At 34.0% G+C, this 72,089-nt stretch overlaps 5 protein-coding genes and 1 pseudogene across 5 annotated transcripts; 5 read left to right on the forward strand and 1 right to left on the reverse strand.

Moving 5' to 3' along the window:
- Window positions 1-5,809: 5,809 nt before the first annotated feature.
- LOC148550039 (uncharacterized) lies at window positions 5,810-7,740 on the forward strand. Its single transcript, XM_088495910.1, has 2 exons — window positions 5,810-6,703; window positions 6,760-7,740. Exons 1-2 carry the CDS (start codon window positions 5,810-5,812, stop codon window positions 7,738-7,740), a joined length of 1,875 nt encoding a protein of 624 aa, XP_088352036.1.
- A 309-nt stretch (window positions 7,741-8,049) lies between these two features.
- Window positions 8,050-9,879, forward strand: LOC148550040 (uncharacterized). Its single transcript, XM_088495911.1, has one exon. It carries the CDS (start codon window positions 8,050-8,052, stop codon window positions 9,877-9,879), a length of 1,830 nt encoding a protein of 609 aa, XP_088352037.1.
- A 9,009-nt stretch (window positions 9,880-18,888) lies between these two features.
- LOC107611732 (uncharacterized) lies at window positions 18,889-20,306 on the forward strand. The gene is made up of 2 exons (XM_088495912.1): window positions 18,889-19,602; window positions 19,917-20,306. The coding sequence occupies exons 1-2, from the start codon at window positions 18,889-18,891 to the stop codon at window positions 20,304-20,306; spliced, it is 1,104 nt and encodes a 367-aa protein (XP_088352038.1).
- A 2,080-nt stretch (window positions 20,307-22,386) lies between these two features.
- On the forward strand, window positions 22,387-36,281 carry LOC107611733 (amino acid permease 4-like). Its single transcript, XM_088496825.1, has 6 exons — window positions 22,387-22,483; window positions 22,567-22,800; window positions 25,437-25,530; window positions 26,552-26,766; window positions 33,368-33,501; window positions 35,551-36,281. Exons 1-6 carry the CDS (start codon window positions 22,387-22,389, stop codon window positions 36,184-36,186), a joined length of 1,410 nt encoding a protein of 469 aa, XP_088352951.1. The 3' UTR covers window positions 36,187-36,281.
- On the reverse strand, window positions 30,602-31,807 carry LOC148550041 (uncharacterized; annotated as a pseudogene).
- A 15,397-nt stretch (window positions 36,282-51,678) lies between the features above and the next one.
- On the forward strand, window positions 51,679-58,675 carry LOC148550042 (amino acid permease 4-like). Its single transcript, XM_088497389.1, has 6 exons — window positions 51,679-51,949; window positions 52,424-52,657; window positions 53,377-53,470; window positions 54,402-54,616; window positions 55,675-55,808; window positions 57,862-58,675. The coding sequence occupies exons 1-6, from the start codon at window positions 51,853-51,855 to the stop codon at window positions 58,495-58,497; spliced, it is 1,410 nt and encodes a 469-aa protein (XP_088353515.1). The 5' UTR covers window positions 51,679-51,852; the 3' UTR covers window positions 58,498-58,675.
- The last annotated feature ends 13,414 nt before the right edge of the window (window positions 58,676-72,089 follow it).

Below are 72,089 nucleotides of genomic sequence, written 5' to 3' on the forward strand. Positions count from 1 at the left end.
GCATTAGAACCAACAGTAGTAGCAGTAGCAACATCAACACCGAAGAGTAACAGTTTATTCTGACAAATTAAAATTAACATAAAATGGATATTAGGTGAAACTAAAACCAACTGACATGGTGAAGGAGGCAAAACAAGTCCAGTCTCACCATGAAAAGCAGCAAACCCTAACGAAACAGGGGCGGGGCAGAAGGAGTAGTGGTGGTTTTCCGGCGACTAGAGGCAGCAACGGCTTCAACCGAAACAGAACAAAATCAGAATCAACGGCAAAAACCTCGAAACAGTTCTGGCTAGCCCCATTAATGGAGACCTGAACCCTATCTAGACGGTGGTTCCTGCGATGGCTTCGTTCACCACCTCTCCATGCGTTTCTTCTTAGCTCAGACCAGCGGCTTGATTCGACTCCACCAGCGGCAGCAAGGGCACCCGCCGAGGATGACGATGGCGAGCCTTGAGGTGACGGCGGCGACCTCGCGAGCGTGCTTTCCCTTTCTCCACCGCGGACTCTTTCTCTCTCTCTCCCTCTATCGCCTCTCTCCTCATCCGTGACGGCACAGCCGCGGTGACGCGACGACGCTTGGCTCGGCGGCTCTGGCTTCGTGACACGGACAACGGCACGGATAGCTGCAGTAGGGGCGACGGGATTCACGGCGTGAGGCAGCGACAGTAGACGAGGATGGCGCGAGCTCCTCCCTCTACCGGCGCGCTCCTTCTCTCTCGGATTCCCTCTTCTCTTCTCTGATCTATTTCTCTCTAGTTCTTGTTCCCCCAGTGTGCATGTGTTTGTTACATTGAGAGAGGGTGAGGCTGTGTTGGTCTTTCAGAAAGAGGAAGGAGTAATGGCGGCTGGGAAAGGGAAATTGGATTTTCTGATTAGGGATTTAGAATTAGGGTTCCAAATTTGGGAATTAGGGTTAGAGATAATTCAGTCATTTCACTAAAATTAGGAGTAATTGAAAATCAAAAACCAATTTTTAATCCATTAATAATATTTGTAAAAATACGGTTTAATTATTTATCAATTTATAAATTCTTTTTAAATAAAGACTCTAATTCAATAATTAGAGATAATATAATTAATTTTCTTTATTCATAAAAATTAAAATATATTAAATTTCAAAATCTCAATTCTTTAAATCAATTTATATAAAATTCTTATTATTTTACAATTACTAAATTTTATAGTTCAAATATAGAAAATTATCCAACAATTATAAAATTAGAGAAAAATTCTAACTTAATTATCAAAACTTGATTTAATTAGCTTTAATTAAATAATTTCTAAAATTAAAGTCTTTAATGAATAAATAAATTGAAATTAATTTAGAATAAGGCTTTTCAAAAGTTTTGGGTCTTACACAGACCACTAGATATCGAACCACCATCGATTTGCTAAAAATCGACAAAACAAATTGGCACGTCCGGTGGGACAGTTTTAAATCAAAGTGTGTAAATATTTTTCCAGCAATTTCTAGTGTATGCGATTACGAAGTGGGAAGATTATTCACATGGCTGATGAATTATCGAATGTGAATGGTGGTTCATCCACCAATGATAGGATACCAGTGTCCATACAACAAGCTGACGTGTCTTCACGTTCGAAAGGTGCGATTGGGACTGAAAGTATAGTCGTTACGACTATTCAAACTGGGAATATTGGACGCAATATTCGTCCACGTGGCCCAGTGCCACCATATCAACCTCCATTAACCGTTGGTTGGCCTCTTTATGGTCTTCCTCCTGGTTATACCCCGCCGGTGGGTGGTTTCGTGCCACCTGTCCGCTTTGGGAATGGGAATGGAGTGAATAATATTCAAAACCCACAACAGTATTCTGAGTATTCTCGTGATTATACTGTGGGCTCCACTTCGAATGCTGCGAATTCGATGGTAGTATATCGACAATAAGTGGAGGAAAGTCATCATGATTTGGTCAATTTATTGACTCAGCAAATGACTACAATTCTGAATCCCATGATAGCTGATCATGAATCAAAATTCGAGCGTCTTGCTAGACAAGTCGAGAGGATTGCTCGAATTGTTGATTATGATGAAGGTGAGAGGCATAATACCAGGGGAAATAACGAAGGAATGGAAAATATTTTTCAAAATGAAAACCATATTTCGAATCGAGAAAATCCTCACGTGGTTCCCCGAGGTCAAAATGCTGATGACTTTTTAGCCAGATTGTACGGTGGTGAACGCTATCAAGTCACTAGAATTGTAGAAGAAGTACCGAATCGGGTTGGATTAAATGTTGGTTTTATGAATCAACCACATTTTGTGTCTGCTTTTTCCCAAGCGATACAAATGGCAGAAGTGCCGAGGGGGTTGAAAAATCCAAAAATAACTACAAAATTTGCTGGTAAAGTTGGAGAATCAACTACTGAACATGTTGCTCATTATTTGGTTGAGATCGGGAATTTAGCTAATGATAAAAATTTAAAAATGAAAATTTTTCCTTCGTCATTGACGAAGAATGCATTTACCTGGTTCTCAAATCTTAGACCAAATTTGATTACAATATGAAATCAGTTAGAAACTGCCTTTCACGCTCAGTTCTATCGAGGTAAAATGAACGTAGCAGTTACCGATTTAGTGGCTTTGAAACGTGAAGATGGTGAGACCATTGATGGTCATTTAATACATTTCAAAAATGCTAGAAGTAGATGTTATGTGTCATTACCTGAGAATGAGATAGTGAAAATAGCAACTATGGGGTTAGGATTCTATATGCGTAGAAAATTGCTTAATGTGTATATTCCCAATTTGGCCCATCTGGCTGAAAAGGTTCGACAGACCGAACTTATGAAAAAAGAAAAAGTGAAATATAGGAGTGAACAAAGATCGAAGAGTGAACCTTTTACTCGAAAAGAAAAGTTTGCCTATGTAACAATGGAGTCTTCCGAAGAGGAATTTGATTTCGAAACAGAAATCGATTTGGCCGAACTAAAGAAAGGCCCTCCTTATGTTTGTTCTTTGTTGAAGAAATTGCCAAGTAGTGAAAAGTCGAATGACTCAAAATTAAAAAGTGGAAAGAAATATAGTTTTGATATTTCAAAATCTGATTAGATTTTTGATGTGTTGCTTAAAGATAAACAGTTAATTTTACCTGAGGGTAGAACTTTGCTTTCTGTGAAAGATTTAAAAGGAAAGCCTTATTGTAAGTTTCATCAAGCAACAAGTCATTCGACTAATAGCTGTGTCCGTTTCAGGGACTTAATTCAAGAAGCGATAATGGAAGGACGGTTGAAATTCGATGATGGCAAGAAAGAAATGAAGGTTGATGTAGATCCCTTCGAAGTTGATGCCAGCTATGTTGAACCTTGCTTTGGAGTAAACATGGTGGAATGTCCTACAATTTTGATGTGGCTCTTGATGATTTTGAGTCACAAGTCAGATCAGTATACCCTAGAACAGGGGACGGTTTGTTAGATTTCTTGGTTCAGCAAAAAGATCAAGGACCGGGATGTATCTCTGTGTCCGCGGTGCAATGCTATTTTTGATGCTGAGGCAGCAGCAATCTTTGAAAAAGAAAGGATGAAGAAGGAGTTGGCTCATAGGGAAGAGCAGGCGCGTCAGAGACAGCCACTCAGGCACATAGAGGGCTCTAGTTCGAAGACACCTCAAGAGAATGTAAGCACACCTTTAAGCCGTTCTCAGGCTATAGGTGTTCAGTGGATCAGGAATTGTCAGGAATTCCAGAGATGTGATCATTTGTATCGGCGTAATCCATAGTGGGGGCATCGAGCACCTTCTCGAAATCAGTATTCTTATTATCGAGGTCGTGCTAGGGGTTATCCCCGAGGAAGAGGAGGAAGGAGAAGTTTCATTCAGAATAAGAAACTTTCGATTGAGACAGGCAAGGAACTAAGCAAGGGGGCAACGCCTTCTGTGCATTCAAGAATAGTTTTTCCTTCCGATGGAGAAACTTATCCTAAAGAAATTCCATCACCTGCTAAGATGGAAAAGGGCAAGGCAGTAGCCCAATCTTCTGGAGTTGATAAACACAAAGATGTTGATGTGGATGAAGAATATTTCGATGAGGGTGATGATGACATGGTTGGGACAATATCGATCATTCCCACTGAATATTTGGGGGAATATGAAGGAGATCCTGATGCAGATTATGGTTCGGAGGAGATCTTTATAGTATTTTACATCATTTTGAAATTAATACCACTAGATTGATACAAAATTTTAGAATTTTAAATAAATATATTTTTATTATTTAAAATAAATATATTCTTTTAATTTAAAAATAATATGAATGTATTAAAATGTAGGCATGTTCTTTTAATTGTGTGTTAGGATAGTGTGGGATAGGTTGTTGAACGTAAATCGTGCTATCCCATAGTGGTTTAGGTGAAAAAAAAAATAAACTATCTTAGGATGAATTATCTATAACAATATATAATGGGAAAACTTGTTTTGGTATCCAAATTTTTTTTCCACTTTTATCCTTCCTAATAACCTACCCCAGTATACGTCAGTTATTTCATGTTACAAAACTCCCATTATCTCATCTTCATTCACATTCTCTCTTATCTCATAAATCTACATAACTTCTATAATTATCTCTTTTTTCCCTTACTCTCTCTCCCTTCACATTACTATTATCTTTTTTTTTCCTTATTCACGTAACTTCCTTCGTTTTTCATCCATCTTCTCATGGATCATTCTCACTTTATCTAAATATAACGTAAAACGTAATATAATTTATTTTTCATCATCTATAACAATATATAATGGCAATACATGGGTTTGGTGTCTGTTACGGATCCAGCCCACGGATCCCATAACCCAGGATAGTCCCCGAACCCGGCTATCCGGGCCCGACCCACCGAAACCTTCTAGAAGGCCAGGAATCGGCCTACTAGAGTTCCTAACCAACTTTCGAATTCAAACGTCTCCCTTATCTTAGTCAAATAAAATAAAATAAGATAGCTACCATCACCTATAAATAGAGGACCCAGGTCCCTCCAGGTATTCATTCACTCCTCACATCTTATACCTCTCAGATCCATTCTGACTTGAGCGTCGGAGTATCTTTGCAGGTACCTCCCCCCATCGCTCCAGTCGAATAATCCGGCATCCGCCTTGACCCGCAGGTTCCCGATCCATCTCTCAACCCATACCAGAAACATCTTGTACATTGGCGCCGTCTGTGGGGACCGGCACCGATTGAGTTGGAATGGCGGACGGACTTGAAGAGCATTCCATCAGCCACCAAGACGACTCTAGAACACGAAACCCTACTCCTGAACACCAAGAAGCCATACTCCATGGAAGGATAGCAAGCGCCGTCCATAACAAAGAAAACGGCCCAGTCAATGCAAAAACTCGACATCCTGAGAATCCGGAAAACATGTCTGCCCAAATAATCCAAGAACTCTGCCACTGAGTACAGGAACTCGAAGGTCGGGTTGCCACCAAGGAAAAGCACAACACCGAAAACGGAAGTCACGCGATTTCCAGATCCAGGTCTCGCCACGACAGATCGCCAGAACGGCAACATGCCAAGAGACACGAAAGAAGCACCTCGCGTGACCTAAAACACAACAGATCACCAGAACGGCGACACAGCAAAAGATACGACCGCAGCGTCTCTCGCGACCCTGTTCACACGGACGACGACCGACGATACCGAGAAACCAAACGCACGAGAAATGACCACGTGATAATGGGAGCCACCCCCTTCACGGAGAGAATTTTGAAAGCAAAGCTCCCTAAAGGATTTGATAAACCCACGGACATGAAATACAATGGAACCAAAGACCCCAGGAGCACTTAACGGCCTTCGAAGCCAGAATGAACCTAGAAGGCGCCACCGACGCCGTCCGATGCAGAGCCTTCCTAGTGACCCTAGCCGGGCCAGCAATCAAATGGTTCAATGCCCTCCCCAACGGATCCATAACCGGTTTTCGTAACATATCACGGAAGTTCATGGCCCAATTCACCACCAGAATCACCAAGGTCAAACACCCCATCAGCCTATTGGGAGTCACACAGAAACATGACGAATCTACGAGAAAATATCTCGACCGATTCAACGACGAGTGCCTGACAGTCGACGGGCTCATAGACTTGGTCGCAAGTCTCTGCCTTACAAATGGACTCATGAACGAAGACTTCCGCAAGCACCTTACCACCAAACCACTGTGGACCATGCACGAGATCCAGAACGTCGCCAGAGATTATATAAATGACGAGGAGGTCAGCCAGGTCGTCGCTGCCAACAAACGGCAACACAGCAACACCCAACACGGCAACCCGTCACCCCGACATAACCCACCACCCAGAGAAAATCAAAGGGACCATCCCAAACCAACAAATGCAAACCGACCACCCAGAATCGGCAAATTCTCCAATTACACACCCTTGACAGCCCCAATTACCGAGATATATCACAAAATAGCAGACCGAGGTATCATCCCAAAAGCTCGACAACTCAAAGAAAGAACGAGCGGCAACAAAACCCTTTATTGCGACTACCACCAAGGTTACGGGCACAGGACACAAGACTGTTTCGACCTTAAAGACGCACTCAAACAAGCCATAAGAGACGGCAAGCTCCCAGAGTTCGCCAAAATCATCAGAGAACCAAAACGCGCGGAAAGAGACAGCTCGACAGAAAGAGAATGGCGCAACCCAAGAATGCCAAAACAACCCAAGGATAGCCCAGAGGACGACCCAACCATAATAGTAAACGTTATCACAGGCAAAGACGTATCGGGCAAGTCAAAATCAACACTAAAAAGGACCTCAAAGTCCTCGCCGTCAGAAACCAAACTCCAACCACCGCTGCCGACAACACGGTAACTTTCCTACCCGAGGACTACCAACACGGCACCTCGGCCGAAGACGCACCTTTCGTCATCTCGGCAAAAATCGGAACAGGACTAGTACGAAGAATACTGGTGGACACCGGTGCAGACTCCAACATCCTCTTCCGAGGAGCCTTCGACAAGCTCGGACTCCGCAACGACAATCTCCAAACACACCGCAACGGCGTCACAAGACTCGTAGACAACTTCCTTAAACTGGACGGTTCCATCACCCTTCCCCTCATCATAGGGACGGGTAACCAAAGGAAGACAATTCTATCCGAATTCGTGGTCTTAGAAGACTCCACGGCCTACAATGTCATTCTCGGAAGAAAAACAATCAATGACTTCTCCGCCGTCATCTTTACCAAATACCTCCTTATGAAGTTCACAACAGAAGACGGCTACATCGGTACTATCCATGGAGACCGGGAAGTCGCAGCAGAATGCGACAACACCAACCTAGCTTTACGGAAGAAGTCTCGTGACGCGGCTGGGATATTCCTAGCCGACCTGGACGCCCGACAAGACGGCCAACCTAGGCCAGAACCAGAAGGCGACATGGAAAAACTACAAGTAGGGCAAACCAAAGACGAATACACCTTCATCAACGAGAACCTCCCGTATGACCTTAAAGAGGATCTTTCCCAACTCCTGAAACAAAATAGAGACTTGTTCGCATTTACACTAGCCGACATGCCCAGAATTGACCGCAACCTAATGTCCCACCAGCTAGCCGTAGATCCCAAAGCCAAACCCGTGGCACAAAGGAGACGAAAAATGTCTCCAGACCGAGCAGCCGAGGTCAGAAGACAAGTAAAAGCCCTACTCGAGGCAAATTTCATTAGGGATCTACCCTACACAACGTGGTTGGCAAATGTCGTGCTAGTAAAGAAATCCAACGGAAAGTGGTAAATGTGCGTCGACTACACGGACCTCAATAAATCCTGTCCAAAGGACGCCTTTCCCTACCAAACATCGACGGATTGGTAGATGCCGCATCCGGCCATCGATACCTCAGCTTCATGGACGCCTACTCCGGCTATAATCAAATACCTATGCACCGACCTGATGAAGAAAAAATGGCATTCATCACCCCCGACGGGACGTACTGCTACACAGTCATGCCCTCCAGCCTGAAGAACGCCGGAGCCACCTACCAATGGCTCATCAACAAGATTCCAGAACCTGTCCAAGACCAAATTAGAAATCTACATAGACGACATGCTCGCCAAGACCGAATCCGGCGAGCAACTCATCAGCGATCTCAAGCTCATAATGAGCACCTTACGAAAACACCAAATGCGACTCAACCCGGCAAAATGCGCCTTCGGAATGGAGACAGGAAAGTTTCTCAGCTTTATGATCACACAATGCGGAGTTGAAGCCAACCCAGAGAAATGTCGTGCCGTCCTTGAGATGACAAGCCCAAAAAACCTTAATGACATCCAAAAGCTCACCGGCCGGCTCACTGCGCTATCCCATTTCCTCGGGGCATTAGCACAAAAAGCAATCCCCTTCTTCAAACTGATGAAGAAAGGAGCCCCCTTCAAATGGGACGCAAAATGCGAAGAAGAATTCCAACATTTCAAAAGAGTCCTAGAGGAACCACCAGTTCTCGCCAAACCCCAAACAGGGGAGACCCTCTACCTATACCTCTCCATAACGGAAGAAGCACTCGCAGCGGCACTCATCCGCGAAAACGAGAAAAAAGAACAAAAACCCATCTACTTCATAAGCAAAGTACTTCAAGACACGGAAACCCACTACTCACGCCTAGAAAAGCTAGCCTTCGCACTCCTCACGGCCTCCCGACGTTTGCGACAGTATTTTCAGACCCATCCCGTGATAGTCCGAACTGACCAAGCGGTCAAACAAGTACTACAAAAACCCGACCTAGCAGGAACAATGCTAGCATGGTCCATCGAGCTGTCCCAGTTTCAAATCAAGTTCGAACCCCGAAATGCAATCAAAGCACAAGCCATGGCCAACTTCATCGCCGAGATGACGCCGGGAAACTCCACCCTCGAGTCATGGAAACTACACGTCAACGGCTCATCGAACATCACCTCCGGAGGCGCCGGAGTCATACTCGAAAGTCAAAATGGGGTCATAATCGAACAGTCAGTGCGGTACGAGTTCCCAGTGTCAAATAATCAAGTAGAGTATGAGGCCCTCCTGGCAAGCTTAGCCCTAGCTAAGGAAGTCGGAGCAAAGGTCCTGAAAGTAAATACCGATTCACAGGTAGTCAGTTCCCAAATTAACGGAGACTACCAAATGCGAGATCCCCTACTCCAACAATACCTCGCCAAGGTAAACAAACTAAAAGAAGGATTCAATCGCGTAACCATACAGCACGTTCCTAGGGAACGGAATGCCAGGGCAGACCTCCTCTCTAAACTAGCCAGCACCAAACCAGGACACAGCAACAAGTTGCTAATTCAGGAAGTCGTTAGATCACCTTCTATATCGACCACGACTAATGCCTATCTGAAACTCTCTAGTCGGGAATCATGGACCTACCCTATCCTACAATATCTCCTCAACGGAACACTGCCAGAAGACCCCAAGGAAGAAAAACGGACAAAAAGGGAAGCCGCCAATTACACAGTCATCGCAGGACAACTATACAAACGTGGATTCTCGCAACCCCTGCTCAAATGCGTTGAACCCGGAGACACGGAGTACATACTCTGCGAAGTCCATGAAGGCTGTTGCGGCCACCACATCGGGGGTAAAACCCTGGCCAAAAAAGTCATCCGGGCCGGATACTTCTGGCCCACGGTTATCCGGGACTCCATGCAGCTGGTAAAAAATTGCAATAAATGCCAAAGGCACGCCAATATCCACCAGGCCACCCCACACCAGCTCAGCATCATATCGGCAGAATGGCCATTCGGTACTTGGGGGATCGACTTTGTCGGGCCCTTTCCTACGGCACCCGGACAACTCCGGTATCTCATCGTTGCCATAGATTATTATACCAAATGGATCGAGGCCGAACCCCTGGCCTCCATCACAGCAACCCAATGCCGCAAATTCCTCTGGCGATAGATCATAACCCGATTCGAGATCCCTGAGATTGTCATCTCGGACAACGGAACCCAATTCACCGATAGAAAATTCAGAGAATTCCTAGAAGGGCTACATGTATCCCACCCTTTTAGTTCGGTAGAGCACCCCCAAACAAACGGGCAGGTGGAATCCACAAACAAAATAATCGTCAAAGGACTCAAGAAACGACTCGACGAAGCCAAGGAACTGTGGGCCGACGAACTCGGATCAGTCTTATGGTCGTACCGAACAACCCCCCAAATGGCCACCGGGGAAACCCCTTTCTGATTAACATACGACGTGGAGGCTGTTATCCCAGTGGAGATAGGAGACCCAAGCCCAAGGAGAATGATTGGGGGTAACGATGAGGAAGTAGAACGAGACTTCACCGAGGAAGTAAGAAGCATCGCCCATATCAAAGAGCTAGCCCTAAAACAAAGAATCAGCCTAAGGTACAACCACGACGTCATCTGACGAGAATTCGTACCCGACGACCTCGTCCTACGATGAAACGACATCGGAACCCCGACCCCAGGGGAAGGGAAACTCACCCCTAATTAGGAAGGCCCGTACAGAATCAAGGCTGCAATCGAAAAGGGAGCATATAAGCTCGAATGACTTAACGGCGACGAAATTCTGAGGACATGGAACGCCGCCAACTTATGACGATACTACACTTAGACCGACCCCCTAGGTCGTCCCCTACCCTGTTTACCCTTTTCTTTTTTTTACTTGTTTCCCTTCTTTACTACATTTGTTTTCCCTCTTTACCACAATTTTTTTCGCACAAGTGTCAATCCCGGGTACTCTTTTTCGCCATAAACGGAGGGTTTTAACGAGGCCCAAACATTAATAAAATTTAATCAAGTTATTTTTTTTCCTTTGTTTCCTAAACACGGAATAAAAACACGGCCACAACTGGGGACCGATCACCCCCAGGCCCGAGATACGGAAATCCACGAAAAATCGACCTCACGACGGTTCGCTCATCCCAAACAAAGGGAACAAATAAAAACCAAAAAAGAAAGCGGCTTAAAAAACCGAATACACAAAAAGGCCCGAACGGCCTAAACGGCATAAAAACGAAGTCAGTCAAAGCCATAAGTCCACAGTCACACGGCCACACGGCCAAAAAACACAAGCAAAATACTACAAAAAGTCATAATCACAACTAATCAAGGTCGACGATCTGCCCATCACGGACAGTCTTGAAAGCTCCCATCACAGACTCGTCCGCTCCAGGCGCCAACACCAAAGCCTGAGCCTTCATCGTCTCCTCGGTAGCAGTAATAGCTTCCTTAGCATCAGCAAGCAACACAATTCTCTCCTCTTTTAAAACTACGACCTCCGCCTTCAAACCAGCCACCTCATACTTCAGCGTACCAACATCGGCCAAAAGCACGGCTGCCCGAGACTCGGCATCCGAAGCCTTCCTCCGCTCTTCCCCAAGTTGAGACAAAAGAGAAGTCTCAACCTCGGAAAGGCGAAGGATCTCAGCACCAGACTCCTCGGATGACTTCACTGCCCGTTCCCTCGCCGACTCGGCATCCGCAAGCAACCCCTTCAATCTTGCCACCTCAGTCTGAGACTGAGGAAATTTCTTATCCAAAAGGCCCACCTGAGCCATCACGGGCTCGGCCTTCCGGACAATCACAGCGGAACGAAGAAGGGAACAATAAAGGGACTTAGCCTGAAAGGTCACATCACATTCACGGAAGAAATCCTCCATGTCAGGCATAAGGTACTCATCGATAAAGGCAGGAGCGTCAAAACGACGATCCATCACTGACGGGACCGCACCCTCCCCCTCCACCAAATTCTCACTATCAACATCCTCTGACCGCTTTCGCTTTCGGGAAGCACCCTCCAGCGACATAACTACCACATCATCATCAACCCCTACACCCCGACCTGACCCTTCGATGCCACCTTCAGTCAACACGAGATCCTCAGAGACAGTTCTCGTCAATGTTCTGAAAACCGGTTCGAACGGCCGATCGAACCGGTCGAACGAGAAATCGTTAACAAATACGGTTCAGACAGAAGGCAAAACCGCCAAATTTAAGAATCAAAATTGAACCGCCAAACCGGCCGGGAACCGGTCGGTCGAACCAAACCTTGACCCGGCCGGTTTTTAAAATTTTGTCAAAAACGCTGCGTTTTGATCCAGAAACTAACCCTAGCCTTCAGTCTTCGGTCCTCACTCTTCAGTTCACTCAGACACCACTCTCGAGCATCCACCCTAAAGCCCTCCACTCTCACCTCTCGCACTCAGTGGCCACGCATGCAGTCTCTACCTCGAGCCACCGCCGCCGTCGTAACACCTCCATCGAAGTCACTCACCGTCGCAAGTTCGTGGAGTCAGCTTGGAGATTCGCGCATCCCTTTCCGTCGAAGTCAGCCATGGAAATCGCAGCCACCGCCACCATTCCTTGCCGTCGCGCAGTGTCGTCCTGAGTGACCTGAAGCCCTTGCCCCTGTCTCGGGCCCCATTCCCGATTCCTCAGTCTCATACATACTCTCATTATTTCTCCCCAAAACACAACCCTAGCCTCCATCGCGCCCCCGTTGGTCGCACTGTCGCCACCTGGTTCGTCGTGATCGTTCTTCAATCTTCCTATTTTGTGGTGCTCGAAGGCCCTTCCATTCCCCCAATGCCAATCCTCCTACTGATTGATGATAAACTGATACTGGTTTGTACATGCTTTTATTTTTTTCTGCTGTTAAATTTTGTTAAAGTTTCTTGATTGTACTCATTGCCTAAAGGAATACTTGTATCACATAGCTCACTGCTAGTGCTTGCTGTTCGTGTTTGTTTTTTAGTTCATAAATTATCAAATTATATTGATTATTGAATGGCTCTGCTCACTACTGCTATGATGTGTTTTACCCTGGTTTGTGTCTTCTTCGCTGCTGTGCTATGCTTTTTTGGCTCTTTGTTGTTCATTGCTGAGTATTTTTGTGTTTAATTAAGTCAATTAAAACTATGCTTTGGGCTTAATTGTGCTTAGATTGTTAAGTTAGTTAATTCAGCATATGTTCTGCTCTGCTGTTGTTGTGCTGATATTTTGTATTTTGTGATTTCTTTGCATAGTGATGTGCTGCACGAAACTGAATTACTGCTGTTTTGTGTGTGTTTGTGTTTGTTTTACTGTTTTGTGATTTAATTATGCTTAAATGGTGACTGTCTTCATGATTTTTTATTTCAGTTATGTAGGATTTTATGATTTCTTTGCCTAGTGATGTGCTGCTGGATATTGAATTGCTGCTGTTAAATTTTTGAAACTTGACAAGTTTGAGGTCTTTGTGGATTCACTAGATTGTAATTTCCCTTTTGTGGATGATAAATTACAAAACTGGTGAACAGATATATATTATGGAATCAATAAGCAAACTGAAAGCCGGATGATATATATTATTCCATTCCTTAATTTATGACTCCATCCAGAATTAATGGCATGCAGCATTAGTATCAATAACATTGTGATTTATGGTGGATTTTGATGATTGATGATAAGTTTGGATGTTGGCATTTTATGTTTGGTTGCCTTATTTTGTTATTTGACTTTTGAGTTTATACTTGAATAAGATCATAACATTCTGGTTTATGTAGTACTTTAATTTGGATAAATTTTAAGGTTTATATTAGACTATAATTATGTTTTAATGTGTTTATTTATATTTTATTTATTATTCTATTATAAAATAGTTTTTTCGGTTCAACCACGGTTTAATCGGTTGAACCTATGAACCAATGAACCAATAGCTAGAGCGGTTCGATGACCGGTTCGATTTTTAGAACCTTGGTTCTCGTATCATCAGTGGGTCGTGAGGTCGGAGTGGAGGGAGTACCGCCAGAAGGAGTCCCCTGAGACAACTGAGCCTTCAACCTTGCAAGAGTCGTCAAACCCCCAGCCATCTCAACTGCAAAAAAGATCAAAAGAAGAAAAAAGCGTAAGTACCCAACTCGGAACCCAAAAAATAAAAAAAGTGGAAACAAGACATAGATCACACACCAACATAGGTCCGACAAGTGACCGGGTCACCCATCACGTCCCTGAGATTAAGAGGATGCACCCCAAACAACTGCCACAAGACGAGGGCGACATCCTGGTCCTCCGCAGTCAAGAACTCCTGCGTTACCCTGGTAAGAATAGACGGCCCCGCCCCAAAATTCCAATATGTGGGGAACCGCCACTCACCCTCCAATGTCAGCCAAAACGGATGATGCCCTCTTGCAGGACGGACCTTGAAATACCCATTCTTAAACCCATGGAAAGAATCTTCATACAAGCCGAAAACCCGACGATGAGGCTGAGCCCTAAAAGACATATATCCCTTCTTGTGCTTCCCCTCCTTGGAGGGAAGGGTACACAAGAAGAGAAAAAGGAATACATTCACAGATACCGGAAGCTCCAAAAACTCACAGACGAGCTCAAAAGTCCGGATCGCTACCCAACTGTTCGGATGCAGCTGGGACAGCGCCACGGAACATCGGCTCAACAACTATTGAACGAAAGGGGAAAAGGGCAACCGCACGCCAAGACGGGTGAACATTGCTTCGTACACCCATAACCAATCCGGAACGGTCGGCGAATCCAAATTAGTATAACAAACCCTCTCGTCAACCCTCGGAACAGAAAACTCATAATGACACTCCGCGTCACCACCCCCGCAAACAGCCCCCTCGTCACGAAGCCGTTGGAGGTTCGCCTCCGTCATCCGCGACGGGGTCCCCCCACACATCACTGGTTACCCAGGAATAAAGGGCAGGGACGCCCCCGCTGGTATCACTGGAGCCCTCACACCCTCGGCCCTTCGACGCGCCATACCTAAAACAGGGAGGAGCACCACCATCAGCCTACTAACCCTATGCAGAAGCAGAGAAGACAACCAAAACCTACTACCCACTACCAATCCAACACAGTGGTGCTCAGCCCCTTTAAAACACAAATACCACCACCACCCAAAAAACGCAGTACAAGAAAGCAGATGGCAAAACAATGCATGGCAAATACAGAACAACAAAACACCACATGATGAAAGCAAGAAGAAATAGAAGGATACCAACCTGATAATGCAGAGAGCAAGCCCGAAAAATGCTGAAGCAGGGAAGCAGAAACTTAACCGCGAAGAAACGCCAGAACACAATGGAGAGAAAGAGATTTTTCAGAAAAGAGAGTAAAAGAGAAAATGAAACAAACGAGGGAAGTAAGAAGGAAAGCCAAAACGGTTTCAAAAAAGGTAAAAAGATGCAAATAGCCCTGAAAAGTAAAAGTGGGCGTAGGGGCAATAAAGGGAAGCTACCCAAAAAACGTCCCCTCACAATAAATGCCCCCTTGAAAAAAGAAACCAATAAAGTACGCCTCGAAAAATGCAACAGGCATAAGGACACAGAAGAGTCGTGTCAGACCAAAACGGCCAGGCGAAACTTCGGCCTAGCCACAAAAACCGAGGCCGGAGCACCGACCTCTCCTCAAAAACGTCAAACGACGACTTGAGAAAACAAAAGAAGGCCACAAATGGTCAAGACCACATCTCCCAGCGACAGACCGACCTCGCTCGCTCTCCCGCTGCGGGAGAAACTGTTACGGATCCGGCCCACGGATCCCATAACCAAGGATAGTCCCCGAACCCGGCTACCCGGGCCCGACCCACCGAAACCTTCTAGAAGGCCAGGAACCGGCCTACTAGAGTTCCTAACCAGCTTTCGAATTCAAACGTCTCCCTTATCTTAGTCAAATAAGATAAGATAAGATAGCTACCATCACCTATAAATAGAGGACCCAGGTCCCTCCAGGTATTCATTCACTCCTTACATCTTATACCTCTCATATCCATTCTGACTTAAGCGTCGGAGTGTCTTTGCAGGTACCTCCCCCAATCGCTCCAGTCGAATAATCCGGCATCTGCCTTGACCCGCAGGTTCCCAATCCATCTCTCAACCCGTACCAGAAACATCTTGTACAGTATCCAAGATTTCTTTCCAGTATTACTCTTTCTAATTAACTTCTCCACTTAATGTCAGTTATTCACCTCTGAAAAAACTCCCATTACTCCACTTGGCCACCTTGACGTAACTTTCACCTATTATCTTTCACCTCTTACCCATTTTTCTCTTCTGATTTCATCTCTTATTAATATTATTGAATACATTAATAGATTTTAAAAATACATTAATCTCATACCAATATTAGATTTGCTTTTAAACATTCAGATACTTCTATAACAATATATAATGACAATACATGAGTTTGGTGTCCAAGATTTCTTTCGAGTATTATCCTTTCTAATTAACTTATCCACTTAATGTCAGTTATTCATCTCTGAAAAAACTCTCATTACTCCACTTGGCCACTTTGACGTAACTTTCACCTGTTATCTTTCACCTCTTACCCATTTTTCTCTTCTGATTTAATCTCTTATTAATATTATTAAATACATTAATAGATTTTAAAAATACATTAATCTCATGCCAATATTAGATTTGCTTTTAAACATTCAGATAATAATAATAATAATAATAATAATAATAATAATAATAATAATAATAATAATAATAATAATAATAATAATAAAATTGGTCCAAATCCAAGTAATAGATAGAACGATGATAATATTAGTGGGTATAAATTATCATTTTTTAAAAGCTTTAATTCATACTTAGTAAACTTTCAATTATTTCTAATATACTATGTTACATATATCTATAATACAGTGTATTATGATTGTTAATTATTCACTTAAAATATTTATAATATTAATTTAATATTTACATTTTTTTATTATGGTACTATTTTAATGTAATCTAAATTTTTATTATGTATTTATAATTTTTATAAAAGTCATTCTTAAAAGAAATATTAATCTTATTTTTTAATTTTTTTGTCCAACCAATATTAAATCATTTATATTAAAAGATTTAAGTAATTCAAAAAATATTATTTATATGTTAAAAATTTATTTTTAAATATTCAAGTATTAGAATTGGTCCAAATAATATACTGAATGATGATAACATTGGTTAGTTGTGTATATATATTCAATTAGTTTGTTAATTTTATCTTTTGAATTATTTTTTATTATGGTACTATTTTAATGTACTCTAATTTTTTATTGTGTATTTATAATTTTAAAAAGAATCATTCTTAAAAGAAATATTAATTTTATCTCTTAATTTTTTTAGCTCTGACAATATTAAATAATTTATATTAAAATATTTAGATAATTCTAAAATTATTATTTATACTATAACAAAATAACAATATACAAAGAAAATATGGGAGTTTGATGTTCAATTCTTTTTTTCTTATTCAATGAGTTCTGCTTAGCAATTATCGTATAAAATATTTATTTAAAAATATTGGTAATTTTTTATTTAATTTATACGATAAATAATAATATTTTATGTAATTTTATTTTGTTTAATATCTAATAAATTTAGATTCGGTTTTTTTTTTTAATTTTTTCCAATTGAAATACTCCCACTATATGATTGACAACTTTGATTTCTATCATAATAACTATTTTTTTTCTACTATTTTCTATTTACTATTTTTTATTTTTGTCAAAATAACTATTTTTTATTCTAATAATAATTGTTCCATATAGAGAAGTGCATCTTGGATATAAAAGTAAGAAAAATTGAAAAAAAAAAGTGAAACAAATTAAAAGGTAAATTAATAGAGTAAAAGAATTGAAGAAGAAGTTACATATGATTTCTTTTTATAACCGTTATTAAAATAGAGATGAAAATGAGATAGAGAAGATGAGTTGTTGTTCTGGATCATATTATTATCATTATTTTTTTAACTATGTTTTTTCTGATAATATATATATCTCTTTATTTGGTACTTTTATAATTTAATATTTTAAAAATTTTTTATAGTAGTTTTAAGGTAAAAAAATATGATATAAATAAGGTCACGTCAATATTAAAATAATAACAAAAATATTTATCTACTAAATTTAAAAAATAAATAATATATTAATAAAAAAATAATTTCTTAAAAAATAATAGAAAAGCGGCAGGCATATAATTTGGGATATTTGGTGCCGTGTAACGATTTATGAACTTTTTTGAAGGAGTTTAATGCATAAATTATCCTAGATTGTGGTGTTTAATATAATATTTAATACACGTTACTCTAGCATGATTTATGTAATAGATTTAGAAGATTCACGTTTTTGAATTTGATCTAAGAGAATCAAATAAAATTAATTTTTTTATTTTATTTAAATAAAAAAGTCTAAAAGATATGTGTAGAATGTATTTATCTTTTTTTATTTTTTTAAAGAAATAATTGTACTAGCAAATGGAATATGTAGAAAATATTAGTTTGAAATTTGGTGTCAATGATTTTGTGGGAATCGTGTTTAACATAGTTGGTTAATATGAAGACAGAAAAAACGAAAATAGAGATTCTTTACAAGTCTAACGAAGATATCATAAATGCCAAGATAATTCATCGCAATTTCATGTGATGAAAGACAAAAATGTAATTATGGTATATTGTGGACTGGTTGATAGCATAAGCATAGTTGAAATTTTGGCATGATCTCTTCCATATTTGTTACATGTCTCTTTAGTTGGTGATGTTATAGTTTATTGTGATGATATGATGGTAGTTTAATTGTATGAGTTAGGTCCTTTTTATTTGGTTGAATTTTTTCTATGGTTATCCTATTCTTGATGGCATGCCAAAATAAATATTTTCATTAGTTGTTCTATTTTTTTTTCTATTTTTGGGTCGATTTTATTTTTAAAAAAATTTATTAAAATTTTTTATTGTAGACAAAATTAATAATAAAGTAAAGTACATTTTTGTTCCTGACCTTTTTTTTTGCGGACATTTTCATCCTCAAAGAATGAAAAATACATTAAAGCCCCTGACCCCTGAAAAACGTGGACATTTATATCCTTCCATTAAATTCAGCCGTTTGCACTGGACGGAAAAGGATGAGCTGGCAGAGGTGGCGCTAAGGTGGCTGTAACGGAGGCCAGGTGACATGGAGCATTTCGTAACAGGACATATAAGTCCCTGGAAACGAAAACGACGCCATTTTTGTAACCTCCCCCAATCCTGTTTCGAATTTCTCTGCCTTTTCTTCTTCCTTCGTCCTTTTTCCCTTCCATTCCTCTTCCTTGGCCCCTGCCTCCATCACCGTCGCACAGCGGCGCCTCCGTCAGCCACCATCAACACCGGCGACCTCCTCCTTCCTCTCTTTTCGCGTCTTCTTCCCTTTCTCACTCCCTTACTCCCATTAGTCTCTCTCTCTTCTCACCCTCCTTCCACCCACCGTTCATTCGCGACAACCTTCTCGGCGACCCACTGCTGCTGCGCCGCCGCCTCTCTGCAAAAATTAGTCTCAAATCTCGAGGGGTTAGAGTTTTCCTCTGCACCAACAACATTGAACGGTGCCGGATCGGGATCCTCGAACCTCTGCATAAATGACACTCTCACTGACGACGAGCTTCGTTTGATCCTGGCGAAGCTGGAGAGCGAGAAGGACAAGGAGATCTTCGGGTTGGTGTGTAAGAGGTGGCTCCGATTGCAGAGCACCGAAAGGAAGAAGCTTGCGGCGCGTGCAGGTCCACACATGCTTCGCATAATTCCTGATAGGTTCACGCGCTTGCTCGAATTGGACCTTGCCCAATCCGTTTTGCGGTCGTTCTATCCCGGCGTCACCGATCCTGACCTCGACGTCATCGCCAATTTTTTCTTCATGTTTTCTTTTTTCAAATATTGAGCTTTAAATTTCAGTTCCCCCCCCCCCTAAGATGCTGGATTTGTTTACTGCTGTTGCTTTTTCTTGATTTTTGCTTTTGAAACTGGTTATATGAAGTAGTTTTGAACTCATCACTTGGAATGATTGTGCTTCTGAGTTCTGATGTTGTTTCTATTATGCAATTTGAAAATGAACAATTTTGAGTGCTGTTGTCATGATAGTCAAATTGAGTGATGATTTAAGGTTATCTACCACCTTTGGGATGTTGCTTTTCTTTTGATGGGGAGTAAAACTTTCAATAAGATTGACATGGAATGTTTTTGTTTGGTTTAATGTACACAGGAATTTCAGATGTTGGAATGAAAGCCATTGGCGAAGGTCTTTCCTTGTTGCAGTCATTGGATGTATCCTATTGTAGAAAGCTGACTGACAAGGGACTATCTGCTGTCGCTAAAGGTTGTAGCGACTTACGGGTATTGCATCTCGCCGGTTGCAGATTCGTTACGGATGGTATATTAGAAGCTCTCTCCAAAAGCTGTCATAATATGAAAAAACTGGGATTGCAAGGGTGCACAAATATTACCAACTATGGATTGATAAGCCTTGCAAGTGGTTGTCAACAGATCAAGTATTTGGACATCAACAAGTGGTTGTCAAAAGAGAAGAAGGGGGAGGTTGCCGGCGTTGATGGTGGCTGACGGAGGCGCGGCAGTGCGGCGGTGATGGAGGCAGGGACCGAGGGAGAAGAATGGAAGGGAAAAAGGAAGAAGGAAGAAGAAAAGGGCAGAGAAATTTGAAAGATTGGGAGAGGTTACAAAAACGGCGTCGTTTTTGTCTCCAGGGACTTATATGTCCTGTTTTGAAATGCTCCCTGCCACGTGGCCTCCGTAACGGCCAAGTCAGCGCCACCTCTGCCAGGTCAGACTTTTCCGTCCCGTCCAAACGCCTGAATTCGACGGAAGGATTGAAATGTCCACGTTTTTCGGGGATGAGGGACTTGAATGTATTTTCCATTCCTTGAGAACGAAAATGTCCGCGAAAAAAAAAAGGTCAGGGACGAAAATATTATGTTCAATTATTTAAGGAGACCAAATTAATATTTTGATTAGATAATTTTGTTTTATTGAAAATAAATTCTAGTTTCATTAAAAAATAAATTCTAGTTGGTAAGTAAAAACACAAAAACGTGCATGACAGTGAAATCATAATTTCTAGACAAGTAAATTATCGTCTTATTATCTTAAAGAAATAATTTATTTATAGAATAATATTGAAAAATCAACAATAATTTACATGAAAATAGTTTATTAGTAAAATAAAAGTTAATTGATTGATTACCATAAAATTTAATTTAACGGTAAATTTGTAATTGAACATATTTTATAGCTTAATTTAAAATCTGTTTACAGCTTAATTTGAAAGCAATTGAAAATGTAAGTTATGAAAAACAAAACAAAACTCATCAAGAAGATAGAAACAGAGACAAAAAAAAAATGACATATGATACCATTTATGCCATTCCTATAAAAAAAACGTGAATTTTGTTTCTTTTTCAGAATACTAAATTTTACTTTTTCAAACAATTTGTATACATATATTTGACAAAAATTAAATAAATAAACTTTCAGATAAATTTAAAGAAAAATTGATCAATAAGAATGAAGAAGAAGAACGTACCAAATTCATCTGTTAGGAATTTAGGAATAACACGCAGAAAAAATTGAAATTATTTTAAAGGTAGTTATTTGATCTACTCAAACCGATTTTTTTAAATAAATCATTTGTATAAAATAAATCGATTTTTTTTAAACCATATAATAAACCATATAATATCATTTGTAGTTATTTGAGTTTTCATCGAAATAGATACTCTCTTATCAATTATCGAAAAAAAATAAAACCCTAATAATTCAGTTTTAACTTGCATTATCTACCATAAAATTTACTATAAAAAGAAAAAAACAGTTTTAAGATGCTTGACTTGGCCAACCAAAAATATAGCTAAGTTGATAAACTTATTTTCACTAATTTATTCTGCTCAACGGAACAAAGAAGGGAAAGGGAGTAAAATCAGCAAGTCCACTACTGTAAGCCTAAAAGCAAGGGAAAGCTAGCAAGTTAAATACAAAAAATTACACTGAAAAAAAATAAAATTACAACAAAGTGTTACTTTGGTCAAAAGATTATCACCATATTTTTTCAAATAACGCTTAATGTTCCTTTAAAACTGTTTGTTTTTCTTTCTTTCTCTAAGATTGAAGACGTCCTTCACTGACTGAAATCTTCATCAATTAAAAGGGATTCATATATATTCCTAAAGAGTATTGAATTGTTCCAAACACAACCTTTGGGTCCAAACTACAATTTATTGCCATTTCAATCTGTTACTGCATTTCTATAACCACACAAATATCATCAAATAATAATTGGGAAGAAACAAGAACTCTGCAATTGGTACGCAACTATATTATTGTTCGTGCTATTATACTTTGTGATTTTTGTAGAATTTAGCTATATAATTATTCAAGATTCTTTGCGGATTTGTTAAACAATAATAGTTGCTAAATAACAAAAGCGATGAATAAATATGTGAACTTGTTTTCTCAATATTTGTAAGTTATCAAAAATTTTTATTTTATAAAAGTCTAAACACCTAACAAATACTAATATATTTCAGACAAAGTAAAGAGTGCAGCACAAGTTCCGAATTGTCTTCTCAAAAACAATACAAAAGACTTGAAATTTATATTCTTGTCAATTATACACCATCATCCAACAATGATCGAAAAAGTAGAATCCTTGAAAAACACTTCTTCCACTACCCTTGGCATCTCTAAAGAACTCTGCGACGACGACGGCCGTCCACAACGAACCGGTACACATCCATATTCCATCAATCCATGTTCCAATTTTTCTGTATATATACACACACCCCATTATGTGAATGTTGTTATGCAGGAACTGTATGGACAACAAGTTCTCATATAATAACAGCAGTGATTGGATCTGGAGTTTTATCATTAGCATGGTCAATAGCACAATTAGGCTGGATTGCTGGCCCTATTATTATGATCTTCTTTAGTCTCGTCACTTTGTATACTTCATATTTTCTTGCAAATTGTTATCGTGCTGGAGACCCTATTACTGGCAAGAGGAGCTACACTTACATGGAAGCCATTGGCAACATTCTTGGTAAATATTTATGTGAAAAATTTTTATGTCAAAAATAAATTTGAAAAGTAAATGTTACGTATTATGTTAAGTAATTTAATAATAAAAAAAATTCTTGAAAGCTAAACATTGTATAGATAATGTGTTAGATTGGGGATTTTTTATTTATATAAATTAAATAATTATATTATTTACAAATTTCCATCATTTTCAGTGTTTTTTTGGAATTTTTTTTAAGCATATTTCGTTTATAGTGTAATCGAATTAATTTTGCACGTATTTCGTTTTACACTTTAAGCGAAATATAGTGCATTTGGTTTACAGTATAAACGAAATAGAGTAGATATCATGAGATATGTATATCTCGTTTACAGTGTAAACGAAATACGTGTAAACGAAATACGAGTACCTATAGTTATAAAAAAAATTTAATTTTTATAGGTATAAAAATATCATTTTTAAAATAATAAAACGGTATTAAAATACAATTTTAACCGATTATAAAATAAAATTCGATATATGTTTGTTACTTTTAGATCTACCTTAATTAATTTATATCTCATCTATGTTTTAAAATTTAAACTAATAACTTTTTTAAGTTGTTATTCTACAAATGGGAACGTTTCAACTAATGAGCGATTTTAATTGAAGTGACATAATTTAAACCTGGCCATTTAATAAAACAAATTTTATAAGATTTTTCATGTACTCTTTATTATTTAAAATGTTCAAATTATATCCTTCAAATTGTATTAAAATTTTTAAATTTAAATTATATAATCAAAATTTTAAAATTTTTTATGTTTTTATTTTTTTGAGTACTAATTTAAATAAGATGGTTTTTAGAAAATAATGTGATGGCCATTTTAAATTATGATTTTATCGCTACGATTTAAATGGACAAATTTAAATTACGTGTTTGAATGGGCAGTTTTAAATTACGTGACTTGAGTTAAAACCGCTCATTAAAACCGTTTATCTCCCATGCTAATTGAAACGTTTAGAATAACAACGTGAGAAAATTATTAGTTTAAATTTTAAAATATAGATAAGATATAAATTAACAAATGTATATCGAATTTTATTTTTTAAATTGGTCAAAATTATATTTTTAATACAATTTTATCATTTTAAAAATTATATTTTTATACCTATAAAAATTAAATTGTTTATAATTACAAGTACTCGTATTTCGTTTATAGTGTATTTTACACGTATTTCGTTTACACTGTAAATAAAATATACGCGTGTCATGATATCTACTATATTTCGTTTACAGTGTAAACGAAATACGTGCAAAATTAATTCGTTTAGGTAGCGTTTGGTGTAGAGACAGAGACGGAAAAACTGAGACTGAGAGATAGAGACTAAGAAACAAGAATTGAAATAAATCTCAGTATTCTATTTGGTGCAAAATGGGAGACAGGAATTGAAACAAGAATGAAATTCTAATTTAATTTGCACAAAGGGTAAAATTGGAATTAATTAATTGAAATGAAAGTATTTTAGGTATAAAATGTTATTAAAGTTTCTGTCTCCATCTCTAAAAATTTCAGTCCCTTGTGTCCCTACTTTTTGGAGGTACTGAAATACTGAAATTTTAGAGACAGAGACAGAAATTTTAGTACCAGTCTCTAAACTAACAAACACGATACTAAATCTCAGTCTCTTAGTCTCTATCTCAGTACCTGAAAACTTACAGTTGAAAATGGATTTCGGTAAAAAAATTGGAAACAATGGAAATTGGCAAATAATATAATTATTTAATTTATATAAATAAAAAACCCATTAGTTTTGGATTGGCTTTTTTTAGTAAAAAAAATATTTTTTTTTAATAAAATACTTTTATTTAATTTAAAACTTATTTGAATACATCTTTTAAAAAAAGTACCTTTATTTAAAAAAATAAATTATTTACTTTTTCTAAAAGCTAGCAATACCTTGTTTTTAAAAAAAATATAAGTAAAAGATGTTTTTAACACTTAAAAATTTTTTTTAAAAAATTTATCCAAGTGTGAAATAATTTGTCTATTAAAAAAATTTTTCAAAAAAAATAAAATAAATAAATATTTTTTTCAAAAGTGAATCTAAACTAATCCAATATACAATTAATATTAATATAAGAGAAAAAATATCTAAAACTTTAAAAAATAAAAATATCCGAAACTTTATTAAGAAAAACAGCTAAAATATAAACTCAACAAAAATTCATCTTAAGTGAATTTTATATTGATCTTGTTTGACAACCTTAAACTATCTCATTATTAATATATTGATATTGATACGTGAAATTTTACAATATGATATGATAAGTCAGCTATGTTGCAACTATTTTGATTGGACGCATCTTTAAAATAAGATCAGAATAAATAGATTGAAGTGAATTTTAATTGAAAAAGATTGGGAATCAATTTTTTTTTCTAAATAACATTCTTGTTTCTTTTAGATTTCTCTTTTTATCTCCTTAACCTTTGAGCATCTATTACTATTATTTTGTGGGTTGATTATTGGGTGACAAAATTATTTATATATGTTTTGAGTGGATTATGTGAAAAATATTTTTCATCTCTTTAGATTCTATTGAGTGAATAATTTTAAAACTCTAAAGTCACTCCTTTTACAGTCACATAAATGTTGCATATGCCATACCATTGCAGGAGGAAAAAATGTTTATTTTTGTGGAATAATACAATATGCAAATCTTTATGGAACTACAATAGGATATACAATTGGGGCCTCTCTTAGCATGATGTGAGTTCACTTATTAACTCTAACTTTTTATCTTTGAGTTGATATTATTTGAATATTTTGATTTGGAATAATTTAAATTGACTGCTACGACTATATATTGCCTCTTACTATGTCAACTCAAATTAATTAGTCATAGTTCACTAGATTTAATTTTAATTTGAAAAATGAGTTTAATTTCTATTTAATTTGTAAAACTTTCTTAAGCTAACATTTCATCGAATATAGGTTGTTATTACATATTTACAATAAAAAATATTAATAATGCTAAGAGAAAAAAAAAGTCAAAACTTGTATTATTTTTTTTGGTGACTAAAACTTGTATTATTTAATATTTATTAATTGTTACAACAATTAATAAATACTAAATAACACAAGTTCTCACTGATTTTAACTCTTGGATAATACTAGAGAAATAAATAATTGGAATAAGAATTAATTAATTTGGTCTCTCAAATTTTTCGAGTGATTCAATTCAGTCTCTTAATTATTAATTAGCATAATAACCTATCAAAACAAAAATTTAACTCCACAGTTTAATTTGGTCATCCAAATTTGACAATATAATTTAATTTGAACTTTTCGTTGTCATTCCATAAATTTCGTGATGGTGTAACATATTACATGAGGGATTAAAATGTCAAATTGAATTACATATCATCAAATTTTGAAGATCGAATTTGGATCACAAAGTCAGATTTTAATAACTATTTTGGATTTTTGGGTCATTTAAAATCAAGAAGCCAAACTAAGTCACAGAATTAATTTGACCATCATATAATATAAGTCAATTAAAATTTGACGCACCAAATTGAGTTACATATGAGATTTGAGAGGACTAATTAAGTCAAGCTTTTTACTCTTAAGACAAATTGTAAGCTTAGTTTTAAAATAATTTCAACTGTATATATAGTCATCATGTTACTAAAATTACTTCAATATCAAGAAATTGATAGGATTAGTTACAACACTTTATCCTATTGCATTATTTTTTAAATGAAATTTAACATGGTTTATTTGGCAGGGCAATAACAAAGATTCATTGCATATACTCATCTGAAGGAAAAGACCCATGTGTTATTTATGGCAACCCTTATTTAATGGGGTTTGGAATAATCCAACTTGGTTTTTCTCAACTTCCTGATTTTCATAATATTTCATGGCTCTCAATACTTGCTGCAGCCATGTCCTTCACATATTCCATAATTGGTCTCATCCTTGGAATTATCAAAATTGCAGGTTATATATGTCTTTTCCTACATCAAGTTTTTTTCTCTATTTTTTCACATACTTATATTATAATTAAATCGAAATTATATTTAAACATAAATTTTTTTTTGAAAGAGAGAAGCTCAACACAACAAGTGGAGCGAAATAACAGAAAGAACCAAAGAGCATCATAAAGCAATATAGGCAACTCCTAACAACACTAATGCTTATCCCCTTGTCATCTTCGGCATTGCCATTAACAACAAAAAGGATCCACACCTAACCACTCCTTATAGTTCATGAAAGACATATGAATGATCTCATCAACTCCTTTTCCTTTGTTCTGAAAAATTCTTCGATTCCTTTCTAGCCAGATGTTCCATGTAATCGCACAGAAACCCATCAACCACCTCTTGCGGTCCTCCTTGCTAGCTGATATCTCAGTCCAACTTATGAAATGTTCCTTCAACGTCCCCGGGCAAGACCATAGCCTCCCAACAAATGATAACCACGCACACCAAACCTGCCAAGAGAAATCACAACCAAGGAACAAGTGGTGACCATATTCAATACTCTTGTTACAAAACACACATGCAACATCTTCGTGGCGGATAACTCCCAACCGGCTCAGCCTCTCCTTCGTATTGATCCTACCAGTCAACACGAACCAGACAAATAGTTCAACTCTTGGGGGAACTAAACCTTTCCAGATTGTCTTTGTAAAGTTGTAGCTTGTTATATCCTCTGGCATGATGTCCTCCTGTAGTACCTGCAGAAAAGAGTTAGTAGAAAAGACCCCTTGTTTATCAAATTTCCATACAACTCTATCCTCACTGCCATAATCCAATTTGACCAGCCTTAATATATCATGCAGCTGGTTTACTAGATCCAACTCCCATTGGAATAGCTCTCGCCTCCATTGGAAGTTCCATATCCACTCAGCCCCATCCCAGAACCCGCAATCCCCTATAACAGATCCTCTTTGGTTTGAGACCGAGAAAAGTCTCGAGAACTGATCTTTCAGAGCACCACCACGCAACCAAACATCCTCCCAGAATCGAGTCCCTCTTCCATCACCCACCTCCATAGCCAACCCAGTAATCATCTTTTGTCTCACTTGCTGATTCTTGAACTGTATCTGGCAGATATCCTTCCAAGGGCCCCCCTTGGTAGGTAAAACCTGGGAGGACAACAGCACACTTGGGTCCAGGTTATTACAAGCACAAACCACTTTCTTCCATAGCGGACAATCCTCCTTTGAAAAGCGCCACCACCACTTAAAGAGAAGGGCTGTGTTTCGCAGCATGGCATCCCCCACACCCAATCCACCAAGCTTTTTAGGCGCCTGCACCACCTCCCACTTGACCAGAGCCATACCATTCCTACCATCCTCCTTACTCCATAGAAATCTTCTCTGTAAGGAAATAAGCTTCTCCGCAACAGCCTTTGGCATCTTATACAGGCTCAAATAATATACAGGGAGGCTATTTAGTACAGATTTAATGAGCACCAACTTACCGGCCTTATTAAGAACTTTGGCTTTCCAAATGCTGAGTTTTTCCTCCACTTTGTCAACAATTGGCTTCCAAGTCTTCACCAACCTTGGATTAGCTCCTAGCGAGATCCCCAAGTATTTTACTGGAAGGGAGGCTTCCTTACACCCCAGGACGTAGCACATACGTTGTACCCACTGAGCATCACAGTTAATAGGAATCAAACTAGATTTATCAAAGTTGATGCTTAACCCCGACATCAGTTCAAAACAGCGAAGAATTCTCCTGTAGTTCTTAACTGTCTCTTCTTCCGGAGGACAGAACAGAATGGTGTCATCTGCAAACTGAAGGTGCGACAGCTCAACCTGATCTCTACCTATCAGTAGTGGAGATATGCGTCCGTTTCTAACCGCCTCCCCAAGCATCCTATGTAACACATCAACGACAAGGACAAACAGAAACGGAGACAGCGGGTCACCTTGTCGTAGACCCCTTTCCATCTTAAACGGCTTAGAGGGCGAACCGTTTATCAAGACTGACATAGAGCAGGTACTGACGCACTCCATAACCCACCCCCTCCACCTTCTTCCAAACCCCATTTTCTGTAGAACAAGATCCACGAAGCTCCACTTGACTCTATCATATGCTTTCTGGAAGTCTAGCTTTATTATCACTGCTTTCTTTTTTCTCATTTTAAGCCACTGAACAGTTTCGCAAGCAATAAGAGCCCCGTCATGGATTTTCTGGCCCTTAACAAAAGCACTCTGTGTCTCACCTACAAGCCGTGGCATTATTGTTCGCATTCTCCTAACCAGCATCTTAGAAATGACTTTGTATACACATCCAACCATACTGATAGGCCTAAGGTCTTTGATTTCCTTTGCTCCAGTAAACTTAAGAGCCAATGCAACCCAAGTGAGATTAGTATCCGCCGGTAAACTGGAGGACTGGAAAAAGCCCAACACCGCTCCCGTGAACTCAGAGCCAATTTCATCCTAACACTTCTTTATGAAATTCATGTTATAGCCATCACAACCAGGAGCCTTTGATGATTCACAATCCCACACTGCTTCTCTAACCTCCTCAGATGTCGGTTGTATCTCCAAAGCCAAAGCATCAGCCTCACTAATCTTCTCCACCAAACTGTCTCTAAACCCCACCAACGGCGACTTCTCCTGGTGATACAAGTCCTTGTAGAAGTCCCTAATTGCAATCTTGATTCTAGCTTGATTCCTTATCAATCTTCCATTAATAACCAATGCATCAACCCTATTGTTTCTCCTTCTCGCCGAAGCTATGTTGTGGAAGTATCTTGTGTTTTTATCTATGTCCCTGACATGTCTTGAGCGCGACATCTGCTTCCAATGTAGTTCTTTTCTAACATACCACTTCGAACAGCATGTCACAAGCGCTTTCCTTCTTGCCTCCACCGTTTCATCATAGGCCCCTTCGCTCACCATATCATCAATCTTCTTAATCTCTTCCTCCAGCTTCAAAATTTTGTTTGTTCATGTCTCCAAAGGTGTCTTTATGCCATCTTCTCAAAGGACCTGCCAAAGCCTTCAGCTTATCTGTGAATTGCATCTGTTGTAGCCCTCTCCATTCCTCTTTTACCATTCTTAAGAACCCTTCATGTGTAAACCACGAGTCAAGGCTTCTGAACGGTCTAGGGCCATCTCTCAACCTCTTATCTTCCACTATAAGAGGACAATGGTCTGACAGTCCCCTTGGACCACCTCGTAACCGAGTCTCCGGGAGCTTTTCTAACCACTCCAAACTCACCAGGGCTCTGTCAATACGGCTACAAGAACGTCCTCTGAACCAGGTGAACTTACGGTCGGTAATCGGCAAATCCACTAAACCCATGTCTTGTACCCAGTTCTTGAAATCCTCTGCCGACAAGGATAAGCTATCGGTACCTCTCCTTTCTTCAACATGTAAAATCTCATTAAAGTCTCCTATGAAACAACAGGGAACCTGGCATAGACCAACTATGTAACTCAGCTCCTCCCACACAACAAGCTTCTCATCTCTAGCGTGTGCACCATAAACCAATATAAAAGCACAATTAAAATTATTCTGCGGCAGAATTCCTTCAACACACAACCATCTCTCACTTTTATAGCAATTTCTAACATAAAAAAAACCCTCATCCCATAATAGCAACAACCCGCCAGACGCCCCAGTAGCCTCAACATATTCCCAACCAACACAACTATCCCCCCATATTCTTGAAATATCAAATCTAGTTACCGACGGTCTTTTAGTCTCTACCAAACCTAGCATGTTTAATCTATATTTATTCTTCAGGTCCTTCACCATTCTCAGCTTCCCGTCACCCCTCAACCCCCTAACATTCCAAGAACTAATAATCATTTTAAATAAATACTGCACACCTTTTTTTGTATTTTGGGTCTGCTTCGTCTAGCTTTTGCCTTCTGTTTTGCCAGCCTTTTTTTCCGAGCAATTTCTTCATTCTGTTGTTGAAGTCCTGCCATAATATCCTCTTCTTCATCATATAATTTGGCTCCTGACTCTTTTGCCAATTCCCAAACCCTTTTGTTCTCTATCAGCTGCTCCTTCAATCTTGAACTCTCATTATCACTAACTTCATTATCCTCCGCAAGCGTTCTGTCCTCCTCACTATCCTTATCATCACTAAGTTCATTTCGTTCCTGAATCTCTGGTAAAATTTGGTGGCAAGTCACTTCAATTTCAGGTGCTTTACAGCCATTACGTTGATCTTCGTCACTGTTCTCATAAGACACATCATTACAGTGTCCATTATTCTGTCCGTCATCTCTATCCTTGGACTCTCGGGCCCGTTCAGACATCCCAAACACTTGTAGTTTACTGCATCCTCCCTCCATTATCAGATCTCCTCTGCTCCCGACCTTTCTTCGCCTATCATCAGTAGCCACTTCGGAGTCCCCAGCAGATTCGCATGGTTCGGCTTCTACGGGGATCCTCGGTCTCGCCAATGAACCATTACCGCCGCCTTCCGTCCCGGCTTCTCTCCGCTACACCGGACCTCCCCTTCCCGTCGACCCCTCGCAGCCTCCAACTCCAGATCGTGGTCGTTGCCTGAGTCCCATGACCATGCCTCCCACAATCGGATGCACCTCGCGCGTGGTTGTTGCATGGAGTAACGCCTTTCCACACTGCCAGACTGCCCCAGGCTGACCCGTTCCCATGCAACCCGGCCCAATAGCATTTCCCGTGTCTCCAGCTTGTATCATTACATTAGAGTTTAGTTCGTGGCCCAACAAAGGAGTGCTGGTGTTTATTTCTTTGGTGGGTCCATGGTTGGTTTTTTTGGTAGCAGGCCTTGTATATTCCTTAGCTAGCCCAATAGCATTGCAGCAATAGTTCCAGGAAACCGTAGCTTCTGAATCCCCTTTAGTACTTCCTTCATATCCCACTAAATCAGCTGAACCATGAATGCCAGAGTTATGAGGATCAAACGGTACTAATTTCATTTGATCAGAACTTAAATGTTCATAACTCCATTCGTTTAAAATCATTTCTGAAATTACCACGTTGTCCTTATCTTCAACCTTCTCACGCAGTCCCTCCATTATTACTTCTGCAGCTTGATCTGTATACTTCGTCGATTTTATTGAATTTTCCGGCCACCTAACTGTGACATCACAATCCCTTGCACATATGTTCTTCTGTTGCTCGCATCTGACTGCTTCACCTTCCATAATTCCTGCCTGACAATTCATCCCAAAAATTTCACGTCCCACTTCTTTTACCAACACGTCAAAGCCACTGGTGTCAATCGTGATATGGACCCATTCATTGATCACATCTAACACACACGTGTCAATTTGGATTCGGCCAACACTAAAGGACTGGCACGATTCCGTTCCTTCATCGCATCCAACCACCTCACCCCATAGGCTTCCTATTATACTAAAAGTATCCATGGACCACGCATGCAACGGCACCCCGAAACATTCCAACCAAACTCTTCGAGTTTCACTCTTTTCCGACTCATCCCATCTCCATACCCTATGAAACAACTGTAGCAGACTATTCATTTTGAATGTATAAGCCTCCTCCGCATTCAGCAAACTGTCGAAGGTCAACAGAGCTTTATACGCTCCCATTTCTCGCACTTGAATTACTTGAGGAAAGTTCTTCGCAACCGATTCCTTTAAAGATCTAAAGTCAATGGCTTTCGTCGTTCCCCCAACTAGGCTTCTTTGCAACCAGACCAAGTTTTCTGTCGCCACCCCCACTTCCACCTTTTTTGTCCACCCATTCTTGTGCGGCTCTTTGATTGTTTTCTCCTTAGTTAGGATTGTAGCAGCGGCCGCTGAATCTTTCTGCTTCTCTTCTTCTTCTGGTGGTTGCTGGCCTCGTGGTTGCACACTGTTCCTTTCCTTCACAGTAGACGTTCTCCGATATTTAGCTTCCCCCACGAATACTACCTTCCCTCTCAACCGCAGACGATTCATGTCTGCTATAGCTTTCAAGGCTCCTCCTTTCGTGGTATACCGTATGAACGCAAAAATGTATAAGCCACCATGTTTTTGTTTTCTTGATAAGTATATGTCGTTTATGTGACCAGTCCAATTGAACAGTTCGAACAGCTCCCTCTTAGAAATGTCTTCTGGAAGATTATCCACAAATATTGAGTATGAATCGTGCTCTAAACGTCGATACTCTTCTCGGTTCCAAACACGAGGATCTTTAACCTGACCTAACCTTCTACCCCCAAGTGTTTCCTACCCTTGCTCGCTCGCTGTCTCTCATTCTATCTCTCTCAATGATATCTAAAATTTTATTTAAACATAAATTAAACTGAAATTTGTGTTTAAAAAAAAAATACGGTTTGATTCAGAAAAGTTTCATTCATGTGATATACTAATATATTGCTAAACATGATATATTAGTAAAATATTAATGGTTGGTTGATGAGTAAAGATTAAAAATATATTATTTTAAAAATTAAATTAATATTTTATTTTTATTTTTTTTTTCAATTTCAGGAATCATAAATTGGAATTTTTATATAGTTTATGAATAATATAGCATAAAAAAAAGGGCTTATCATTTTGAGATGTAGCGGAGTATAGTAAAATTATATTATTGGCTAATATTTTTTTTATGGTTGGTTCTTGAAACAGAAAATGGTACTGTAATGGGTACCCTAGCAGGAGCTAAAGGAGAATTACCGATTGATAAAGTGTGGGGGATATTTCTAGCTCTTGGAAACATTGCCTTTGCATATTCATATTCTTTTATTCTCATTGAAATTCAGGTACATCATTTTTAATTTCTTAATCAAATAAAGGTTTTTTTTTTTTTTTTTAAACCAAAGATAGGAGACTCGAATGCACAACTTCTTAATTGAGTATGGAGAGACTATGCCATTTGAACTATTACTCATTGACAAATAAAAGTCTTTTTTTACTAATTCATAAACTTAAAATTTAATGTATTTACGTGAAATTACATCTAAATTATATTAAGGTGGTGTTTGTTTACAAAAATAAGGATAATTTCGGAAGAATGTTCGAAACGAGAGGGAATATTTATGAATTTTCAAAAATATTTTTAATTATTTACTATATATTTGTATATATTTATATATATTATTTTATAATTTTTAATAAAATATTTAATTATTAAAATAATCAAACCTGACATAATAGAACAATAATAAAATTTATCATAACAGAATAGCCAAAACTTTATTTTACAGCATAATCAATTTTTTTATGAATACTAAATATATATTTGTACATAATAATTAATTAATGACTAATTTTTGTGTTAAACATGGTTGAAGTCAGGGACGGACCTAAAGGGGGCGAGTAGTGGCCTCGGCCCCCCAAAATTTTTAGAAATTATATTTATATATGAGATATGTATTTAAAAAATAAAAAATATTATATAATTTAGAATTTTTATATGTATTATTTTTTATTATGTGATAAATTTATGTCTTAATTGTCAATGAGTAATAACTCAAATGACATAGTCTCTCCATACTCAATTAAGATGTTGCGGGTTCGAGTCTCCTATCTTTGGTAAAAAAAAAAAATTATGTCTTAATTGTTTAATTCACTAATATTTTTCACTTAACTAATTTAATATCATACCCTCAAGTCTTTGTAACTTTCAAATTAGTTTTTATATAATAATCTCTATATTTATTTTTAAAAAAATTATTTATTTATTTTATATTAACATATTTAAAATTTATATTATTATATTAATAATAACTTATGTAGTTATATTTTGGTAATCATATTATGTACTTTAGATATTCTTTTTTTATAGAAAATACTTATTTTTCTTCTAAATTTACGTTGTTGAAAAAAAAACTTTTATATAAACATCTTATATCTTGTATTCTATAAAGGTATTGTGTCTTTCAAATAATTAATAATTTATCATTTATTTTTAATTTTTTAAAATTTTTTGAAAGAATTAATTTTAATTAATAAGATATGTGATCATTTTCAACTAAACACGCTATAAATTATTAGTACTTTATAATTTTATAATGTACTATTAATATTGTTATATTTTTTTATGTAACTATCGTATTAAAAATAAAATTGTGAAAAAATTTATATATATATATATATATATATTGATAATTTTTTTAAAAAACTAACTCTAATAACTATATGTTAATTATTTTTATGAAATGAAAAAAAAATTATCTAAAATTCGGCCCCTCCATACTAAACTTTCTGGATCCGTCCCTGGTTGAAGTATTTTTCTTACCTCAAGAAAAAAAAAAAAAAGAGCAATAGTTTTAGATATCTCTTGTGTCTCTACTTATCAATTTAAGCGTTAGAAATAAATGGTAACAAATGAAAATCTAATATATAGTTATATACAACAAAATTAAATATTGATTTTATTGTCTTATCGAACTATTATTTTTTATCTAAATTTATTGTTTCTGTTGACTTTTTAAACCCTTATCCGCTGGACTTTTTAAAAACCCAACTTGAAAATAAAATTAGTATTTTTCTAAAAAAAATACTACCTATTCTTTAAAATTTAGTTTTTAATCAATCTTTTTAAAAATTTGTTATTATTTAATTAATTTAAATATCTATTTTTATATACTAATTGTTCGAAAAATTCAAAAAATTACTTATTTTTTATTTTCTTTCTCCTCTAAAAATCGAATAAAAAAATATTTAAAAAATATCTAATTATACTAATTTTTTTAAACAATAATTTCGAGGGATCTAACGAAATTAATAATACAAATTTTAATATATCTTTTGGCTATTATTATATAAATTGATTAGTATACAATAATGATATTTCTCTGACTAAACAGGATACCATAAAGTCTCCTTTTGAACTAAAAACAATGATGTTTGCTACAAGGATAAGCATTGCAACAACAACAACATTCTATGTCTTATGTGGATGCATAGGTTATGGTGCATTTGGAAACTCAGCACCAGGAAATTTACTTACAGCATTTGATAATCCAATTTGGCTTATTGACATTGCAAATTTAGCACTAGTCATTCACCTTGTGGGAGCATACCAAGTTTATTCCCAACCCCTCTTTGCATTTGTTGAAGAACATGCATCTAAGAGATGGCCAAGTCTTGAAATTAAACACAAGGTGGAAATACCATTTTTACCCTCTTTCAAACTAAACAAATTGAGACTAGTTTGGAGATCATTTTTTGTTGTGGTAACAACTTTTATATCAATGTTGGTTCCATTCTTTAATGACATAATGGGAGTGATTGGAGCATTAGGATTTTGGCCCTTAACAGTTTATTTCCCTGTGGAGATGTACATCAAACAAATGAAAATCCAAAAATGGAGTGAGAAATGGATTGGTTTACAATGTTTGAGTATGTTTTGTCTCTTAGTAACACTTGCTGCTCTTGTTGGATCAGTGGTTGGTGTCTTGCTTGACCTTTCAAAATTCAAGGCATTCAGCTCACAATTATAGTACTCAAATTAAAGCGCGATATATATAGCCTTGGTTTTTGTATTACTTGTTTAATTATTCATCACACATTCAGTGATTTTGTTATTATTATCACACTCTATGTAAAATTGTAAATGTTATTGAAATAATTAAATAATACAATATTAGGACTTACATTAAATTAAATCTTCTTCCTTTGTATAATATTTTGTGTTAGACAACTTGTTGATCTTACTTTCATTTTTTTTTTTAAAACGACTAAGGCTTGGTTTAGTAAAATTTTTTAAAAAGCTGTTTGTGTTTTTTAAAAGCACAAACTCTTCATTTTGTATTTGGTAAATCAAAAATACTATGTGCTTGTACTTGCAATTGTGATACTTTTGAAAGCAACTAAGGTATAACTTTTGAAAGTTGGCTTGTACTTTTTAAAATTTAAAAGTCTAATATAACCTCGTATATTAACTAATTTTTAAATTTAACGCTTAAATTTATGTCTTTTATAATATTTTTAAATTTTAAAAACTATTTTACCAAACTTAATTGTTGCTACTTGTATTTATTAAAAGTCATTTTTAATTTGATTTATCAAATATAAATGCTAAACTTTTTAAAAAGCTAGCTTTTATAAGCTACTTTTAAAAAGTAAAAGTTTTACCAAACTAAGTCTAAATATAGTTTTTTTTTTGTGACTAAACAGAAAAGAAAGAAAAAAAAAATAGAAACAAAAACAAATTAAATGGCTAGGTTCATATCTAAATCTATTAGATGTTGAAGCTCACTCCATGGTTGACTCCAATTCGAGTGAATGTCCGCGCCAGAAGCAGCTGCTTTAGCCATATAATCTGAAACACTATTTACATTTCTCTGAATTAAAAGAATAGAGACTCTCTAATTCCAATTCATAACCTCCTGTATATGCTTTGCCAAATCCCATTCCGAGATATCCTTACCAAGCATTCTTTGGTTTACCAAGAAAAGAGCTTCTAAACAGTATGTTTCACAAATAACCTTACGAAATCTACTTTTCCAAACTAGAAGTAAACCTCTCCAAATCGCTTACAATTCAGCAAAAAGAATACTGCACACTTTGACTTTCTCAGTGCAACCTTTCAACCAACATCCATCAGAATTGCGAATGATACAACTAAATCCAGCATAGCCAAAAGAAGCAAAACAACTAGCATCATAATTCAATTTAACAGAATGAACTGGAGGTGGAACCCAATGCAAACAAAGCGAAGGAGGAGACAAAGATTGATGCATAGCAAAAATAGTGTGGAACTCTCTTACTGAACTACGAATCAAACTCACCACTTTACTAGCACTCCAGAAGTCATCTGTATTAAATAAGTCATGATTCCTGCTTCTCCAAATCCACCAAATGGTCGAAAAGAAAAGAAAACATCTCCACTCTTTGCACCTCTGTAGAGCCAATCATGTAAATCTGAGTTATCTGAATACAGGTCTAAAAGGTTCCAAACCTCCTTGGCACTAGGACACTCCCGAAGACAATGAAGAATGGATTCAGAACCATTCTGACACTGATGACAAGTGCTAGATAAAGCTAAGCCACGACCCAAACGAAACTCTGCCGTAGGAATAGCATTATAAAGATTGAGCTAAATCAAGAACTTGTACTTCTCAGGAATATGCAGTCGCCATACCCACAACCAATTATCACGCTCATTCCAGTCAAACTTTCTTTTGACTAGCCAACTGTATCCACTCCTAACTGAGTAAAGTCTAGAAGATGCTACACCCCACGACCAACCCGAACTCTCTCCAGCATTCAAACACTGTTTGACATCTTTTGGAATGTTAGAGAAAACATCATGGAGATTTCATTGACCATCTTTTCAAACGTCTCTAATAGTTAAATCAGAGTCAGATATATGTACAAAAGGGACATCTTGAACAATTCGGCCCTTAATACTCCAATTGTCACACCAAAAAGATTGATCAAGTGACCCAATGCACCAAGAGAAGGTATCCTTAAGAGTAACAAAAGACTTTGAGATACTCTTCCAAACATGAGAAGTGTTGCAAGGGACCGGACCATCTAAAACTCTTTCATTTTTCAGATACTTCTCCCTCAATAGAGCAACCCAAGACTTATCCTGACAATGAAAAAATTGCCAAACCAATTTACCAAGTAAAGATATATTAACACACGCAGGATCTCTAACACCCAAGCCACCAAATTTTTTTGGAGTGAACACGGTCCTTCAACTAACAAGAGAAAGACCTCTGCCATCAACTTGACCATTCCAAAGGAACTGTCTCATCATAGAAGACAATTTATCGCAAACCCAATTTGGAAAAAAAGATACCTGCATATGATAGACAGGAATGGATGCTGCAACATAATTGATCCGGCAAAATTTCCCTGCTTTATTTAGAAGCCTTCCTTTTCAATTAGCTAATCTTTCCCTCACCTTTTCAATCACCGAATGAAAAGAAGCCCTACTGGTACGAGAATGATTAATGTTAACTCCAATATATCTTCCTAAGTCCAAAGTAAAACGTATTGAAGAAACACTAGTAAAAATATCTCTTTTACGAGTAGTCACATTTTTAGAACAAAAAGTTTTAGACTTTTTAAGATTTACTTTCATGCCAAATACCTTGTAAAAAATGTTAAGAGAATGCATGACCATTTGGATTTGACTCTTTATAGTCTGACAGAAAAGTAAGAGATCATCTGCAAATATCAAATGAGAAAATTTTGGGCTACCCCTAGTGACAAACTGGTTTCCACACACCCTCGACCACCTTATGAGATATATAACAAGCAAGTCTTTCCATACAAAGCACAAATAAGAAAGGAGACATTGGATCACCTTGTCTAAGCCCCCTTCTAGGAGCAAAACTATCCAATTTATTCCCATTTTAGATAATAGAAAGAGATGATACACGTACACAATTCATAATCAAATTAACAGTGATGATTGGAAAACCAAAAGCAATGAGAGAATTCTCCAAAAACCTCCAATCCACCCTATCATAAGCTTTTTCAAGATCAATTTTAAAAGCAAGAGTATAACACCCAACCACACAAAACTTTATGCTTAAACCATAAAGTAGATATGGTGTGATATTACGACCTCTAAAATAAAGTATATATAATAATATTGAAAATGATATAGTATACGAAGAGCCTTGAAAAACGGATAAGTTAAAAAGCGTAAAATAAAAAGCGCAACGCCCAGAAAACAGGATTACTTGCGTGTAAAGAAATCTATGGTTTAAAAGCATAACTAAATAGAAAGTAGAAGTAGAGAGACAAGAAAATGATATAACAAGCTCCTAACTCAGCCTGCGAAGTTAAGGCTGGCCGCTCCTAACTCAGCCTGCGAAGTTAAGGCTGGCCGGAGAATATTTACATACAGTATATACATAATAAAAGCCCAAAAGAACATGTTTAAAAGCCCTAGTTCTCCATAAAACCTCTAAGAGGTACCAAAGATAAAGTATTCATATACATATAAGGAGAGTCTAATATATATATATATATATATATCAAAATAACAAAAGTAGAGCCTCAAAATGAACCACTTCGTAGCAGAACTCCAGACGCCTAGCGAGGTACCGCTCGACCTGCATTTGAAAAATAACAACATAGTATAGGGTGAGAACCGAAGGTTCTCAGCATGGTATAGGTGCCACACACATAAGATATAAGGTCCTGGGAATGCCAGAGGCAATCCTAGAATGCCAACACTCAGATTACAAAGCTTAAATTACTAAACAGAAACCATAAAACAGGTGGTCTTCTAAGGATATCTAAGCCTAGTTTAAACTTGACCTTAACACTAAGTCTTTCTACCTTTCCTCCGTTCCTCCATCACCGGTGAGTTTGTAAAGACAGACAAACAGACAATTGCAAGCACAGGTAAGAGACTAGTAGTGCAAATAGCAAATATCACAATTAACATAGTATAATCAACTAGGCATTCCCAATTAATGCATAGCCAACAAAGCAAACAATATGCACATGATGTATGCCTTTTCTACTGGCCGTGAGCTCACTCGTCAGTTAGCTGCCAGAACCCGACATACTCGGTAGCTAACCCGGATACTGTCTCTCGACTGCGCATCTCCAAGAGGCACAAGATCGAGGATTAGTGCCCTACCACCTTCTCCCGGAGGCATACAGTAGGGTAAAATAAATCGGAGAATTAGTGCCCTACCACCTTCCCCTAGTGAGGCTGTGCCAAACCGGTCGGGGATTAGTGCCCTACCACCTTGCAGACAGAGAGAGAAAGAATGTGAGGGAATATGTCGGAGGATTAGTGCCCTACCACCTTCCTCACATCCCACAAAACTCATCAATATCATTGTTATGTCCATCTATTCTCAAAATTCGTAATCATTATTCCTTTACATTTATTCATTATAGCCTGGTCTCACCTATACATCTAATGTCTTTGCATTTTTGTACATAATTTATCATTTGAAAGTCTTACTTCACTCTTAAGTTACCTCCATTTCCTAGCTTCAACTCATCACTAGAGCTATTACTATGATATAATGCTAAAAGGATGAGAATATAGGTTTAGAAGTTTAAAATTCGACTTAACAACACAAAATCCAGATTTGCTAAAACAGGGGTCACGCATACGCGTGGGCTGCGAAAATCCATGCTTGCATACACAAGCTCCCTACTCGCGTATGCGTGAATCCCAACCCGAAAGGGTGGACGTGTCGCGAGCAGGTGGTCGCGTACGCAAATCTCAGGTCACGCGTACGCGTGGGCGTACGTTTTTCCAAAAATTTTACTAAGTCTGAAAAAGCTGCAGAATTTCAAATTTCAAATCCAAACTTTTGACGCGCATAACGTTTTCGTTTTAAATCATTTTCCTTCCATTCTTCGAACGGCGTAAACTTCACGAACCTAATTTTTATATAAAATAAGTTTGAAATCATTCAGGGGTCCGGAAGCCAAGTTATGGCTCGCCAAAGTTCGTTCGAAAACCAATTTTCACAAAAACCTTCCACCCTCTATTTCATTGATTCACCATTCAAATATCAACCATTCCACACTTAAAAATTAGTCCTAAAATATGCAATATCACAGAAACATAATTTTGCATCCTGCTATCATCCATCATACATCAACATTACATAATTTTGTACCTAAATTCTTACTTTAAATAATAAGACTATGAGCAATCCACTAATTATGCACAAACAACCTTATCAACAAACCAATCATTATTCAAATACCACTTTAGCTTTCTAATTCCAACATAATCATAATCACCAATACATACTCAATCCATGTCTTCAACCATTATCACAAACACTAACACTCAACATGCTTAATCATTCCAACCTATCCTATGGTCCTCTACCCTAAGGTTTCACAGAACATTATATATTAAATATGCAAAATCTAAATCATACATTGGCCGATTTTCACGTATTTTCTGAGACAACCCACCAAGACACCAAGTACAGCCCCAAAAAGTCCAAAATCACCAAAGCACAAGCACCCAACCTCCTCCAAGTTCCAAAGCTCACAGTTCAAGCTCCAACATATACATATATACACCTAAATTCACATATATCACACACATATACCCAAATTCAATATCCAATACACCAATTCAAAAAATTAGCTAGAATTCTAGTATCCTCACCTTACCCAAGCATCGTATAAGCAAGAGTGAATATTTTCCTCAAACTAATCGGATCCTAATACATCAAAGAGGCAAAAGCTCAATACCACTTACATAATTTCAAAAAATTAGAGAAAGGAGAGGCTAAGAGTGATAGAGTGGCTTAACTATGAAATTATTTTGATAGATTCATAGAGCTCGACGCAGTAGTCGCGTGGGTGCAAACGGTGCGGCAATCGGAACTCGGAGTAGAAATTTAGAGCAAATTGAATTGAGGACAAGGGTTTAGACTTGTAACACGTTCTCCTCCCCCCTTTCCAAATTATTTCCAGCGTGGCTGAGAATGAAAGGGAACAAGGGAAGCTGAGTTTAATTAAGTGGCTGGGTTGGATTGGGCCTTTGGGCTCATTTTGGGTCCGGTTTGTCCGATATAGCCTGTTTGGCCCAATTTTAGGCCAAATTCTTTAAAATTAGTGTCAAAATTCTCGTTTTAATTAGCACTATCTTATTTTACTATAAAATTTGTATTTCTAATCTCCTTTATTAAAATTAATTTGTTGGTTAATTATTTATTAATTTTACGGGGTTTACAAAGAGTACCTTTCTTAAATTTTGTGTGCTTCATAAAATTCAGAATTTCTTGGACCACAATAATATTATCAGGAGCACCACGACCTGGAATAAAACCTTCTTATAAAGGACTAACAATATATGGAAGAAAGAGCCGAAGACGATTAGTCAATACCTTGGTGATAATTTTATAAACACAAGTTAATAGGCATGAAATCCTTCATAAAGGTAGGGTTATTAATTTTAGGAAGAAGTACAATCAGAGTTTTCATGATGCTAGGATTTAAGTACTCTCGCAAAAAGTGCTCCGAATAATATTTAAAATCTCAGTGCCTACTATCTTCCAATATTCTTTTAAAAAAATAAGCTTGAAAGTCATCTGGACCAAAGCCTTAAAATGACTCATACTGAATACTACTGACTTGACTTCCGCAGAAGAGACAGGGTCAATTAACTTAGCATAAGCCTCGGTGCTTAGAGTGGGCATCGGAACATCTCCTAAACAATAAACCTCAACCTCTTTCGTTGTACCAAAGAGATTCTTGTTAAAAAGAGAGGGCTTCTTCTTGGAGAATATCTGGATCAGTAGACCAAGACTCATCTCTAACATATAATCAATGTACTTTATTATGGTTTTTACGCACCAAAATCTAAAGATGAAAGAATTTAGTGTTTCTATCCCCATACTTGACCCATTGCTCTCTAGATTTCTGGTACCAAAAAAGTTTCTCTTGCAATAAAAGTTCAGCTTCTTTAATTCTCAGAGACAACACATCGGTAATCCCTAAATGTCATTAAATCTGATCAATCTGATATTCCAGCTTACCTTTTCGCCCAAAAATATTTCCTAAAACTTTTGAGTTAAAATCCAAAGAAACCTTTTGAACCATCTTATGCCTTTTAGTAACGCCTATAAACCCTTGATTCCAAGCCTTATTAATAACATGTTTATAAGAAGGGTGTGTTGTCCATGCAACCTGAAACCTAAAAGGACGAGAACCTTTCACTCTGGGGCCACCATGACAATGAACTAAAATAGGGCAATGATCATAATGAATCCTGCTAACAATTTCAGAATAACCCTCAAGAAACATTGTCATCCACACCTCATTAACTAGTGCTCTATCCAATTTTTTAGCAAAGTCTCTGCCAACCTGAACTGTTATATACCAAGTATATCTCCTACCAGTTACTTTAAGATCAAAGAGTTCACAATCATCTAGAGTAGTAGCTAATAGACTAGTTCTGTGAGAAAAAAAATAAGCACTCGTACTCTCGTCTGGCACCACAATCTCATTAAAATCACCAACGGACAGCCATGGTCCATTATGGCCTAAATTAATAAAACACAAATAATCCCAAAGCATATTTCTTTTTTTAAATTGAAGACTCCCATACACTGAACTACAAAGCCTAAATATAGTTTCTTGTGAAAAAAATTGGCACATCAAAAAAATAATCATATTCAGTCTAGATATTATTGACGATTTTGATTTGGCCAATGATAAATTTTTCGGTCCTGATTAGTTGTCGGTAGCATACTTATATGTAGTAGTGATATCATGTTATACTATTCAGTTTAATACATTATAACTGATCCGTCACCTTATAATTCGATTTTTATTGGACATTATGAATCATAATTCGACTTTATTTGCCTTCATTCTAAATTTGTAACGGACGATCTTAATAACCATTATTTTGACTTAATGACGAATGGTTATAACATCAATTCTATTCATCAACTCCATGTCTATAAAAAGTGCCAATTTCTATATCTCAAAACACACACACACATGATAAGTTTTATTTCATGTTTAACATTCTATAATCATAGAATTTTTATATCTTTTAAACACTTATTGACTTAAGCGTCGGAGTGTCTTTTGCAGGTACCCACCTACCCACCTACTGTGTTCTTTGACGTCCGAGTTATTCTCACTCCATTAAAAAAAAAGCGTATGACAGCAGCGCAAGAGACGAGCTATACCTCAGAAGTTCATCCACACAAGAACAATTGGCGCCGTCTATGGGACGAGTAAAATAATTTTAACTCCCCTCAGGTTCATAAAACTTAAATTACATTCAAATTTTTGAACCAATTTCAACAATCTTGTTTAAGATTTTATTTAATACCTCTTATCAAATTTCAATCTATCGTAACTTTTTATAAAGTATGTACTTTATATATTCAAATTGCTTCCCTTTTACGTATCATAATATTTCACATTTCATAATCGATCAATGGACCAATCCGAGAACAAACTCGATTTTCAACCAATTTGAGTACAAACTCGCCTATCAATTTCGCTAACTTTTTCAAAGTTCTCTACTTACATAAGTAAAATTATATATTTTATTCACACATACTTTTACATTTATATTTTGTGTAACTAATATTTACTAATTTATTAGTTATATTCACCTCTCAATATATGTTCTATACTTTATGCTATTAAATTTTATGTTATTATTTGTCTAATGCAGAAAATTAAATAAAAAATAATTATAAACATGCAAATTTGCTATTTTTGCACAAAAAATATACTTCATAGCTAAATAAAATTTATTATATCATTCAATTAACAAGTTAATGCAAATTCTATGAAATAAAGTTTAAATATTAACAAATAAAATTAAATAATTCACATTTGACATGTATGACATTTATGTATATCGTCTTTTTTTCTACCATTATCAATTTTTAAGGTATATTTTTCTACTTTGAACTCTTTTACTTTTACAATATATATTATTCAATCTATGTTGTGACTTTATACATATTCATTTTCTCAATTTATCTTATTCATGTCATATGACTTTCACTATAAATTATAAATATTCAATAACTAATTGTTTTGAGCGAGAAAGTCATCAATAAGTTGTTGTGAGCCGAAAAAATTTTCAAGACAATTAACCATTATATCCTTGGACCATACAATCAATTCCGTCAATAGATATCTATTTTTGAACTTTTCAGTTCACATACAATCAAATGTTATATGTATGTCATGAAAAATTGTTCTTAAGTGGAAAAGTATCCCCACACAACTATTTTGATTGAATAACTCTTACTACTCAATTATTTTTTGAATAAATGCCGACATAATAACCCGACTAAGCTTGGGGCTCACCATATCATTATTCATTCACCTAACTTTTTACCGAGTTATAACTCATTTAATTTTCTAAGCTTAGCTTTGATCATATGATCGGCGGACAAAACTTGGGAGCTTTGATTCGTCACCTTATAGCTTGGTCTTTATTGTGCATTATAAATCATAACTCGACTTTATTTGCCTTCATTCTAAGTTTGTAACGGACGATCTCAATAACCATTATTCTGACTTAATGACCAACGATCATAATATCAACTCTATTTATCAACTCCATGTCTATAAAAGGCACCAATTTCTATATCTCAAGACACACACATGATAAGTTTTATTTCATATTTAACATTCTATAATCGTAGAATTCTTATACCTCTTAAACACTTACTAACTTAAGCGTCGGAGTGTCTTTTGTAAGTACCCACTTACTATGTTCTTCGATATCCGAGTTATTCTCACCCCATTAAAGAAAAGGCGAATAACAATAGCGCAAAAAACGAGTTATACCTCAGAAGTTCATCCACACAAAATATATATATATATATATATATACGGATAAATTCTACCCGATCTTCTTTAAAATAATATGTAATTTATTTTCTATAATGTATCAACTTCTAATTAATTAGATATTATTTTAATCTGATAACTAATTATACTTATAACTTGAGTTACTTCAATTTAATTAGAGTTAATATTTTAATCATAATAAAATTATTATTTAAAATGGATGAATATTTAATTTTTAAAATATTAATAACCAAATTTCTTTTTTTCTCTCAAATTATTCTTTTTAAAAAAACACTTTTGACTTCTCATTACTTGAAGCACATTATTAATTATCACCCTTCAATGTAATTGTTCACGATGTCACCGTGATAGTAGTTAAATACTTTGAATATTATTATTTTATCTATTTTTTTTTGTCCTTTTTCAATATATTTTTACTAAATTATAAATCGGTGAACTTTTAAATTTTTAAATGAATCTAACTATTTATGCTAAAATTTTAATCTTACCAGATCTAGATAAAGGGTAAAAAATTTTGATATGGAAATAAAATGAGTGATATACTTTAACATGGCAATTTTTGGTGTTTTTTAAAATTGTGGAGTATACAATCGGACCCTCCGATTTCTGTTTAAAAAGTTAAAAAAATTCAGAGTACACAAATCGGAGGGTCCGATTTGTGTTAAAAAATTTGAAAAAATTCAGAGTATACAAATCGGACCATGCGAGTTGTTTGATTTTAAAATTTTGCTTAATAAATCGCATGGTCCGACTTGTGGTTAGGCAAATATGAATTTCGGAAGCTAGAAAACGGACCCTCCGAGTTGTTTGTTATTATCAATTTTTGTATGAAAGGAAGAACTCGCATGGTCCGAGTTCTATTCACTGACTGAGTCCAACACCATTTTTTCTTCCATATTCAAACTAAAAGTGCTAGATAAAACCGATATAAAAAATTAGAGTGAATAGCCACTCGATCCCTGACAATTATCTCGAAAAGACAACGAGGTCTTCAAGAAAAAAAAAATACCCAATTCGATCTTCTGATATTTTATTTTTGGACTGATTAGCCCTTGTGCCAAAAAAATAACATTAACTTTTTTTGGCACAGGAATCTCGTTATCCTTTCGAAGTAATTATCAAGGGCTGGATTGGTTTTTTTTAAGGGCCTCATTGTCTTTCGAGGTAATTGTCAGGGGCTATTTTGGGTTTTATTCAAAAAATTATATATCATTGTCAAATGAGATAAGAGAAAATTGAATAAAAATGAAGACTTTTTAGATTCACTTCTGTTAAAGTGTGTTCAAGTTAATTACTTGAGGGGTGAATAATTTTGGGAGTCGCGACGACGATGAAGGAATGAAGAGGAGTGAAAGCCATTACGGAGAGAATTAGACTCAGTGACAGATCTAGAAACATTTTATAAGAGTAAATTGTCGTTTTTGTCCCCAACGTTTGGAGTAAATCCTATTTGTGTCCCTAACGTTTAAATCGTCCTATTTGTATCCTTAACGTTTATAAGAGTGATTCAATAGTATCCTAGCATTAATTACATATTATGAGCGCTTTATTTTGAGTTTTAAAAATCTCTTCTTGAAGTTAGAATACAAATGTCTAGGATAGAATCGATGATATACTCCGAAAAATAGCTTATCAAATGTTGAAACTAATTCCTACAACATTTACATAATTCACTTTTCTAGGGATATAATTGAATCTAAACACAAATAGTGGGTATAATATTAAAATCGAACACATCCAAGTGAGACATAATTGAGAATGAATCACTTTTACAAATGTTAGGGATACAAATAGGACGATTTAAACGTTAAGGACACAAATAGAATTTACCCCAAACGTTAGGGACAAAAACGATACTTTACTCTTTTTATAATGGGGGCAAAGTTTATATAACATGACAATAATTTTATATTAAAAATAATATATGTACATAAAAAATTAAATATTAAATTCTCTATTAACCATTATGTATTTGTGTATAAATACATTATTATTTAACTTATTTTTAATGTGTATTTTGTATTTTAATATGTATTTTATATGAGTAATTATTTTTTATGTACATATAGCATGATTATTGTTATGATTATATTTTATTATTGTAAAATACGATTAGCCTTCAAAATATCTAATATACCAATTAAAACACTAAAATAGTAATTTAAATAATAATATATAATTTAAAATTCTATCGTTTTAGACTTTATATTTTTTAAAAATTAAGTAATTTTTTTCTTAACACTACCATCAAAATTTCTCTCTTTCTATATATATTACTAAACAATTATTTAAAAATTCACTTCCCAACACAATTAGAAGCAGACTCTTATTGATATCCATAGTTAGAAAAATTATTTCAATTAATGTAATTGCTACGCAAAAATTAAAGCTAATTTCAAAAGAAGATAAATAATATTCTTTCGAATTGATTTCTAAGAAATAACACTAATTTCGTTTAAATCTGAGAATTGATCATTCTAACGAACATCTAATATAAAATTCTTAAATTGACGGTTAAGTACCAAAAGTTGAGTAAAAAATTGTTGTGAGGTCAAATTTAATAATCTAATAGGGACAAATAAATATTATTATCACATACTACTCAAAAAAATTTTAAATTGTAATAATAGTTAAAAAATCTATTGGTAAAGCTGCTAATAAAAACTAATACTAAATGATAAATCTGACAATACTCAATACATTTTTTATAGTAATATTTAAAATAAATATTTTTATTGAAAGTTAATTAAGACGTAATTATGAGAACACTTGTTTTGATCAATATTTGTCGTAAATAAAAAACGTCAAGTTTACAACTATGGCAACAATTAGATTCAAAATAAAAAAGTGGGAAAAATAGTATTATAATTTATACATGGAGGTTTTGGATTTAGTTGTTGGATACAGTGGTAAGTTAGACATCAAACTTTTATAATAAAACATGAGGTGCCGGCCAAATACATGCAGGACACAAAAATCACGTCATATAATAAGTTTTTTTTTTTTTAAATTAGGAGTGAAACTCAAATTTACAATTTTTTAATTGAGTACGGAAAAATTATAACATTTGAGCTATAATTCGTTGGCATAATATAATAAAAAATTTTGCTTACAATAATTTCCAAAAAGAAAGAAATGCTTTTTAATGAACTAAAACAAAGAAAAGCATATGCATGAATTGGTCATGCATGTCAATTGATTTTTCCTAGGTTTGAGTAACAACAACGCATTCAAGATTCACAGAAGGGATTCATACTTTCAAGTTTCAAACTCCTAGGTCCTAACTCCTAAGAGAGTTTTTGTATTCCGAATATAACCTTGATTAGGGTTTCATACTACTTAAACAAAATGACCGCGTTACTATATAACCCTACAATAATGATAAAATAATTTGGTAGACTTTTGTGAATTTGTAGGTTATATATGCATTTTTAAAGTAAATTAAAATCCTTAAAAACATACATTGTTTAATTTCTCCAAAGTGTAGTTTTTCAAAAATCCTTACACTTGAATTAAACAAAAATTGAAATGAAAGATAAAAAAATATGTATATAATGTAAGAAGATGGGAAATAAGTTGTTCGGTCTCTTAAAAAGTAAATGTAATAGTGGAAAACATGAGAGAAAGAGTAGTGAAAGAATAAACATGGACAATACATTATAAGAAAATGTTTTAAAAATGGTAACTCATAAAAATGTTTAGTCGAGGTTTGAATTGCTACGATAGAAGAAAATCCCCCCTCCCAAAAAAAAAAGAAAAGAAAAATACTATATATAAATATTTTTATAATTAAATTTAATTAAGTTGGAACAAATCTAATAAAAAATGCGTGCATATATTATTTTTTTTGTATTTTTTCAGCACAAAATTTTTTTGTTAGAAAGAACATAAATTTATTGACATAACATAAAAATTTACATATAGCACAAATATTTTTACACATAACACAAATTTATTAATATGACATAAAAAACTGTACACATAGTATAAAAATTTTTATCCATAGCACAGATATTTTGTTAATTAGATGGGTGAATTGTGATCTTTTAAATATTTCTATGGCATATATATTTTGTTATTTGAGTGTCAATGTTTTTAGACATGTAGTCTGTCAAAATTTTTTGCATTGTGTATTTTTTCGTGTGCACCAAAATTTTTGTGCTATTCATCAAAATTTGTATGATGTGAATTAAAATTGATGTACTCTAATTTTCTAAACATATATAAGAGAATAAGAAGCTAAGACGAAGAAGACGACGATAATAACGATGTTGTTGAAGAACAAATGCAAAAAGGAAGATGCTCAAAGACGACAACAACTACATTCGAAAAAGAACCACACATATGTTAGCGAAGAGAGACTTGTTCTATGGCTAGACTTTGTGTGTGTTTTGATGTAGGTATGATGAATCTTTGACTAATAGATAGATTTCATTCTTTCGATGAATTCAATATAAATATTGAGTTTGCAGAAGATATTAATCTTATGCAAATCTTTGAGTCCGTATTGGTTTTATTGTAGAAAGAAAATTTTCATATTCTTGGTCTCCATAGTTTACATAGTTTAGAGAGGATACATTCTCGAACAATATATGAGTGGATCGAAATTTGTGGATAGTTTGACGAAGGTTTAGAATAAAGGTAAGGAAGTGAGAAGAGATAATGATTTTTCGACTCTTAGGTATGTACATATTGTGTTAGAAAAAAATTTAACCCGCGTTTAAGTAAAATGTCCAATCTGAATCGTCACTTTATAAACCCTATAAATTTTTTTTCTATTTGAAATTTAGAAATAGCTATTAGACAAAATTTATAGAAAATTGAATTAGCTTTAAAACGAACTTTGAACGAAGTCATTCGCATAACAACAACTTGAGAAATTCACGAAATATTGCTAGTATATCAGGCTGGTTGGTTATAGTGTGATTTTTTAGTTTAATCTTCTAACAGATTTATCTACCTAATTAAATTTGAATTTGATTTTGTATTAAACTTAAAGAATAAAGATATTTTTCTTATCCTTTTATGTAGCTAAAGATTATTCAAATTCAATAAATATAAAATTAGTTATGACTATATTTTAAAAGGTTTAAGATTATTTATTGTTAGTTAGGATTTATTTTCATATTTTTCAAATTTTAAATTAGATATGTTAGTGTTTTTAGTATATTATCTTTTAATATTTTATCATGAAAGTAAAATTCAAATTACTATGAATTTAATTAATGAATTAGTTATTGAATAATAAATATGATAAAGAAAAACTGAGATGTTACAATTAAACTGAATAACATAAAAAATTTAAAGGACTATTCGCATCATTTACTGATACAATATTATATTATTATACATCTTTAATAACAATTACTCTCCTAATTTAAATGAATTAAAAATATCAACTTATTTTCTCGAAATATCTAATAATACCTTTAATTAACTTAGTTGAATAGATATTAATTACATTACACGTGTTCATTTATTTAAAAATATTTTTTATTTATTAATACAATTTTAAATCCCATTAAAATTCATTTATTACTTTTTTAAACACATGTCTATTATTTTATTTGAAAAATTATTTAAAAATTAAAAGAAAAATGAGTAGATAAATATATGTTCAACAAATTTGGCACGTGTTGTTAGTCACCAAAAAAAAAAAATTTGAAACATGTGTCAATCCTTGACCTTTTTTATTCAAAGCGCCATAATTATTGCTCCTATTTAATTCAACGAACCAAACCCTTTTTTCGCATTGCATCTTTTATTTGTGAAATTTTGAATGCAACTTATTAGTTGCAACTTGCAAGGCTGAAAACTCATATTTGGTGTCTCCAACGAATAACACACCAAAGATGATTGATGAAAACGCTTCCGCCGCCGCAACAACCACCGTTAGCCACCATCACGATGCCTCACTTTACGACGACGACGGCCGCCCGAAACGAAGAGGTAACAATACAAATTAATCCAATCCATGTATGTATGTTATTATAATGTTATCACAATCTCTTCCTTTTCTTTCTCATTTTAGTTTTATCAACGGAGATGAATAAAAAAAAATTGAATTCAAGTCTTTTATGATTTTCTTGTAATCAGTTCTATTTTATTTTCTCGAGTTCTTTTTTTTTTTTTTAAATTGAATTTTAGTTTGGGATTTGCTAGCGGCTCTCAAATTTTCCAGATTTTTCCGGAAATAAAAAATTGAAACAATATTTACTTAATAAATATTAAACACACATTATTCATATAGTTCAATAAATGTACCTTGAAAATAACGAAATACAGCTGTGTTATTTAGATAACACTAGGCTAAGAATAATTGAAGTTGTCCTTCATTATATATGAAGAGATTTTCAATGGGGTTTTATTAATTATTATTTAAATGGAATAATTTGTTATGATACTATATATTTTTTGGTGTAGGAACTGTGTGGACGGTAAGTTCTCATATAATAACAGCAGTGATTGGATCTGGAGTTTTGTCGGTAGCATGGTCGATAGCACAATTAGGTTGGATTGCTGGCCCTATTATTATGATCTTCTTTAGTCTCGTCACTTTGTATACTTCATATTTTCTTGCAAATTGTTATCGTGCTGGAGACCCTATTACTGGCAAGAGGAGCTACACTTACATGGAAGCCATTGGCAACATTCTCGGTAAATACAAACAAAACTATGTTAGATATGCTAGTTGTCTGAGCAAATTTTTATGTAAAAAATAAATGTTACGTGTTATGTTAAGTAATTCAATAATAAAAAAAATCTTAAAAGTTAAACATTGTATAGATAATATGCAATTAACATTAATATAAAAGAAAAAAATATCTGAAATTTTTAAAAATAAGAATATCCGAAATTTTATTAAAAGAAATATTTAAAATATAAACTCGACAAAATTTCATCTTAAGTGAATTTTATATTGATCTTGATTGACAACCTAAAATTATTTCATTATTAATATATTGATACTGAAATTTTACAATATAATATGATAAGACAGCTATGTTGTGACTATTTTAATTGGACGATTTTTTAAAATAAGATCCGAATAAATAAATAGGTTGAAGTGAATCTTAATTGAAAAAGATTGGGAATCAATTTTTTTTAAAATAACATTTTTTTCTTCTTTTAGATTTCTCTTTTTGTCTCCTTAACCTTTGAGCATCTGTTACTATTATTTTGTGGGTTGATTATTGGGTGACAAAATTAAAGTTAATTCCCTAACAAAACTATTTTACAATATGATGTGTCATGTTATTAATTATTTATATATGTTTTGAGTGGATTATGTGAAAAATATTTTTCATCTCTTTAGATTCTATTGAGTGAATAATTTTAAAACTCTATAGTCACATAAATGTTGCATACCATTGCAGGAGGGAAAAATGTTTATTTTTGTGGGATAATACAATATGCAAATCTTTATGGAACTACAATAGGATATACAATTGGGGCCTCTCTTAGCATGATGTGAGTTTAGTTATTAACCCTAACTTTTTATCTTTGAGTTGATATTATTTAAATATTTTGATTTGGAATAATTTAAATTGACTACTACGACTATTACCTCTTATTATGTCAACTCAAATCAATTAGTCATAGTTCACTAGATTTAATTTTAATTTGAAAAATGGGTTTAATTTCTATTTTATTTGTAAAACTTTCTTAAGCTAACATTTCATCAAATATAGGTTGTCATTACATATTTATAATAAAAAAAATTGGTAATACTAGAAAGAGAAAAAAAATAGCCAAAATTTATATTCTGACTGATTTTGATTAAATTTTTTTTGTTACTAGATATTTTAAAAAAAAAATTAACTCTTGGATAAAACTAGAGAAATAAATAATTGGAATAAGAATTTATTAATTTGGTCTCTCAAATTTTTCGAGTGATTCAATTCAATCTCGTAATTATTAATTAGCATAATAACCTATCAAAACAAAAATTTAACTCCACAATTTAATTTGGTCATCCAAATTTGACAATATAATTTAATTTGATCTTTTCGTTGTCATTCCATAAATTTCGTGAAGGTGTAACATGTTACATAAAATGTCAAATTGAATTATATATCATCAAATTTTGAAGATCGAATTTGGATCATTTGAAATCAAGAAGCCAAACTAAGTCGCGGAATTAATTTGACCATCATATATAAGTCAATTAAAATTTGACGGACCAAATTGAGTTACATATGAGATTTGAGAGGACTAATTAAATCAAGCTTTTACTCTAAGAGAAATTGTAAGCTTAGTTTTAAAATAATTTCAACTGTATATATAGTCATCATGTTACTAAAATTACTTCAATATCAAGAAATAATTGATAGGATTAGTTACAACACTTTATCCTATTGCATTGTTTTTTAAATGAAATTTAACATGGTTTGTTTGGCAGGGCAATAACAAAAATTCATTGCATATACTCATCTGAAGGAAAAGACCCATGTATTATTTATGGCAACCGTTATTTAATGGGGTTTGGAATAATCCAACTTGGTTTCTCTCAACTTCCTGATTTTCATAATATTTCATGGCTCTCAATACTTGCTGCAGCCATGTCCTTCACATATTCCATAATTGGTCTCATTCTTGGAATTATCAAAATGGCAGGTTATATATGTCTTTTCCTACATCAAGTTTTTCTCTCTATTTTTTCACATACTTATATTATAATTAAATCGAAATTATATTTAAACATAAATTAAACTGAAAGTTGTATTTAAAAAAAAAATACGGTTTGATTCAGAGAAGTTTCATTCATGTGATATACTAATATATTGCTAAACATGATATATTAGTAAAATATTAATGGTTGGTTGATGAGTAAAGATTAAAAATATATTATTTTAAAAATTAAAATATTTTATTTTTAAAAAATATATTTTCAATTTCAGGAATCATAAATTAGAATTTTTATACAGTTTATGAATAATATAGCATAAAAAATAAAAATGGCTTATCATTTTGAGATGTAGAGGACTAGGGGTGTTCAAATCCAAACTGATTCAAATTAAACCGTTCATCCAATTCAATTCAAACCGAAAATCGATTAAAACCGCACTAATTTGGATTTGATTGGATTCTATTTTTTTACAAACTGCTGGATTTGATCGGATTTCGGATCTATTTTTCATAACCGATCCAATCTAATCCAAACCGCACAATGTGCTATAATATTATTATTTTATTATTATATTTACAATTATACTTATAACATGTTCAATTTTTTATAGATTTTTATATTATTTATATATTATTATTATTTAATAAATATTTTATGTTCAAAATATTATTTATTTATTTATTTTAACTAACCTATAATTTTATTTTTATCGTTATGTTATCGTTGACTTTTTAAGATATTATTGAGACTTATTATGTCATTGTTGATTATTTAAAATTTGATGTTGAGACTTGTTATATATATTTAATTTTTTTAATTTATAAACCGCAAATCCAATCCAAACTGCTTGAAATTGGATCGGATCGGATCGAATTTTTTTTAAAAGCATCCAATCCAAACCGCACCGCAAGTAAAATTAGTGTTCAGATCGGCTGAGTTTTTTACTCAAAACCGATCCAAACCGCATCGCAAACACCCCTATAGAAGAGTATAGTAAAAATATATTATTGGCTAATATTTTTTTTATGGTTGGTTCTTGAAACAGAAAATGGTACTGTAATGGGTACCCTAGCAGGAGCTAAAGGAGAATTACCGATTGATAAAGTGTGGGGGATATTTCTAGCTCTTGGAAACATTGCCTTTGCATATTCATATTCTTTTATTCTCATTGAAATTCAGGTACATCATTTTTAATTTCTTAATCAAATAAAGGTTTTTTTTTTTTTTTTAAACCAAAGATAGGAGACTCGAACGCACAACCTCTTAATTGAGTATGGAGAGACTATGCCATTTGAGCTATTATTCATTGACAAATAAAAGTCTTTTTTTTACTAATTCATAAACTTGAAATTTAATGTATTTACGTGAAATTACATCTAAATTATATTAAGGTGGTGTTTGTTTACAAAAATAAGGATAATTTCGGAAGAATGTTTGAAACGAGAGGGAATATTTATGAATTTTCAAAAATATTTTTAATTATTTACTATATATTTGTATATATTTATATATATTATTTTATAATTTTTAATAAAATATTTAATTATTAAAATAATCAAACCTGACATAATAGAACAATAATAAAATTTATCATAACAGAATAGCCAAAACTTTATTTTACAGCATAATCAATTTTTTTATGAATACTAAATATATATTTGTACATAATAATTAATTAATGACTAATTTTTGTGTTAAACATGGTTGAAGTCAGGGACGGACCTAAAGGGGGGCGAGTAGTGGCCTCGACCCCCCAAAATTTTTAGAAATTATATTTATATATGAGATATGTATTTAAAAAATAAAAAATATTATATAATTTAGAATTTTTATATGTATTATTTTTTATTATGTGATAAATTTATGTCTTAATTGTCAATGAGTAATAACTCAAATGACATAGTCTCTCCATACTCAATTAAGATGTTGCGGGTTCGAGTCTCCTATCTTTGGTAAAAAAAAAAAATTATGTCTTAATTGTTTAATTCACTAATATTTTTCACTTAACTAATTTAATATCATACCCTCAAGTCTTTGTAACTTTCAAATTAGTTTTTATATAATAATCTCTATATTTATTTTTAAAAAAATTATTTGTTTATTTTATATTAACATATTTAAAATTTATATTATTATATTAATAATAACTTATGTAGTTATATTTTGGTAATCACATTATGTACTTTAGATATTCTTTTTTTTATAGAAAATACTTATTTTTCTTCTAAATTTACGTTGTTGAAAAAAAAACTTTTATATAAACATCTTATATCTTGTATTCTATAAAGGTATTGTGTCTTTCAAATAATTAATAATTTATCATTTATTTTTAATTTTTAAAAATTTTTTGAAAGAATTAATTTTAATTAATAAGATATGTGATCATTTTCAACTAAACACGCTATAAATTATTAGTACTTTATAATTTTATAATGTACTATTAATATTGTTATATTTTTTTATGTAACTATCGTATTAAAAATAAAATTGTGAAAAAATTTATATATATATATATATATATATATTGATAATTTTTTTAAAAAACTAACTCTAATAACTATATGTTAATTATTTTTATGAAATGAAAAAAAAATTATCTAAAATTCGGCCCCTCCATACTAAACTTTCTGGATCCGTCCCTGGTTGAAGTATTTTTCTTACCTCAAGAAAAAAAAAAAAAAGAGCAATAGTTTTAGATATCTCTTGTGTCTCTACTTATCAATTTAAGCGTTAGAAATAAATGGTAACAAATGAAAATCTAATATATAGTTATATACAACAAAATTAAATATTGATTTTATTGTCTTATCGAACTATTATTTTTTATCTAAATTTATTGTTTCTGTTGACTTTTTAAACCCTTATCCGCTGGACTTTTTAAAAACCCAACTTGAAAATAAAATTAGTATTTTTCTAAAAAAAATACTACCTATTCTTTAAAATTTAGTTTTTAATCAATCTTTTTAAAAATTTGTTATTATTTAATTAATTTAAATATCTATTTTTATATACTAATTGTTCGAAAAATTCAAAAAATTACTTATTTTTTATTTTCTTTCTCCTCTAAAAATCGAATAAAAAAATATTTAAAAAATATCTAATTATACTAATTTTTTTAAACAATAATTTCGAGGGATCTAACGAAATTAATAATACAAATTTTAATATATCTTTTGGCTATTATTATATAAATTGATTAGTATACAATAATGATATTTCTCTGACTAAACAGGATACCATAAAGTCTCCTTTTGAACTAAAAACAATGATGTTTGCTACAAGGATAAGCATTGCAACAACAACAACATTCTATGTCTTATGTGGATGCATAGGTTATGGTGCATTTGGAAACTCAGCACCAGGAAATTTACTTACAGCATTTGATAATCCAATTTGGCTTATTGACATTGCAAATTTAGCACTAGTCATTCACCTTGTGGGAGCATACCAAGTTTATTCCCAACCCCTCTTTGCATTTGTTGAAGAACATGCATCTAAGAGATGGCCAAGTCTTGAAATTGAACACAAGGTGGAAATACCATTTTTACCCTCTTTCAAACTAAACAAATTGAGACTAGTTTGGAGATCATTTTTTGTTGTGGTAACAACTTTTATATCAATGTTGGTTCCATTCTTTAATGACATAATGGGAGTGATTGGAGCATTAGGATTTTGGCCCTTAACAGTTTATTTCCCTGTGGAGATGTACATCAAACAAATGAAAATCCAAAAATGGAGTGAGAAATGGATTGGTTTACAATGTTTGAGTATGTTTTGTCTCTTAGTAACACTTGCTGCTCTTGTTGGATCAGTGGTTGGTGTCTTGCTTGACCTTTCAAAATTCAAGGCATTCAGCTCACAATTATAGTACTCAAATTAAAGCGCGATATATATAGCCTTGGTTTTTGTATTACTTGTTTAATTATTCATCACACATTCAGTGATTTTGTTATTATTATCACACTCTATGTAAAATTGTAAATGTTATTGAAATAATTAAATAATACAATATTAGGACTTACATTAAATTAAATCTTCTTCCTTTGTATAATATTTTGTGTTAGACAACTTGTTGATCTTACTTTCATTTTTTTTTTTAAAACGACTAAGGCTTGGTTTAGTAAAATTTTTTAAAAAGCTGTTTGTGTTTTTTAAAAGCACAAACTCTTCATTTTGTATTTGGTAAATCAAAAATACTATGTGCTTGTACTTGCAATTGTGATACTTTTGAAAGCAACTAAGGTATAACTTTTGAAAGTTGGCTTGTACTTTTTAAAATTTAAAAGTCTAATATAACCTCGTATATTAACTAATTTTTAAATTTAACGCTTAAATTTATGTCTTTTATAATATTTTTAAATTTTAAAAACTATTTTACCAAACTTAATTGTTGCTACTTGTATTTATTAAAAGTCATTTTTAATTTGATTTATCAAATATAAATGCTAAACTTTTTAAAAAGCTAGCTTTTATAAGCTACTTTTAAAAAGTAAAAGTTTTACCAAACTAAGTCTAAATATAGTTTTTTTTTTGTGACTAAACAGAAAAGAAAGAAAAAAAAAATAGAAACAAAAACAAATTAAATGGCTAGGTTCATATCTAAATCTATTAGATGTTGAAGCTCACTCCATGGTTGACTCCAATTCGAGTGAATGTCCGCGCCAGAAGCAGCTGCTTTAGCCATATAATCTGAAACACTATTTACATTTCTCTGAATTAAAAGAATAGAGACTCTCTAATTCCAATTCATAACCTCCTGTATATGCTTTGCCAAATCCCATTCCGAGATATCCTTACCAAGCATTCTTTGGTTTACCAAGAAAAGAGCTTCTAAACAGTATGTTTCACAAATAACCTTACGAAATCTACTTTTCCAAACTAGAAGTAAACCTCTCCAAATCGCTTACAATTCAGCAAAAAGAATACTGCACACTTTGACTTTCTCAGTGCAACCTTTCAACCAACATCCATCAGAATTGCGAATGATACAACTAAATCCAGCATAGCCAAAAGAAGCAAAACAACTAGCATCATAATTCAATTTAACAGAATGAACTGGAGGTGGAACCCAATGCAAACAAAGCGAAGGAGGAGACAAAGATTGATGCATAGCAAAAATAGTGTGGAACTCTCTTACTGAACTACGAATCAAACTCACCACTTTACTAGCACTCCAGAAGTCATCTGTATTAAATAAGTCATGATTCCTGCTTCTCCAAATCCACCAAATGGTCGAAAAGAAAAGAAAACATCTCCACTCTTTGCACCTCTGTAGAGCCAATCATGTAAATCTGAGTTATCTGAATACAGGTCTAAAAGGTTCCAAACCTCCTTGGCACTAGGACACTCCCGAAGACAATGAAGAATGGATTCAGAACCATTCTGACACTGATGACAAGTGCTAGATAAAGCTAAGCCACGACCCAAACGAAACTCTGCCGTAGGAATAGCATTATAAAGATTGAGCTAAATCAAGAACTTGTACTTCTCAGGAATATGCAGTCGCCATACCCACAACCAATTATCACGCTCATTCCAGTCAAACTTTCTTTTGACTAGCCAACTGTATCCACTCCTAACTGAGTAAAGTCTAGAAGATGCTACACCCCACGACCAACCCGAACTCTCTCCAGCATTCAAACACTGTTTGACATCTTTTGGAATGTTAGAGAAAACATCATGGAGATTTCATTGACCATCTTTTCAAACGTCTCTAATAGTTAAATCAGAGTCAGATATATGTACAAAAGGGACATCTTGAACAATTCGGCCCTTAATACTCCAATTGTCACACCAAAAAGATTGATCAAGTGACCCAATGCACCAAGAGAAGGTATCCTTAAGAGTAACAAAAGACTTTGAGATACTCTTCCAAACATGAGAAGTGTTGCAAGGGACCGGACCATCTAAAACTCTTTCATTTTTCAGATACTTCTCCCTCAATAGAGCAACCCAAGACTTATCCTGACAATGAAAAAATTGCCAAACCAATTTACCAAGTAAAGATATATTAACACACGCAGGATCTCTAACACCCAAGCCACCAAATTTTTTTGGAGTGAACACGGTCCTTCAACTAACAAGAGAAAGACCTCTGCCATCAACTTGACCATTCCAAAGGAACTGTCTCATCATAGAAGACAATTTATCGCAAACCCAATTTGGAAAAAAAGATACCTGCATATGATAGACAGGAATGGATGCTGCAACATAATTGATCCGGCAAAATTTCCCTGCTTTATTTAGAAGCCTTCCTTTTCAATTAGCTAATCTTTCCCTCACCTTTTCAATCACCGAATGAAAAGAAGCCCTACTGGTACGAGAATGATTAATGTTAACTCCAATATATCTTCCTAAGTCCAAAGTAAAACGTATTGAAGAAACACTAGTAAAAATATCTCTTTTACGAGTAGTCACATTTTTAGAACAAAAAGTTTTAGACTTTTTAAGATTTACTTTCATGCCAAATACCTTGTAAAAAATGTTAAGAGAATGCATGACCATTTGGATTTGACTCTTTATAGTCTGACAGAAAAGTAAGAGATCATCTGCAAATATCAAATGAGAAAATTTTGGGCTACCCCTAGTGACAAACTGGTTTCCACACACCCTCGACCACCTTATGAGATATATAACAAGCAAGTCTTTCCATACAAAGCACAAATAAGAAAGGAGACATTGGATCACCTTGTCTAAGCCCCCTTCTAGGAGCAAAACTATCCAATTTATTCCCATTTTAGATAATAGAAAGAGATGATACACGTACACAATTCATAATCAAATTAACAGTGATGATTGGAAAACCAAAAGCAATGAGAGAATTCTCCAAAAACCTCCAATCCACCCTATCATAAGCTTTTTCAAGATCAATTTTAAAAGCAAGAGTATAACACCCAACCACACAAAACTTTATGCTTAAACCATAAAGTAGATATGGTGTGATATTACGACCTCTAAAATAAAGTATATATAATAATATTGAAAATGATATAGTATACGAAGAGCCTTGAAAAACGGATAAGTTAAAAAGCGTAAAATAAAAAGCGCAACGCCCAGAAAACAGGATTACTTGCGTGTAAAGAAATCTATGGTTTAAAAGCATAACTAAATAGAAAGTAGAAGTAGAGAGACAAGAAAATGATATAACAAGCTCCTAACTCAGCCTGCGAAGTTAAGGCTGGCCGCTCCTAACTCAGCCTGCGAAGTTAAGGCTGGCCGGAGAATATTTACATACAGTATATACATAATAAAAGCCCAAAAGAACATGTTTAAAAGCCCTAGTTCTCCATAAAACCTCTAAGAGGTACCAAAGATAAAGTATTCATATACATATAAGGAGAGTCTAATATATATATATATATATATATATCAAAATAACAAAAGTAGAGCCTCAAAATGAACCACTTCGTAGCAGAACTCCAGACGCCTAGCGAGGTACCGCTCGACCTGCATTTGAAAAATAACAACATAGTATAGGGTGAGAACCGAAGGTTCTCAGCATGGTATAGGTGCCACACACATAAGATATAAGGTCCTGGGAATGCCAGAGGCAATCCTAGAATGCCAACACTCAGATTACAAAGCTTAAATTACTAAACAGAAACCATAAAACAGGTGGTCTTCTAAGGATATCTAAGCCTAGTTTAAACTTGACCTTAACACTAAGTCTTTCTACCTTTCCTCCGTTCCTCCATCACCGGTGAGTTTGCAAAGACAGACAAACAGACAATTGCAAGCACAGGTAAGAGACTAGTAGTGCAAATAGCAAATATCACAATTAACATAGTATAATCAACTAGGCATTCCCAATTAATGCATAGCCAACAAAGCAAACAATATGCACATGATGTATGCCTTTTCTACTGGCCGTGAGCTCACTCGTCAGTTAGCTGCCAGAACCCGACATACTCGGTAGCTAACCCGGATACTGTCTCTCGACTGCGCATCTCCAAGAGGCACAAGATCGAGGATTAGTGCCCTACCACCTTCTCCCGGAGGCATACAGTAGGGTAAAATAAATCGGAGAATTAGTGCCCTACCACCTTCCCCTAGTGAGGCTGTGCCAAACCGGTCGGGGATTAGTGCCCTACCACCTTGCAGACAGAGAGAGAAAGAATGTGAGGGAATATGTCGGAGGATTAGTGCCCTACCACCTTCCTCACATCCCACAAAACTCATCAATATCATTGTTATGTCCATCTATTCTCAAAATTCGTAATCATTATTCCTTTACATTTATTCATTATAGCCTGGTCTCACCTATACATCTAATGTCTTTGCATTTTTGTACATAATTTATCATTTGAAAGTCTTACTTCACTCTTAAGTTACCTCCATTTCCTAGCTTCAACTCATCACTAGAGCTATTACTATGATATAATGCTAAAAGGATGAGAATATAGGTTTAGAAGTTTAAAATTCGACTTAACAACACAAAATCCAGATTTGCTAAAACAGGGGTCACGCATACGCGTGGGCTGCGAAAATCCATGCTTGCATACACAAGCTCCCTACTCGCGTATGCGTGAATCCCAACCCGAAAGGGTGGACGTGTCGCGAGCAGGTGGTCGCGTACGCAAATCTCAGGTCACGCGTACGCGTGGGCGTACGTTTTTCCAAAAATTTTACTAAGTCTGAAAAAGCTGCAGAATTTCAAATTTCAAATCCAAACTTTTGACGCGCATAACGTTTTCGTTTTAAATCATTTTCCTTCCATTCTTCGAACGGCGTAAACTTCACGAACCTAATTTTTATATAAAATAAGTTTGAAATCATTCAGGGGTCCGGAAGCCAAGTTATGGCTCGCCAAAGTTCGTTCGAAAACCAATTTTCACAAAAACCTTCCACCCTCTATTTCATTGATTCACCATTCAAATATCAACCATTCCACACTTAAAAATTAGTCCTAAAATATGCAATATCACAGAAACATAATTTTGCATCCTGCTATCATCCATCATACATCAACATTACATAATTTTGTACCTAAATTCTTACTTTAAATAATAAGACTATGAGCAATCCACTAATTATGCACAAACAACCTTATCAACAAACCAATCATTATTCAAATACCACTTTAGCTTTCTAATTCCAACATAATCATAATCACCAATACATACTCAATCCATGTATTCAACCATTATCACAAACACTAACACTCAACATGCTTAATCATTCCAACCTATCCTATGGTCCTCTACCCTAAGGTTTCACAGAACATTATATATTAAATATGCAAAATCTAAATCATACATTGGCCGATTTTCACGTATTTTCTGAGACAACCCACCAAGACACCAAGTACAGCCCCAAAAAGTCCAAAATCACCAAAGCACAAGCACCCAACCTCCTCCAAGTTCCAAAGCTCACAGTTCAAGCTCCAACATATACATATATACACCTAAATTCACATATATCACACACATATACCCAAATTCAATATCCAATACACCAATTCAAAAAATTAGCTAGAATTCTAGTATCCTCACCTTACCCAAGCATCGTATAAGCAAGAGTGAATATTTTCCTCAAACTAATCGGATCCTAATACATCAAAGAGGCAAAAGCTCAATACCACTTACATAATTTCAAAAAATTAGAGAAAGGAGAGGCTAAGAGTGATAGAGTGGCTTAACTATGAAATTATTTTGATAGATTCATAGAGCTCGACGCAGTAGTCGCGTGGGTGCAAACGGTGCGGCAATCGGAACTCGGAGTAGAAATTTAGAGCAAATTGAATTGAGGACAAGGGTTTAGACTTGTAACACGTTCTCCTCCCCCCTTTCCAAATTATTTCCAGCGTGGCTGAGAATGAAAGGGAACAAGGGAAGCTGAGTTTAATTAAGTGGCTGGGTTGGATTGGGCCTTTGGGCTCATTTTGGGTCCGGTTTGTCCGATATAGCCTGTTTGGCCCAATTTTAGGCCAAATTCTTTAAAATTAGTGTCAAAATTCTCGTTTTAATTAGCACTATCTTATTTTACTATAAAATTTGTATTTCTAATCTCCTTTATTAAAATTAATTTGTTGGTTAATTATTTATTAATTTTACGGGGTTTACAAAGAGTACCTTTCTTAAATTTTGTGTGCTTCATAAAATTCAGAATTTCTTGGACCACAATAATATTATCAGGAGCACCACGACCTGGAATAAAACCTTCTTATAAAGGACTAACAATATATGGAAGAAAGAGCCGAAGACGATTAGTCAATACCTTGGTGATAATTTTATAAACACAAGTTAATAGGCATGAAATCCTTCATAAAGGTAGGGTTATTAATTTTAGGAAGAAGTACAATCAGAGTTTTCATGATGCTAGGATTTAAGTACTCTCGCAAAAAGTGCTCCGAATAATATTTAAAATCTCAGTGCCTACTATCTTCCAATATTCTTTTAAAAAAATAAGCTTGAAAGTCATCTGGACCAAAGCCTTAAAATGACTCATACTGAATACTACTGACTTGACTTCCGCAGAAGAGACAGGGTCAATTAACTTAGCATAAGCCTCGGTGCTTAGAGTGGGCATCGGAACATCTCCTAAACAATAAACCTCAACCTCTTTCGTTGTACCAAAGAGATTCTTGTTAAAAAGAGAGGGCTTCTTCTTGGAGAATATCTGGATCAGTAGACCAAGACGCATCTCTAACATATAATCAATGTACTTTATTATGGTTTTTACGCACCAGAATCTAAAGATGAAAGAATTTAGTGTTTCTATCCCCATACTTGACCCATTGCTCTCTAGATTTCTGGTACCAAAAAAGTTTCTCTTGCAATAAAAGTTCAGTTTCTTTAATTCTCAGAGACAACACATCGGTAATCCCTAAATGTCATTAAATCTGATCAATCTGATATTCCAGCTTACCTTTTCGCCCAAAAATATTTCCTAAAACTTTTGAGTTAAAATCCAAAGAAACCTTTTGAACCATCTTATGCCTTTTAGTAACGCCTATAAACCCTTGATTCCAAGCCTTATTAATAACATGTTTATAAGAAGGGTGTGTTGTCCATGCAACCTGAAACCTAAAAGGACGAGAACCTTTCACTCTGGGGCCACCATGACAATGAACTAAAATAGGGCAATGATCATAATGAATCCTGCTAACAATTTCAGAATAACCCTCAAGAAACATTGTCATCCACACCTCATTAACTAGTGCTCTATCCAATTTTTTAGCAAAGTCTCTGCCAACCTGAACTGTTATATACCAAGTATATCTCCTACCAGTTACTTTAAGATCAAAGAGTTCACAATCATCTAGAGTAGTAGCTAATAGACTAGTTCTGTGAGAAAAAAAATAAGCACTCGTACTCTCGTCTGGCACCACAATCTCATTAAAATCACCAACGGACAGCCATGGTCCATTATGGCCTAAATTAATAAAACACAAATAATCCCAAAGCATATTTCTTTTTTTAAATTGAAGACTCCCATACACTGAACTACAAAGCCTAAATATAGTTTCTTGTGAAAAAAATTGGCACATCAAAAAAATAATCATATTCAGTCTAGATATTATTGACGATTTTGATTTGGCCAATGATAAATTTTTCGGTCCTGATTAGTTGTCGGTAGCATACTTATATGTAGTAGTGATATCATGTTATACTATTCAGTTTAATACATTATAACTGATCCGTCACCTTATAATTCGATTTTTATTGGACATTATGAATCATAATTCGACTTTATTTGCCTTCATTCTAAATTTGTAACGGACGATCTTAATAACCATTATTTTGACTTAATGACGAATGGTTATAACATCAATTCTATTCATCAACTCCATGTCTATAAAAAGTGCCAATTTCTATATCTCAAAACACACACACATGATAAGTTTTATTTCATGTTTAACATTCTATAATCATAGAATTTTTATATCTTTTAAACACTTATTGACTTAAGCGTCGGAGTGTCTTTTGCAGGTACCCACCTACCCACCTACTGTGTTCTTTGACGTCCGAGTTATTCTCACTCCATTAAAAAAAAAGCGTATGACAGCAGCGCAAGAGACGAGCTATACCTCAGAAGTTCATCCACACAAGAACAATTGGCGCCGTCTATGGGACGAGTAAAATAATTTTAACTCCCCTCAGGTTCATAAAACTTAAATTACATTCAAATTTTTGAACCAATTTCAACAATCTTGTTTAAGATTTTATTTAATACCTCTTATCAAATTTCAATCTATCGTAACTTTTTATAAAGTATGTACTTTATATATTCAAATTGCTTCCCTTTTACGTATCATAATATTTCACATTTCATAATCGATCAATGGACCAATCCGAGAACAAACTCGATTTTCAACCAATTTGAGTACAAACTCGCCTATCAATTTCGCTAACTTTTTCAAAGTTCTCTACTTACATAAGTAAAATTATATATTTTATTCACACATACTTTTACATTTATATTTTGTGTAACTAATATTTACTAATTTATTAGTTATATTCACCTCTCAATATATGTTCTATACTTTATGCTATTAAATTTTATGTTATTATTTGTCTAATGCAGAAAATTAAATAAAAAATAATTATAAACATGCAAATTTGCTATTTTTGCACAAAAAATATACTTCATAGCTAAATAAAATTTATTATATCATTCAATTAACAAGTTAATGCAAATTCTATGAAATAAAGTTTAAATATTAACAAATAAAATTAAATAATTCACATTTGACATGTATGACATTTATGTATATCGTCTTTTTTTCTACCATTATCAATTTTTAAGGTATATTTTTCTACTTTGAACTCTTTTACTTTTACAATATATATTATTCAATCTATGTTGTGACTTTATACATATTCATTTTCTCAATTTATCTTATTCATGTCATATGACTTTCACTATAAATTATAAATATTCAATAACTAATTGTTTTGAGCGAGAAAGTCATCAATAAGTTGTTGTGAGCCGAAAAAATTTTCAAGACAATTAACCATTATATCCTTGGACCATACAATCAATTCCGTCAATAGATATCTATTTTTGAACTTTTCAGTTCACATACAATCAAATGTTATATGTATGTCATGAAAAATTGTTCTTAAGTGGAAAAGTATCCCCACACAACTATTTTGATTGAATAACTCTTACTACTCAATTATTTTTTGAATAAATGCCGACATAATAACCCGACTAAGCTTGGGGCTCACCATATCATTATTCATTCACCTAACTTTTTACCGAGTTATAACTCATTTAATTTTCTAAGCTTAGCTTTGATCATATGATCGGCAGACAAAACTTGGGAGCTTTGATTCGTCACCTTATAGCTTGGTCTTTATTGTGCATTATAAATCATAACTCGACTTTATTTGCCTTCATTCTAAGTTTGTAACGGACGATCTCAATAACCATTATTCTGACTTAATGACCAACGATCATAATATCAACTCTATTTATCAACTCCATGTCTATAAAAGGCACCAATTTCTATATCTCAAGACACACACATGATAAGTTTTATTTCATATTTAACATTCTATAATCGTAGAATTCTTATACCTCTTAAACACTTACTAACTTAAGCGTCGGAGTGTCTTTTGTAAGTACCCACTTACTATGTTCTTCGATATCCGAGTTATTCTCACCCCATTAAAGAAAAGGCGAATAACAATAGCGCAAAAAACGAGTTATACCTCAGAAGTTCATCCACACAAAATATATATATATATATATATACGGATAAATTCTACCCGATCTTCTTTAAAATAATATGTAATTTATTTTCTATAATGTATCAACTTCTAATTAATTAGATATTATTTTAATCTGATAACTAATTATACTTATAACTTGAGTTACTTCAATTTAATTAGAGTTAATATTTTAATCATAATAAAATTATTATTTAAAATGGATGAATATTTAATTTTTAAAATATTAATAACCAAATTTCTTTTTTTCTCTCAAATTATTCTTTTTAAAAAAACACTTTTGACTTCTCATTACTTGAAGCACATTATTAATTATCACCCTTCAATGTAATTGTTCACGATGTCACCGTGATAGTAGTTAAATACTTTGAATATTATTATTTTATCTATTTTTTTTTGTCCTTTTTCAATATATTTTTACTAAATTATAAATCGGTGAACTTTTAAATTTTTAAATGAATCTAACTATTTATGCTAAAATTTTAATCTTACCAGATCTAGATAAAGGGTAAAAAATTTTGATATGGAAATAAAATGAGTGATATACTTTAACATGGCAATTTTTGGTGTTTTTTAAAATTGTGGAGTATACAATCGGACCCTCCGATTTCTGTTTAAAAAGTTAAAAAAATTCAGAGTACACAAATCGGAGGGTCCGATTTGTGTTAAAAAATTTGAAAAAATTCAGAGTATACAAATCGGACCATGCGAGTTGTTTGATTTTAAAATTTTGCTTAATAAATCGCATGGTCCGACTTGTGGTTAGGCAAATATGAATTTCGGAAGCTAGAAAACGGACCCTCCGAGTTGTTTGTTATTATCAATTTTTGTATGAAAGGAAGAACTCGCATGGTCCGAGTTCTATTCACTGACTGAGTCCAACACCATTTTTTCTTCCATATTCAAACTAAAAGTGCTAGATAAAACCGATATAAAAAATTAGAGTGAATAGCCACTCGATCCCTGACAATTATCTCGAAAAGACAACGAGGTCTTCAAGAAAAAAAAAATACCCAATTCGATCTTCTGATATTTTATTTTTGGACTGATTAGCCCTTGTGCCAAAAAAATAACATTAACTTTTTTTGGCACAGGAATCTCGTTATCCTTTCGAAGTAATTATCAAGGGCTGGATTGGTTTTTTTTAAGGGCCTCATTGTCTTTCGAGGTAATTGTCAGGGGCTATTTTGGGTTTTATTCAAAAAATTATATATCATTGTCAAATGAGATAAGAGAAAATTGAATAAAAATGAAGACTTTTTAGATTCACCTCTGTTAAAGTGTGTTCAAGTTAATTACTTGAGGGGTGAATAATTTTGGGAGTCGCGACGACGATGAAGGAATGAAGAGGAGTGAAAGCCATTACGGAGAGAATTAGACTCAGTGACAGATCTAGAAACATTTTATAAGAGTAAATTGTCGTTTTTGTCCCCAACGTTTGGAGTAAATCCTATTTGTGTCCCTAACGTTTAAATCGTCCTATTTGTATCCTTAACGTTTATAAGAGTGATTCAATAGTATCCTAGCATTAATTACATATTATGAGCGCTTTATTTTGAGTTTTAAAAATCTCTTCTTGAAGTTAGAATACAAATGTCTAGGATAGAATCGATGATATACTCCGAAAAATAGCTTATCAAATGTTGAAACTAATTCCTACAACATTTACATAATTCACTTTTCTAGGGATATAATTGAATCTAAACACAAATAGTGGGTATAATATTAAAATCGAACACATCCAAGTGAGACATAATTGAGAATGAATCACTTTTACAAATGTTAGGGATACAAATAGGACGATTTAAACGTTAAGGACACAAATAGAATTTACCCCAAACGTTAGGGACAAAAACGATACTTTACTCTTTTTATAATGGGGGCAAAGTTTATATAACATGACAATAATTTTATATTAAAAATAATATATGTACATAAAAAATTAAATATTAAATTCTCTATTAACCATTATGTATTTGTGTATAAATACATTATTATTTAACTTATTTTTAATGTGTATTTTGTATTTTAATATGTATTTTATATGAGTAATTATTTTTTATGTACATATAGCATGATTATTGTTATGATTATATTTTATTATTGTAAAATACGATTAGCCTTCAAAATATCTAATATACCAATTAAAACACTAAAATAGTAATTTAAATAATAATATATAATTTAAAATTCTATCGTTTTAGACTTTATATTTTTTAAAAATTAAGTAATTTTTTTCTTAACACTACCATCAAAATTTCTCTCTTTCTATATATATTACTAAACAATTATTTAAAAATTCACTTCCCAACACAATTAGAAGCAGACTCTTATTGATATCCATAGTTAGAAAAATTATTTCAATTAATGTAATTGCTACGCAAAAATTAAAGCTAATTTCAAAAGAAGATAAATAATATTCTTTCGAATTGATTTCTAAGAAATAACACTAATTTCGTTTAAATCTGAGAATTGATCATTCTAACGAACATCTAATATAAAATTCTTAAATTGACGGTTAAGTACCAAAAGTTGAGTAAAAAATTGTTGTGAGGTCAAATTTAATAATCTAATAGGGACAAATAAATATTATTATCACATACTACTCAAAAAAATTTTAAATTGTAATAATAGTTAAAAAATCTATTGGTAAAGCTGCTAATAAAAACTAATACTAAATGATAAATCTGACAATACTCAATACATTTTTTATAGTAATATTTAAAATAAATATTTTTATTGAAAGTTAATTAAGACGTAATTATGAGAACACTTGTTTTGATCAATATTTGTCGTAAATAAAAAACGTCAAGTTTACAACTATGGCAACAATTAGATTCAAAATAAAAAAGTGGGAAAAATAGTATTATAATTTATACATGGAGGTTTTGGATTTAGTTGTTGGATACAGTGGTAAGTTAGACATCAAACTTTTATAATAAAACATGAGGTGCCGGCCAAATACATGCAGGACACAAAAATCACGTCATATAATAAGTTTTTTTTTTTTTTAAATTAGGAGTGAAACTCAAATTTACAATTTTTTAATTGAGTACGGAAAAATTATAACATTTGAGCTATAATTCGTTGGCATAATATAATAAAAAATTTTGCTTACAATAATTTCCAAAAAGAAAGAAATGCTTTTTAATGAACTAAAACAAAGAAAAGCATATGCATGAATTGGTCATGCATGTCAATTGATTTTTCCTAGGTTTGAGTAACAACAACGCATTCAAGATTCACAGAAGGGATTCATACTTTCAAGTTTCAAACTCCTAGGTCCTAACTCCTAAGAGAGTTTTTGTATTCCGAATATAACCTTGATTAGGGTTTCATACTACTTAAACAAAATGACCGCGTTACTATATAACCCTACAATAATGATAAAATAATTTGGTAGACTTTTGTGAATTTGTAGGTTATATATGCATTTTTAAAGTAAATTAAAATCCTTAAAAACATACATTGTTTAATTTCTCCAAAGTGTAGTTTTTCAAAAATCCTTACACTTGAATTAAACAAAAATTGAAATGAAAGATAAAAAAATATGTATATAATGTAAGAAGATGGGAAATAAGTTGTTCGGTCTCTTAAAAAGTAAATGTAATAGTGGAAAACATGAGAGAAAGAGTAGTGAAAGAATAAACATGGACAATACATTATAAGAAAATGTTTTAAAAATGGTAACTCATAAAAATGTTTAGTCGAGGTTTGAATTGCTACGATAGAAGAAAATCCCCCCTCCCAAAAAAAAAAGAAAAGAAAAATACTATATATAAAT

This window comes from Arachis ipaensis, chromosome B8 (genome assembly GCF_059453495.1).
Source record: "Arachis ipaensis isolate K30076 ecotype BB chromosome B8, ASM5945349v1, whole genome shotgun sequence".
Classification (NCBI taxonomy): Eukaryota; Viridiplantae; Streptophyta; class Magnoliopsida; order Fabales; family Fabaceae; genus Arachis; species Arachis ipaensis.

Excerpts from the sequence above, each read along its gene's own strand:
- LOC148550039 (XM_088495910.1), top strand. The coding sequence starts at position 5,810 with ATGAACCTAGAAGGCGCCACCGACGCCGTCCGATGCAGAGCCTTCCTA. Across the intron at positions 6,704-6,759 it reads AGGACGACCCAACCATAATA|GACCTCAAAGTCCTCGCCGT; the intron begins GTAAACGTTATC and ends AACACTAAAAAG.
- LOC148550040 (XM_088495911.1), top strand. The coding sequence starts at position 8,050 with ATGCTCGCCAAGACCGAATCCGGCGAGCAACTCATCAGCGATCTCAAG.
- LOC107611732 (XM_088495912.1), top strand. The coding sequence starts at position 18,889 with ATGGAGCATTTCGTAACAGGACATATAAGTCCCTGGAAACGAAAACGA. Across the intron at positions 19,603-19,916 it reads ACGTCATCGCCAATTTTTTC|CATGGAATGTTTTTGTTTGG; the intron begins TTCATGTTTTCT and ends CAATAAGATTGA.
- LOC107611733 (XM_088496825.1), top strand. The coding sequence starts at position 22,387 with ATGATCGAAAAAGTAGAATCCTTGAAAAACACTTCTTCCACTACCCTT. Across the intron at positions 25,531-26,551 it reads GGGGCCTCTCTTAGCATGAT|GGCAATAACAAAGATTCATT; the intron begins GTGAGTTCACTT and ends TTTATTTGGCAG. Across the intron at positions 26,767-33,367 it reads TGGAATTATCAAAATTGCAG|AAAATGGTACTGTAATGGGT; the intron begins GTTATATATGTC and ends TTCTTGAAACAG.
- LOC148550042 (XM_088497389.1), top strand. The coding sequence starts at position 51,853 with ATGATTGATGAAAACGCTTCCGCCGCCGCAACAACCACCGTTAGCCAC. Across the intron at positions 52,658-53,376 it reads AGCCATTGGCAACATTCTCG|GAGGGAAAAATGTTTATTTT; the intron begins GTAAATACAAAC and ends ATACCATTGCAG. Across the intron at positions 55,809-57,861 it reads TTATTCTCATTGAAATTCAG|GATACCATAAAGTCTCCTTT; the intron begins GTACATCATTTT and ends CTGACTAAACAG.